This window comes from Arvicanthis niloticus, chromosome 13 (genome assembly GCF_011762505.2).
Source record: "Arvicanthis niloticus isolate mArvNil1 chromosome 13, mArvNil1.pat.X, whole genome shotgun sequence".
In the NCBI taxonomy this organism is placed as follows: Eukaryota; Metazoa; Chordata; class Mammalia; order Rodentia; family Muridae; genus Arvicanthis; species Arvicanthis niloticus.
Window position 1 is genome coordinate 76,316,313 of NC_047670.1, and position 68,785 is coordinate 76,385,097.

Here is a 68,785-nt window from a genome sequence, read left to right on the forward strand (position 1 = left end):
TTTATGACCTCCATGGGCACCAAGCATGCACTCTGCGCACTTACATATTTATAAGCAAAACACTCATATACATAAAATAAATCTTTTTTTTTTTTAAAGAAAGGGCCAGATGTAGAGTTGTATACCTTTAACTCCAACACTTAGGAGGCAAAGGAAGGAGGCTATGACTCAGCCTGGTCTACAGAGCGAGTTCCATGCTAGCTAAGGCTAAATAGTGAAACCTTTTCTCAAAAACAAAATGAAATGAAAGAAAAAAGCAAGGAAGGAAGAGAGAGAGAGAGAGAGAGAAAAGATGGAAGTAAGTCAGTTTGGATTAGTGATTGGAAGTGGGGTGCACATGGCCTTAGAAGCCTATTTAGCTTTAATTCCAGCACTCAGAAGGCAGAGGCAGGTGGATCTCTGGGAATTTAAAGCCAGCCTGGTGTACACAGTGGAGTCCAGGACAGACAAAGCTATGAAACAGAAACTCCATCTCTCAAAAAAAAGTCTTATTTTGTCCATGTGGATATGGTCATGTTCGTCATCAACTGTTCAGATCTCTCCTTCAGAAAAATATGTGTAGCAGCCATGTATTATGTGCACTGCAGTAGACAAAGCCTTTAGGCAAGAAACCCAGTTGGCAAGAAACCCAGTTGGAAAATTAATACAGTGGTCAGGCTAAAAAACACTGGGGGAAAGCAATAGAAAATTAGAGAAGACGGATTGGGTAAGTACCATGGCTATCAAATCTTGACAAATGATCTCATTATCTTTTGTAGCCCAGGCTAACCTTCACTTGTTTTGTAGCCAAAGCTACCCTTCAACTGATCTATCTCAATCTACCAAGCACTGTGATTACATATTTTTGTATGTGGTGCTCCACAATCAGCTAAGAAAATTATTTTCTGTTTTCTTGTTTTGTTTTTGGTTGGTTGGTTGGTTAGTTGGGGGTTTGTTTTGTTTAGTTTTGTTTTGAGACAGGGTCTCAGTGTGTAGCCCTGGCTGACTTGGAACTAGATATGTACACCAGATTAGCTTCAAACTCTCTCTATATAGAGATTTGCCTTTGTCTGCCTTCCAAGTGTAGGAATTAAAGGTATGTGCCAGCTGGGCATGGTAATGAATACTGTTAATCCCAGCACTTAGGTAGAGGTAGGTGGAGTTCTGTGAATTTAAGTCTTGCCTGGTCTACATAGTGAGTTCCAGGACAACCAGAGCTATGTAGAGAGACCCTATGTAACACCAAAATAAATATAAATAAATAAATAAATAAATAAATAAATAAATAAATAAAGGGTATGTGCTACCGTGCATGTTTCTGCAAATCATTTTTTAAATGTACATTTATTTTTATTTTATGTGCATTTGCTGTTTTGCTGCATGTATGTCTGTATGAGGGTGTCAGATCCTCTGGAACTGGAATTACAGTTGTGAGCCGCCATGTGGGTGCTGGGAATTGAACCCAAGTCCTCTGGAAGAGCAGCCAATGCTCTTAACCTTTGAGCCCCTACAACCCCCGTGCAAATTTATTTTAATGATAAATTTCTGATCTAGGGAAACGATCAGAAACTACATGTTTGTTTTTTATGACAATGCTTTACGGTGATTAAAAAATTTTAGGAGCTGGAATTATGGCTCAATGGTTACGAATGCTCCCTGTTCTTGTAGAGAAGCAGGCTATTTGGAGTTGTCCCTAACTACCTTTTATTCTATTATCCTATTTACCTGTATTGTTTTATCATTTGTAATATTTTATCCAAGGTAGTCTTCTTCCCTTTATTTATTCCACAAGCCTCTGTTAGACAGTGCCTGGCACATGGTTGGTGCTCAGTAGTTTCACTTTGTGAAATAAAATAAAAATGAAGCATTCTTTGAAAGAAATGTGGCTAGCACTCGATGCTGGCCCTTGTCAGTCAATCGGAGGGTTAAAAGAGGCAAAAGACCATGGCTATAACATGTTCAAATGTTACCTTCTTAATTGAAACCATTCTACAGAACTCTGGACTTTCTTTGCCTTTATAAAAAGTGATTTAAAAAGAAACTCAGAATCTTCCCTTCGAAAATAATCAACTGTGGCACACCCATTCTAGATTCCAAGCCCACTCGGTTCCATAGAATCAGCAAGTGCGGCCCCGCCCTTCGCGCGGGCCCAGCACCCAGAAGTCTGTGCGCCAAGAGACCCCGCCCCGGGCGCAGATCGGACCTGACGGCCGCGCCGGGCTCAACGTAAAGCAAAGGGTTTCGCGACAGCTCAGACTCCACCCCTTCGGCCACATGTCGCACAGGTCTTCCCGTCGGACGCCGCGCCACCTCCTCGCGCTGCTTTACGAACCTAGCGCGGCGGCGCCCCGCCTCCTGCCTCCGTCCTCAGCTCCCCGCCCCCTCCTGGTTTCACGTCTCCAAGCCCGTCGCGCCCGCTATAATCACGTGATTGCCTCATCCGGGTCCTTTGCGTTCTCTCTCCCTCTCCCAACATGGCGGCCTCAGGTGAGTGAGCGGCCGAGCGTGGCCAAAGACCAGGCTCGGAAACAGCCTCCGGGCTTGGTCCGCACTTTGCTGGAAGTCGGGGGCCGGAGGCACCGGCTCCTTTCGGGCCTGGGGGCTGCGGCAGGCTGGCGGCATGGCCGCTTTAGGTTACCGTCTCGGGATGTTTAGGGGGAGGGGAAGCTTCCCCTCCCCCTCACACCCTTTTCACCCCGTTGCGCGAGGTTGGAGTAGGCAGTAATGGTGGACTCTGCCTTCAATTGGAGGAGGTAGCACAGAAAGATGTGCGAGAGGCGCGAGGTTCCCATAGACCTGAAGCACTGCGCCCGCGCCAAAGCGCGGATGAAGGAAGGAGGCGGTTGGCGCGCGGACCGGAACACATTAGACTGGGTCTCCAAGGCGCGAGGCCGTTGCGGACCCTAGTGGGGGCAGGGGTGGGGGGGCAGTTAGAACGCGAGCGCGAGTCCGTGGAGGGGCAGATGAAAGCCGCGGTGCGCGTGCGCGGCACGGGAGCCGAGGCGAGGTGGAGAAGGCGCGCCTCGGAAGCATGCTCTGGACCAGATGGGAAGCCTGGATGGACCTGGGTTTTGCTCACTTATGACCTTGTACTTTAAGCTTTAGTCGGTTTTGGAGCGTGGCTCGGCCGCTGAACTCCAATTCAACTCATTAGGTTTGACCCTACTATAGTTGGGGGTAGGGAACCCAGTGTGCGCCCACGTGTTAGGGAGGAGCTGTGGGGATGGACACCTAGATTCTCCTGTCCCTTTTTCTTTCCACCTCTGATTCAACTAACAGTCTTTACTGAGTGTAGACTATATGCCAGGCAGAGGTGGGGAACGAGAGCGGGGCGTTGCATTGTATAGAGCTTCCATTTTTGGGGTAGTTTTAGTGTCAGGATTCAGCTTTTGTTATTTTCCCAGATAACTGGGAAACTTCCAGAAGGTGCTATTAAAAGAGGTTCTGTGGTTGTTTTGTTTGTTTGTTTGTTTAGTGGAATGTGTTCAATACATTGCAAGTGAGGCTTGTTGAAGGAGGTTGTTTCTGGGTTTCGGTTTTTTGTTTTGTTTTGTTTTGTTTTGTTTTTGCATTTCCAGTGGATGCCAGTGGCTTTTAAACACCTAGCATTAGTTTTAGTTTAAAAAAATACAGTTTATAACGTGACCTGTTTTTTTAAAAAATGCCTTTTGGATTGCTGTCTCTAAACTATGAGACGAAGTATTATTTAGCTCTGACTGTCCTGGAACTAACCATGTAGACCATGCTTGCCTTGGGATTAAAGGTGTTTAACACCACTCCTGGAAACATTCAATATCTTAACCAGAAGTCCATCTTTTCTAATATTACAAGGAATTAAAGTTATGTCTTTGGGAAACTTTCTTGCTGGATTAATGGCATTGTGGCATTTGACCACAAGAACTTTATTTCTTCCCCCCTGCATTGTTGGACATTGGACCAGAGCTTTGGGACATGCTAGGCAAGCACTCTAAGCTAAATCCCCAACCCTGGGTATAACAGCTTTTGTTAGTATAGCACTTAATTGAACAAGCCTGTGAGATCATGTAAAGAATTGATGGTTTCCCCAGCTGAGGTAAAATCGCTCAGATTTGGTTAAAGTCACAGTGTTTGCAGGAAGCAGATCAGGGTCACAATCCTGGAAACTCCAGGCTCCTAGGCTCATTAAGACAGTACTAAGTTGGAGTTGCTGGCTAAAAGTATCATTTACAAATTGCAAAAATGTATTTTAATCAGTGAATAATACTCCTTGGCCTACAGTTTAGTGTCTTTAAGTGAAAAGTCGTAGATGAATTTCCTCTTGTGAGATTCTTAATGGTGAACCACATAGCTGGACTGGGGAGATGGCATAGGGTTTGGGGCACTTGATTCCAGTGCTCCATGCGATGAAGTCGAGAGCAGACTCCTGCAAGTTGTCCTTTAACCTATGTGCAACCGAAAAATAGTCAAAAATTAAAAGGGAAAAAGACATCCTGGTAAACTGGTTTTATTCTGTTGATTGTGATCCACTGGTTTACAAGGTTTCACTAGTGGTGCCCATTTCCCTTTTTCTTTAATAATCTGTTTTCCTAGGAAGGGCCCCTCTTCAATTCAGTTCAGGAAATGTAGCTTGGTTTGTTACCTCAGCACAAGTTTACCTCTTACTTGGCATTTAAAGAATTTGGAAAAGTGAAAAAATATTTGAGACAATATTAGTTTCCATGTAACCCACTTCTGATCTTAATGTCTCAGAGCTGACTGACAAACGAGGATTCCTTAAGTTTCTAGGAAATTTGAACCTAGGTAGGTAATTCTTTAAGTCGCATCTTTAAAAGAAGGCTTAAATCTATGAGGGTTTAACTGAACAAGCTATCTCACCTGTCATCCCAGCACTCAGGGGGTTGAGGCTGGAGGATTGCCATAGTTCCAGGCTAACCTGGACTACAGTGAGATCCTGCCTTAGAAAAAGGGCCTTTAAGTTTTTATTGTGGCTATTGATAGGACACCCATGCTGTGAGGTGTTGAGGTTGGTTTTTACAGTGTTGATCTTCCTAGTTGAAACAGTTTCAAGAACTGTAGTTACATATATACAAATTACCTTTTTGCAGAGTACAGAGTATTTGTTGCTCTGCAAGGATACTTTCATCAAAAAATCAAATACTAAGTATTGTCAATTGAAGGAAACCGGTGTTTCAGATCGAAACTATGTGTGTTTACTTTAATGATAGCTTTGAGATACAGTTTACGAGGGAGCTGTGTTCCAAGGATCAAGAATGATGTTAGATGGGAAATGAAAGAATTGAACTGGTTAAATCAATGTGTGGTGAAGATATTCTTAAAGAACCAAACAAAATATTTGATCTTTTTTGTTTTTTTGAGACAGGTTCTTTGTAGACCAGGCTGGCCTTGAACATACAGATTCTCCTGCTTCTACCTCCTAAGTGCTGGAAATAAAGGTATATGCAGCCACACCTGGCCTTAAAATTAAAGTCTTTTTATTTTTAATTGTGTAATGTGTCTAAATATGGGTCTGTGCACATGGGTACAGGTACATCAGACTTCCTGTAGCTGTAGTTACATGTTCTGACCTGGGACTAGAAACTGGATTTGAGTCCTAGGCAAGAACAGTCCACACTGACCTATCTTTCTAGTGTGCCCCCCCTTGCTGTGTTTCCCCTCCCCCCTTTAAATCTTTTAAACATGCAAGGCCCTAATGTTGAAGGATCAAAGGGCATGGAAGATTTTGATAACTTGTCAGTGAAATAAATGGGATGGGACGAACTCTGCTATCCCACTTTATTCTCCTTTTAGGATCTGCTTTTTAAACCTGCTGCTATGTGTGACTGAGATACTGTGCAACCACATTAAATGAGATCTTTTAGGGGATTTTAGTCTTGAAGACTCATCTAGCAGTAATTTCTAGATTTGGTGAGGGGAGGAGCAGTAAGGATGTTAAAGGGAGAAGTAATGACTCGATGTTCTTTAGCTTATTTTGAAATATCAAGTAATGTTAATAAAGAATGAGATTTTTGTTTTTCTTAACCTGAGTTAAAAGGTTACGAGTTGAGAAACCCTAATCTACAAAGTTGATTTAAGCCAATTCATTTCAAAGGGTAGATTAATTCTAGATTATGCTGTGGTGGTGGAAGATAAAGGCTAAAATAATGTGGCTAGAGAGATGACAGTGGTGCTTTTGCAGAGGATCTGGATTCAATCCCCTGCTCCCAGGCTCACAATTGTCTGAAATGCCAGTTCCAGGGAATCCCAGGTTTCCTTTTCTATTAGCTTCCACAGGCACCTGGCATGCATGTGGTACACATACAGACAGAACAAAAATATTCTTTGTTTTTAATTGGGTATTATTTATTTATATCTCAAATGTTATCCCCCTTCCCAGTTTCCCCATGTTTTTATTTTTTTTTTATGTAGGAGTGCTTTGTCTGCATGTACATGCCAGAAGAGGGCATCAGATCTCTTTATAGATTGTCATGAACCCTCGTGGTTGCTAGGATTTGAACTTGGGACCTCTGGAAGAGCAGCCAGTATTCTTAACTGCTATCTCACCAGCCCAGCTAAATACAAGTACATCTATCTAAATTGTAGGACAATTTAAGGATTCACATAATACAAACATCAATCAGCAAAATGCCCATGTGTATAGTCTTTTAAAGATTGTCTGCCTTGTATTGCATTAAGCAATCTTATTGTTGGTTAACTCAGTGACTTAGAGTGCACAAAGACCGTGGGTTCAATCCCCAGCACCTACCATGTCAGCCTGGTTTGGTGGTGCATGCCTGTGAACACAGTACTGAGGAGGGAAGTGGAGGCGAAGAGAATCAGAATTCAAGGTCATTCTTGTCTACTTGGGCAGTTCGTGGCCTGCTGGAGATGCATGAATTGGGGGGGGGCACAAAACTTAATACGTCTACGTGTGAATTGGAGCAGATTGAGCCCTTTAGGGCCCAGCCTCTAATAAACTTATTTTCAAACAGTAAGTTAACCTAGCTCAATTCAGTGGCCAGACCTTGGTACTCTAGCCTTAGAATTTGAGATATGACAGTCAACAGCTGATTCAGAGGAACAGAAGGGACTAAGAGGATCATGTGATCTGCCTGATGCATTGTCGATTTTAGAGTCACATTAGCATTAAGTTACTTAAAGAGAAAGGACTGATTAATTAGCCATCTTCTCTTTGTGCTTTTGCAGTGTGTGCGGGTTCCTCTGTGTTGGACATTCAGCCTCTGACACTTGAGGCTGTTGTGTACATAGTGCTTGCTGTCTGTAGCGTTCATAGCAAAACAGGCCACCTTTATTTTCTTCCAACAGTTTAATTTGCGAAAGCAACTTTCTGTTAAGCATTAGTGTATCAAGTTAGAATATTCTCTTGAGTTGAAAATTAGGTGAGAATTGAAAGGATTTGTGATTGTTAAAAATCATGAAGCTACTGGGTGAACCATCCCTTTAATCCCAGCATTTGGGGAAGCAGAGACAGGCAGGTCTTAGAGTATGCAGCTAGCCAGGACTGCATAGTGACAGCTATGGAGCTGATGTGATAGAGCAAAAAGATCTTAACTTTTGGAGGAGTGGAACAGTCACTGATTACCAAAGCTGGCCTCAAGCTTGTAATCCTCCATGGTGCCAAGATAAGAGACCAGTTCCAATCCAGCCATGTAGGATGTTTTTGCTTTGGCTTGGTTTTAGGGGATGTTCTCCAATCACCCCCACCCCCCATGGCCTGATGGTGACTTTACCAGTTCTAGAACTCCTCTTGGTCCCTCGAATTAGCTGTTGACTGTGCTGAGTCTGAAATTTTGAAGGTGCAGAGAGTTCAGGTTATTTAACTTTAACTAATTGAAGCCTTTTAACTAATTGAATGCTTTCAATGCCATTATGATAACCTGCCATAGAAGTTATCCCCTGCCGGGCGGTGGTGGCACACGCCTTTAATCCCAGCACTTGGGAGGCAGAGACAGGCGGATTTCTGAGTTCGAGGCCAGCCTGGTCTACAGAGTGAGTTCCAGGACAGCCAGGACTAAACAGAGAAACCCTGTCTCAAAAAACAAAAACAAAAAAAAAAAGAAGTTATCCCCTATTTGGTGTCGTAGGAAGAGCCCTTTGTGTGCTAGGAAAATACCTGAGGTTTCCTTTCTTCCCTCTAGATAGATTTTATGAATCTTTGTGGTTAACAAGCAGACAATACACACAAAGTGCCTTATATAGAGACTTACTTGTTTAGGAGCTGTGTTTTATGTTTGCATATAAGGAGCAATGAATGTACTAGCATGTTACCATTTAGATTAGTTTTATCTATATAATATAAATGTTTTGCCTGCATGTCTGAATTCAGAATGGGCCAAATCCTCTGGAGTTAGTTATAGGTGCTGAGAACTAAACTTGGGTCTTCTGGAAGGGTCTTAATGGCTGAACCACCGCTCTAGTCTGTTACTTTTACTTTTTAGAAAGCACTTGATTACAGGAATGGTAAAACAGAAACGCTTGGATCTCTGGGCTCAATTCTAGCTTGATTTACATAGCAATTTTTTTCCCTGTTGTAAGTCATTTCTAAATTAAATTATCTTTCTTTCATTTTTCAAGCTTTGTAGACCAGGCTGGCCTCCAACTCATATCCTTCTGCCTCTTCCTCAAGTGCTGGGATTAAAGGCGCATGCCACCACCGCCTAGCTAAAAATTTCAAATATAGCTGGAGAATATTGTTTGTTGTAGAGCCTTTGCCTTACTTGGCTATTAGTAATAAATGATGTCTTCATCATAGCCATATTTCCCAGAGGGTATTAATGGCTAGCTCTCCTTTTCTATACCTGAATGTGTATATACATAAGCATTTATCGTTTTGTTACTATAGTTTTGTGGGACAGTCTCATGTATCCCAGGCTAGTCTCAGACTAACCCGTAGCTGAGGATAGCCTTTAACTTCTGATCTTTCTTTCTCTGCCTACTTAGTCTAGCATTTCAAGTATATCCTGCCATGCCCAGTTTATAGTGGTCGGGATTAAACCCAGGACTTCATGCTATTACCTATGTTAGCAAATGAGTTATTTGCGAGCACACAAACACACCCTGTCCTCCTGCCTCAGATATTATACCTGACTTCTTGACTATTATATTGTGTTTTCTCCACATTTATATCTGCATAACAATTCTCTTGTGATGTGAATTCCATAATCCAGTCTTTGCTGACTTCTTTAAACGTCTTTAATAGTTTAGGATAAGTCTTAAGTACTTACTTGTTGAGTAATCTTTGTCTCTTTCAGCAAAAAAGAAGAATAAGAAGGGGAAGACCATCTCCCTAACAGACTTTCTAGCTGAGGATGGGGGAACTGGTGGAGGAAGCACCTATGTCCCCAAACCAGTCAGCTGGGCTGATGAAACAGACGATCTGGAAGGAGATGGTAATTTCTGTTTGTCATTGTCCTTGGAACTATCATTGTACTTAAAATTAAAAGATCACAGTTTTCTAGATAAAATGGTATTCCATGATGTACCTCATTTGTGATTGGAAAGGATTTTAGTTTATACAGCCTGAAATTTTTTGTATGCTTTGGGGTATTGGGTTTAATCTCCAGTTGACTCTCAAACTAAAGTGAACTTTCTGAATAATCACATGCTGATCCTGGTTGGCTATATGTGGTGGTGCACTCCTGTCTGTTCCTGGCTACTCTGAAAGTGCAAGATTACCCTAAAAGATACACCGTGACTGTTCTGTATTTCCCACATAATTCGTTAATTCCCATTTCTTTGCCTCAGTCTGTTTTCACCTCAACTTAATGCCAGCCACTGAGTATACACAATTTAGCTGATTGCATTGTGATATCACTCATAAGGAAAACCTAAATTTTTGTGCTGTTTTGTTGGCTGATTGGGTATGTGTTTGGGAGTATGATCTCACTATGAAATCTAGAACCCATAGAGATCGTCTGTCCTGCAGTGCTAAAATTAAGGCTTGCACCACTGTGCCTGGTCTTGGTTTTGGTTGAGGTATATGTGTTTCTGCTTTTTTTGTTATTGACTTATGTGTGTGGTCTCCTGTAGCCATGTCAGAGCTGGACTCGGTATATTTTACACAAGGCTTATCTGTCTCTCAGATCTGCTCACATCTACCTCCTTGTACTAGAATCATAGGCATGTATACCACAGCTGACACAGGTTTTTTTATATATATATATATATATATATATATATATATATATATATATATATAAATAAATAATTAGGGCTTCATCAGTCTTAACTACTTTTTTTTCTTCAAACCCCCCCACCCCCCAAAAAAAAAAATTTATTGCAAACTGCTACTTTGTGGCCCAGTTTGTAATAAAAATAGGAAACTTTATATAGCTTATATATTCTCTAAATATTGAAACTAAATACAGATTCAGGGACCAGGACTAAGATAGTATTGTTTGTTTGGGTTTTGGGGGAAGACAAACCTTGAAGAAGGCCTGGTAAGGTGGTACATAGCTGTAATTCCTGGGATTGGGAGGTAGAGAGACTGGAAGGCGTCAATTGAACCCAGGCAAGAGACACTATCTCCAAAAAGCAGAGGTCGGGGGGCCAGAGAACACAAGGCCCAGCCTTGTGGGAGTGTAAGAGCTATCAGGAGTGCTTAGTGTGTTTGGGGTAAAAAGCATCCTAGTCTAATGCTTTACCATCAAATTACTGTCTGCAATTGAGTTGCAATTTCTGTAGATGAACAGTGTCACAGGCTTGTCATGAAAAAGTGCTTTGTAATAAATATGTAAAGGCTTTGGTTCATAGCATTCCTTAAATGAGTCAAAGGAGAGAAAGAGGAATTCTTTTTTTTAAGCAATCGAAACCTTCAAAGAAAGGCCTTGAGATCCATGAGAATAGACCTCTTTATGTGTAATAATACTGTGCTTCTTGGATACCCTGGAACTGGGCTTACAGATGGTCCTGAGCCACAATATGGGTGCTTGGGAATTAAACCTGAAACCTACAAGAGCAACAGGTGCTCTTAACTGTTGAATCATCCTACAGCCCCTTTGTTCACTCTTGATTGTAGCACCTTAGAAATATTTTCTTTTGTCTTTGCTTCAATGACACAGCCTTGGGGTTGGCGTGAATCTCTGGCTCTACTCTTACATGTGTGTGGATTTGTGGGGTTGGTTTGAAGGATTTTGGTTTTTTTCCGAGACATGTTACACTGTGTAGCCCTGGCTATGCTAGAACTCACTCTGTAGACTGGCCTGGCCTTGAATTCAGACTTAAAGGCGTGTGCCCCCAACTCCCAGCATGTGTTTTTTGATACAGAATCTTTGAACCAGCCTCTACCACTATGCCTGCTGGATTTTGGGTTGTTTTGAGATGGTCTTGATATATAACCCAGGTTGTTGGATTTGATCACTTTGATCCTACTGTCTCAGTTTCTGAAGTGCTCTGCCATGCTCAGCTTCCTAATTTTCTTTTGTCTGCTCTTCTGTCCTAGTGTCAACAACTTGGCATAGTAACGATGATGATGTGTACAGGGCGCCTCCAATTGACCGTTCCATCCTTCCCACTGCTCCACGGGCTGCTCGGGAACCCAATATCGACCGGAGCCGTCTTCCCAAGTCGCCACCCTACACTGCCTTCCTAGGGAATCTGCCCTATGATGTGACAGAAGACTCCATTAAGGATTTCTTTAGAGGATTAAATGTAAGTGTATTTATGTCAGGATACACTGTGGGTTATTGAGGATAATAGTTAAATAAACCAATTGTGGGATGGGCCACAGAGGAAGGCAACAGAGTCCAAGATGCAAAGAATATCTTAATTTTGCTTTAAGGGTTAAATTAGTATGATTTGAAAGGTATGCATTATAGAGTAATTTGTCTTCTATTCCTCTACCAGTTTTTCTCCTAGAGACATCCGGGCTCTTATATGTTCTTCAGAGAAATTACATATGTCCTGATGACATATGGGTTTGTGGTTTGTTTGTTTGTTTTTAACCCTGTTACTTTTTGTCTTTATTCTCTCAGATCAGCGCTGTGCGCTTACCACGCGAGCCCAGCAATCCAGACAGGCTGAAAGGCTTCGGCTATGCAGAGTTTGAGGACCTGGATTCTCTGCTCAGTGCTTTGAGTCTCAATGAAGAGGTAAAGAAATTAAGAGTTGTGAGTGGGGCCAGAGACAGGGCTCGGCCTTTAGGAGTACTGCTGCTCTTCCAGAGGATCTGGGTTCAATTCCCAGCACCCACATGGCAGCTCACAGCCATCTGTAATTCCAAGATCTGACACCTTTCCTCAGACAGACATACAGGCAGACAAAACACTAATTCACATAAAATTAAATTTCAAAAAGAAAGTGAGGGTGAAGGATGGGCAATATCTTTGTTTATCAGCCAAACCAAGTCACTCCTGAAATCATTTGAGGTACAGTGATTTCAGTGGAATTTTAGGGAAGAAACCCAACATATACCAGATTTCTAATAAACCTACTTACTACTTTAGGTCACTTCTAGGGTTTTACTTTATAAATGCAGAGAGAAAAGTGAACTAGGTTCTATTAAGTGTATCTTTTCAGGGTTGGAGTGTTTAGCTACAGAATTCCTGACTAAATTTACCATTTGATATAATTGTAAATAAACAGTTCTTAGAAATATTTTCACTGAATTATTGGATGCCATAATCTGTATCAGAAAAGGTTAAAATTCATGGGTAGAGCCAGACATTCTGGTTCGTGCCTGTACTCTTAGCTCAGGGATTGGTCAGAGTATTTAAAAGGTAATTTGGAAAGGGGAAGAACTGAGCTCTACAAAGTAACACTGAGTGAAAAGGCCTGGAGACAACAGTCTGCAGTATACTGCTGCTGTGTTGTTGGCCCATTTGTTTGAATAAATAATTGCTTTGGTATTTTAATTGTCCTTTTTCTTTGGAAGCTGGCTCTTCCTATATATTCTATGCTGGCCTGGAACTTGGAGTAACTCTTGTCTCCTTCCTGAGGGCTATAATTGGAAGCATGTTAGCTGATTGAGAATTGCTTTCATTACACTAAACTGACAGACTTAACTCCAGTATATGAATGAAATGGGCTTTGGAAAAATAGAAGATTTAACTTCGTATTAATCTAAAGCCAACTTTGTTAATTCTTCTAAGTTTCAAACTTCAAGTTCTTGTAACTTTTTAAGCTAACAAGGGTCAGTTAATAGGATCCTGTGCTCTCAGTCTCTAGGTAACAGGAGAATTCGAGTGGACGTTGCTGATCAAGCACAGGATAAAGGTAAGAAAACTGGCAGAACTTCCCAGTTTGGCAATAGTGGTCCTAGGGAGGTAGTGAGTCCTGTAATCAGCTCTCAACCAGTTTTGTTCCTCGGGAACTTATTAAAGGAGATTCAGCTCCGATGGAAGAGACTACTGATGGTGTCTAATGAGAACAATCCAGAGATTCATCTTGTCTCCAGGGTGTTTGAGATTTCAAACCACTGACTATCCTTGGACTTTAAATCTATAATTAGATTTTCTACCTAGGAGCTTGAACTTTAATATTCAGATAAACATTAATTAAAATACATTTGAAGAAAAGAATAGATCAGTTACCACAAAGCCCAGGCTGCTTTGGGATGCCAGTGCATTAGAAAATAGAAGCCATAGGTGGGAAAATTGGGATGTGAAGGACCTTGTGAGACATTAAGTGGTGTCTCCGGTGAGCTAACTTGTTTGGTTTTCTGTCTACAGACAGGGATGACCGTTCTTTTGGTAGAGATAGAAATCGGGATTCTGACAAAACAGATACAGACTGGAGGGCCCGTCCTGCCACAGACAGCTTTGATGACTACCCACCTAGAAGAGGCGATGATAGCTTTGGAGACAGTAAGTTCAGGTTTTTAATTGTTTCTTGTGTCTATAGATAATGGAACCTTAGCAGTTAGAAGTTGGGAGACAACTTATAAAGTCTCTTTGGTTTCTCTGGAGGTTTTTTTTGGGGGGGTGTATTTGTTTTGATTGTGTAAATTGTTGACAAATGTAGAAAGGGAATTTGTTAAGTTCCTGATTTAAAAAAAAATCTTAACAGAAAGTACAGGCATTTCTCTTTGGACACAGTTGTTTATAAAGAATAACTGGGGCAAACGAAGTAGTTGTGTGATCAGTTAAATGTTAGAGTCCTTATAAGACAAGCTGGGGGGCGGGGCTATGTTGGATTCCCACTCACCCTGACCTCTCAATGAGTCTACTTCAGGTCAGTGAGGGACCCTGTCGCTAAACAAGATGGATGGTATTTTAGGTACAACACAGACCTACGTACACACAGACATGAAGCCTACAGAAGCTAAATGCTTATTTAAAATCTCATCAGCAAGAGTCTATGTGGAAAACAGCCAGGAACTGCTGTGTGACTCTAATTGTGATTAGTTTTAAGGGTGACTTTAGAGAACTTAAAATTTATTCGCTTAAAAATACAGTGACTGGGACTGGAGAGGTGGCTCACCATTAAGAGCACTGACTGCTCTTTCAGAGGTTGTGAGTTCAATTCCCGGTAACCACATAGTGGCTAAGAACCAGCCGATGCCCTCTTCTGGCACACAGGTGTACAGACAGTGACTGTACTTTGTACTGAAGACAGTATACAAAAGAACCTTTTCAATGAACATAGGCAACAGTGGAAAAGACTAGACAATGTTGTATGTGCCACTTAAGTCCAAGGGTAAGAAAAAAATCTTTATGGATAAAGTGATTAACCTGTCTTAAAATACATTTGAAATGATCATAAAGATTTGAAAATCATGGAATTTTTTGTTTATAGCACAACATGCATGCAATAGCAAGAATAAAATTTGAGGGGAAAATTTAAAAACAGTACTGTATTGTGTTAATACACCTAAGTTTGTTCTGGAGGTGGTCTCACTGTGTAGTCTTGGCTGGCCTGGGACTCAAGAGATCTGCCTGCATTACTCTACTGTGTGTTGAGATTAAAATGGTGTGCCTGTACAACGCCTTAAGGTATTATTTTTTTTGTCAGGTGTGGTGGCACATACCTTTATTCTCAGAACTCAGGAGGCAGGTGCAAATAGAGTTCAACCGTTACAAACAAGTTCAAGTACAGCAAAAGGGGAGAGAAAAATTGTGGAGAGAGGGGGCACTTGAGTACAGGATCCACAGAGGCCAAAAGAAGGCATTGAATACTTAAACCAAGCTCAGTATGCACTCTTAAGAGCAGAGCCATCTCTTCAGCCACCACCAGATTTTTAAGAACCATTTATTAGTTGCCTAGCCAAGCACATGTATGCCTCAGCATAAGTTGTGGAGGTCAGAGGACAACTTTTGAGAGTCTGTTTTCTTCCCTCCATGTGGGTTCTAGGAATGGAACTCAAGGTGGGCAGGCTTAGAGGCAGGAACCTGATCTGCTGAACTGTCTCTGCCCCTCATGCCAAACTTTGAAGCAATCTTTGGATGATTAGTATCAAGCATAGACAATCCCAGCTGTATTCTGGTCTGTGCTTAAGTGTATTTAACTCTGTGTTGTAGAATTTGTTATAGAGTATATAGACATCGTTGCCTCACCCACCAAGGAAGAACATATCAAACCAGCAAAATTGAATCAGGGAGCTATTCTGTACCTGCTATGGGGGTTATGGGGTTGCTTTTTGACAGAACAATGACTTTGAATCCTATCCTGCTGCCTAACATTCCAAGTGGTAGTGTGATCCATGAGTTAGATCTAGAGCCACGTGTGTGCTGGGTAAGCATCCTGCCGAGTACATGCCATTCCTAGCACCCATCGGGCATTTGTTTTCTTTTTTTCTTTTTCTTTTTTTTTTTTTTTTAGAAATACTGAGACATTTTTCAGTCGGTTCTAGTTTGGGGGTGTAGTCAGACTATATAAAGACCAGACCTCATTAAAACAGATTGATCAGTGAGCTGCCGCACTTGTTACCTATTTTCTTTTTTTTCTAGAGTATCGAGATCGTTATGATTCAGACCGATATCGGGATGGATATCGGGACGGATATCGGGACGGCCCACGCAGAGACATGGACCGATACGGGGGCCGGGATCGCTATGATGACCGAGGCAGCAGAGACTATGACCGAGGTAGTCACAGTGATACAATACTCAGTGAAAAGCACTAGTCAAGAATTTTCTACTTTGCTTCATTTCCCCCTTTCCGAGTGACCACAATGTGAGATCTGTTGATAGGCTATGACTCCAGGATAGGCAGTGGCAGAAGAGCGTTTGGGAGTGGGTACCGGAGGGATGACGACTACAGAGGAGGTGGGGACCGCTATGAAGACCGATATGACAGACGGGACGACCGGTCATGGAGCTCCAGGGATGATTACTCTCGGGAGGATTACAGGCGCGATGACAGAGGTACTCTTCTCTTCTTCATGGAGCGCAAAACTAGAAAGTTGTTTGTCAGCTGTAAAGGAGGCGGCAGAGCACAGCAGACAGCTGGGTGTGGGTGGCAGCATGAAGAGAAAACAATCTTTTCGTACTGAATGTGGCTCCATAGCGATCTTCTGTTGCCCTATCAGTGAGGAAAATGAAAGTCCCAGCCAGTAATTACTACTGATGTTATTAATGGTGAGACTAATTTTCAGAGATTAACTCTGAAGATTATGCTTCTAATTGTTGAAACAAAGCATTGTCACACTCAGCTCTAACAGGTGTTGGATAAACAATAACCACCTAGGCTGAGTGGCTAGGCCATCTGAAAGTTAGTTTTTCTACCTTTGATCAGGATGAAAAATGGTCTTGTTAGGTGACACAGCTTGATTAAATTTTAAGTCTATTTTGAAAGTACTCTGATAATTTGGAAAGAGAAAGAAATTGGACTACTTTGAATTTCATACAAAAGTGTAAGAACTAAATTGAGCCTCCCTTGCCTAGGGAGAGAGCTAAGAATAATGTGCCGGCCATGCAGGCAGTGAGACTGTGGATGGGTATGTTCACCTGTGTCTATGCTATACATACTCTAAAATCTTACACGTCATATTGCCACAAGGGTTTTTTTTAACCTGTTGAGGATGTCCATCTTCAGACCAGATCCTTGAACAAGATTCCTAAGAGTCTAGAGTCTGGCTTTCAGCAGTCACCTTCAGATGATTTGGAAACTATTACTTAGAGTTTCATTTAACTTAGGTCCCCCCCAAAGACCCAAACTGAATCTAAAGCCTCGGAGTACTCCTAAAGAAGATGATTCCTCTGCTAGCACCTCCCAGTCCAGCCGAGCAGCTTCTATCTTTGGAGGGGCAAAGCCTGTTGACACAGCTGCTAGAGAAAGAGAAGTCGAGGAGCGGCTACAGAAGGAGCAGGAGAAGCTGCAGCGTCAGCTGGATGAGCCAAAACTAGACCGCCGGCCCCGGGAGAGGTAAGGGGGCTTCCACTAGGTGGCTTCTCTACTGACAATCAGGGGACTTGGGAAATGGGGTGGTTACTGGCTGTCACAGAGATGTGTTTATTGGGTGAGGTAGACTGCAGAGTGTAAAAGTGGCACTCACTAAAGACTTCTGAACCTTCAAGTTTTCCAAAAGACTTGTGCTATACCTGACACAAATAGAAATTGCTGGCACTTCAGAAGTAAATAAATCGTGCCTATCGTAAAAATAGTTTGGCCCAATTCCTTTTATTATACTTCTGTGGGTGTGCATATAGCAGTCTCACAGGCCACACCAGAAATCACTGAGCCCAGTCAGGCTCCATGCTGTGCTAGCAGGTGCTGGAGGTACCAGCATGACCCCTCAGCCAACCACATTTGTTTGTTTTCCTCTTATTATATAGAGAATGCTTTTTCTTGTTGAATATAGCCAGGAATTATTTCACTTTTTTTTTTTTGTTGTTGTTGTTGTTTGTTTGTTTGTTTTCTTTGAGACAAGGTCTCTAGTTCTGGCTGTCCTAGAACCAGAATGGCCTCTCAGACTCAGAGGTCTACCTGCTTTTCCCTCCTAGGATTGTTGGGATTAAAAGTATGTGCCATCATACCCAGCACCAAAAAAAAAAAATTAGGATTTTATTAAGAAAAACTCAGCAATGTTCTATATGAATGACTTTCACAGTTGTATTCAGAGTAGAAGCTAACATGGAATCCTGAGGTGTTTAGAACCAGCACATGTAACCTGCTGCCTTGAAATGGTTTAAGAGGATAAAGCCATGTGAGACAGTCTTAGGACTGGCTGATCCGCTGGGTCTGTGTAGCAAAGCATGAGGGCCTAAGTGGAAGGGGCTCAGCAGAGACAAGCACAAGCCCTAGTGGTTACTTGCCTGCTCAGTAAACTCCAGTGTCCTCTAAGACAGACTTGTCAGGACTGGAGGGATGGCTCATGGCTTGAGAACACTGGCTGCTCTTACGCAGTCCCTATTTTGATTCCTCAGGTCACCTGTAACTCCAGTTCCAGAAGATGTCATCATAATGTCTGGCCTCTATAGGCACCAGGCACGTGCATGGTACACAGACATGCATTCAGGCAACACATACATAAAATAAAAACAAGGTGAATAGCTTCTAAGGAACAGTGTCCCAAGATTGTCCTCTGGCCTACATTCACCAAGATCACCAAGATATCTATGTATTAATAGATGTTAATTGCTATGAACAGTTTGTATCAGATTCATTGTGCATCAAGTGTCTTTCTTCTTTTTCGATCTCTTGTGTGCAGACACCCAAGTTGGCGAAGTGAAGAAACTCAGGAAAGAGAACGGTCGAGGACAGGAAGTGAGTCATCGCAGACTGGGCCCTCGGCCACATCTGGCAGAAGTAAGTCAGACCAGGGTGGGTATCGGAGTCCCTTTTTTCCATGTAGCCTTGGATGTCCTGACTAGACTAGACTAGACTGGCCTTGAACCTGGTGGTCAGAAGCTCCTGAGTTAGCAAGGCTAATGGGTTCTCACATCCCTTGCCTCCCATCTGTTAATTGTCTGTTACTAAAGAGAATATTCGACTGTTAAATGTCTTGTTTTTGTGTTTTTAACATTTATTTTGTGGCTGGGCAGTGGTGGCACATGCCTTTAACCCCAGCACTTGGGAGGCAGAGGCAGGCGGATTTCTGAGTTCGAGGCCAGCCTGGTCTACAGAATGAGTCCAGGATAGCCAGGGCTACACAGAGAAACCCTGTCTCAAAAAAACTTTTAAAAAAACATTTATTTTGTGGAGGAGTCAGGTCTTGTGTCATGATACAAGGCCAGAGGAAAACTTGGAGCAGTCTGTGTTCTCCAGAGTGTTAACAGTCATTGATCTCGGCAGGTTTTGGTGGTGAACGACCATGCCCGCTGCGCTGTTTTGCTGCTGACCATGTTTTCTGTCTCACTGGGTTTTTTTAGAGCCACCTTGCTTTGCTGTGGTTTTTGACCTCTTGGGGTGATGGTATTTGATGCTGTTTAGGCAACATTAAAGTGGTGTTTGTTCTTGGGGGTAAATCGTCATTTCTTCATTAGCGGGTGTAGTGTCGCAGAGCCTGACCACTGATTACAGCACCCGCTCCTTCTCTCACTATGATTGGCTGTTGGTAAAGCTCTCCTACCTCCAAGTTTACTTCTACTTGAGTATTTTAAAACAGCCCAAAGCCAGAGTGATTTTTTTTTTTTTTTTCAGTTGCGCCAAGTGTTGTAAGAGTTTTCTGGGAATGTTTTACCTTTGTAGTAGCGCTGTAACATGAGGTAGTGCTCCTTCTGGCTGGGTTAAGTGTGGTGTTGGTTTGTGTAGCCACTTTGCTGGAGCCTGTACTTGAAATGTAGTAAGTAACTAGTACAGCAGGCTCCACGGCTCCAGAGAAGTTTTTGTACAAATAGAAAGAAATATGTCTGGTTTTTGTTCCTGTGTAACGGCTTCTGTCTGCTGAGCTGGAGTTGAGCAGTGGTTCCTGGGTTTTGGTCCTGAGTGCCATTCACAAAAGCATGTTGTTCCCAGTTAAGGCTGTCCTGACAGACAGACACGTTTGTAACTCAAAAAAAAAAGTGCTTATTCCTTCCAAGACAAGATTGCGGGGTTTTTTTAGGTAGCTTTTTTTCCCTTTTCTGTATCCATAAAGCATTTTTCTCCAGGTGGCCTGGAAACCATTGGTTTATGTGTAACTGTAGCTGTCAGGAACTAGTTGGTGTCTGCTGATGGAAAAGAGTATGGTCATGCCCCCATTCCCCTGCTGGTGTGGTCCAGGCGGGCTCTGTACAGTGAGTCCCTGTCTCCCCCACCCCCCACCCCCCAGATACACGAAGGAGAGAGAGTGAGAAGTCTCTAGAAAATGAAACCCTCAATAAAGAAGAAGACTGTCACTCTCCAACCTCTAAGCCTCCTAAACCTGACCAGCCTCTAAAGGTAATGCCAGCCCCTCCACCAAAGGAGAATGCGTGGGTGAAGCGAAGCTCTAACCCTCCTGCTCGATCTCAGAGCTCAGACACAGAGCAGCCGTCCCCGACAAGGTGAGTAGGCCTGCAACAGCAGCTGCTTAGCTGAGGTGCCCTGAGGGAGTGTGGCCTGTGTAATACTGCAGATGAGGTTGCCTCCTGTATAATTCATATGCTGTTGTTTCAAAACAGTATCTGTTTTCTTGATTTTTGTTAGCCAGTTGACATCACTTAAGATTAACTGTGATGGGAATATTTACCACAGTAATAAGTAGACATGCTTTGCCCGGGGACATACTGTCAGTATAACCTTGCTCACTTAAGACCCTCTTAATTTTTTCCAAGACTCCAGCTAACCATGCTGGACTTCCAAAGCATATTGCACTTAAGTGTAGAAGTGACTGTTTTTGTTGTCTTTCCTGTATTCTAATACCTAGTGTGGAATGAAGGCTCTTATTTCTGAAAAGGCAACCCTAGTACATTTGGAAAATGGTATAAGCTTGTGTTGTCTCCTGTAAAAACTGATGGCTGATTGCTTGATTCATTCCAGTGGTGGAGGCAAAGTAGCTCCAGCTCAGGCCTCTGAGGAAGGACCATCAAGGAAAGGTGAGCCCATGCCAAGAGAGAAGAGAGATTTTAATCCAGTTAAATCTTTGAGTGCAAACACATCCAGGGGTTACACACAAGGTCAGTTCCCAGCACCCATGTGGTACTTAAAACCATGCTCCAGTACTTTGCAGGGCGTTTGGTGCCCTCTTCTGACCTCCATAAGCCCCAGACAGACACACGCAGGCAGTACACGTGAAACAACTGTAGAGAAAGACTCCAAGATTAATGAGCACCTTGCCAAAGAATTTTGGTTTTTTGTTTTTCTAGACAGGGTTTCTCTGTGTAGCCCAGGCTGACCTCCAACTCAAGAGATCTGCCTGCCTCTGCCTCCCCAGTGCTGGGATCAAAGATGTGTGCCCTCACTACCTAGCAAGAAGACATTTTCAAATAAAAGCTGCAGTGCTTTTTCAGCTCTGTGGGTTGGGTGATGACACTTGACGAAGGTTCGTGATGTATCTCAGTCGCAGTCATCACTGCTGCCATGTTAGCCTCTCGTCCCTTCCTACCTGTCCCCTTCTTCCCAGCTAGCCTCTACTTCATGGCTTTTGTGAGGGAGTGGCCTGCTGGGATTTATTGAGGATTATAAAAGTGATGACACCTTACCAGTGACTGTACTATTGAAAATGTCTTCCCCACCCCCATCAACCTTCGGTTTTTTAATGTTCTTTGATGAGCTACCTTTTTATGCCAGTAGAGGGCAGGAATGACTTCAAAACTGCCTCTTCCTGGTAAAGCCTGCCTTTGTGGAGAAATTAGACGGGAATAAAACGCATTTGTACAGGTCCGAAATGTGGCTAGTAGTAAGCCAAGGTCACTACAGAACACTCTAGTTCCTGTCTAGTCCTCCCCTGCTTTTCCAGGTGACATTCATTGCAGTAGGACTTTTAATGGGAAGAAAGACTTAGGCTGGTTTAGAGTGAGGTAATTTCCCTTAATACATGTTTTCTTCAGCTTAAAGGAAAACAAGGACAGGAGATGAGTTACTTTATATAAGCCTTGAATTTGGTTTGTGTTTCTGCCTAAACAGATGAAAATAAAGCCGATGGGGTGAGTGCCACAAAAGGCCAAACTGGGAGCTCCAGCCGTGGTCCGGGGGATGGAGGGAACAGAGACCACTGGAAGGAGTTGGATAGGTATGAACATTCTTTCCTCACTGTTTATGAATCTTGTGGTGTTGGAATCTTTGTAAAGTGGTTCTTGGCTTTCTCCAGCCTTGTCAGGTCCGCCCCTGTGAACAAACTAGAGTCCCAGTGAGATTTGCAGAGTCTAAAAATGTGCTGTTCCAGCAACACCGTTGAATAGGTCACATGTGTCTCTGCAGGAAGGATGGCAAAAAAGATCAAGACTCCAGATCTGCGCCTGAGCCAAAGAAACCTGAGGAGAACCCAGCCTCCGTAAGTATCATGGGCTTGCCTCTACTTAGTTTTGAGTCTGACTCCTTTTTTCTTCAGTAGAAGAATTGGAAATGAGGCATCAATGCTTATTCAAATTAGTGAGAAAAGTTAAGGCGGGTTTTTGTTGTTGAGACCACCTTTCTCAGCTGTCATCAAGATGATGGATGGCTGAGTTCGCTCATGCCCCTGACCCTCCCTGACTGCTGCAGTGAACGTGCTCTCCCAGAGGAATGGATGTGGGCTGGACTGTTGATTGTGCCGAGGCACTTCTGTTGTATTTGTAGAGTTTGGGTAGGAGAATTGGGCTCCCATCCATGACCTCGTCCTGTCTGTTACAGAAGTTCAGTTCTGCAAGCAAATACGCTGCTCTGTCTGTGGACGGTGAGGATGAGGATGAGGGAGACGACTGCACTGAGTAGACCTCCACACCCTGGGCTTTCTCCTAGTCTCCACCCCCGGAACATTCAAGAGCAAATCAAACCTCTATCCAGACAAGACAAAATAAACTCACCATCTCCTGAAGACCTTTCTAAACTTTTTTTTTAATGAAATGAAATTCTTTTGCATGCTGCTGCAGCCTTTTAAAGTATTGAAGTAACTGGAGAATCACCACTGTAGCCTAAGATGGCTACCACTTTGGGAAAGTTGTGAGTGTCTGATGATACCAAGCAGTTACCTGTGTGACTAGTGCCTGGGGCTCCATTCAGCAGAAATGTAGTGACAGAGAGGCAGTCATATCAGTTAGGCAGTAGAGAAAGGTGCAAGGGAGAAGTGAGATTTCTATCTTCTAATTCTTATCCTAAGGTGGCACCTGTGAATTCCCAAACATTACCTGAATAAATTTCCCATCCTTACTTAGAAAGGTAGCTCTCCTCTCTCAAGCTGTTTTAGTCTCCGGGAGGCTGCCAGCCCCTCTACTTTAGTTCTGACTTCAGTGGGGCCAGCCTAGGGGGAATTGTTTTGTTTTGTTTTGTTTGGGGTTTTTTGTTTGTTTTTTTTTTTTTTTTTTTACCCCCCAAGGGGGTAGTTGGGAGTGAGTCTACAGACCACTAACAAGTAGTACCGCTTGGGGACCAAAATGAATGGGAAACTCAATCGTGGTTTGAAAAGCTTGGGGGAGGTGATCGATTATATTTTATACCAGGTAGTAAGGGAATTGGTGTGACCTCCAATAAACACATGAATAGAATGGTCTGGATGAGGAAGCACTTACAGTAGTGGGAAGTTCTAGTCTTGTGGATCCTGGTTTCGCCCTTTCTAAACTGTCCTTTCTAGAGGTTCGAATATATCCATTCTTTGAAAACCTTGTCACTCTGGTCATCTCATGTTCTTATGACTCTTAGCCTCCCTCCCAGAGCTGTCTGAGTCACACACCTCCCCACAGACCACAAGAAACTGTGCCTGAGGTGAGGACTCTTTCTCAAGCAAACCAGCTCTGTGCTATCTTTGATTCCTGCCCCTATTTGCCTGCTAATGCTTTCATCCCCAACTGATGGACTTGGGTGGTGAGTGGGGGGTCTGTAAATGGGGTGAGTTGGAGGTCTTCAGCCTTGGGGGTGTTTTAAGGTTTCTATAAATTCCCTTCACTGGAACCTCATGCCAGTGCTTGAGTTTATAATGTATGTGACCTAGACTGTGGTTTCTGCTTAGGAGGTTTGGCTTCTTTATTTCCCTCAAGAATAAAGGATAATGCAAAGAACTATTGAACAAGGTCCTGGTTCCTCTTGCAACACTGTAGCTTGACTTGTCTGTTTTGATGTGCACCTTCGTAGGGGTCAGCTCCAAAGATGGCAAGCCTCCCTGTTGTGGGTAGTCAGGTACCTACAGACAGAAGATACCTTGGTCTTAGCGCAAACCCTAGGCCTGCTGTGCAGGAGCATTGATGTCCGTGCTGCAGCAGTGGGCACAGCAAATCGCTTCTCCAGTGGATTTGATTGGCTAGTAGCTAGGAAGTGGGCTTTTGCAGAGGTACCCACAGTTGAATGGGTTTTTTAAAACCATTGTTGTAGACAATGAGAAGGTAGTTTGCCCTCTTCATGTCTATTTCCCTTCCAGATAGTTGCATCCAAAAGACAGCTGTTTTGTCCCACTCTTACTTTGCTCCTCTGTTTTAAAAAAAAAAAAGAAAAGAAAAAAAAAGAACAGGGGTTGACTTATGTCCCGCTCCTGAATACATGTAAAATTTGTACAAAAATATCTTCTATGAAAATGATTTGTAATCTGTAGACATTACTTGGGAGATGTCTTGAGATGTAAAATCCCATCCTTTGGGTTGAGGGTTTTTTGTTTTTCTCCAAATAAATCCAGTCTTTAAAGTTGATGGTTAATGTTGCAATTTTTCGGGTATTTCTTGTGCTTTCATTGTTCTCTCCCCATTTCCATTCCTTCTAACAGTGCATGGGCTGTTGCATACCAGAGGTATGGGTAGGCGCATCACAGTGGAAATGGACCTCTGTACTGTGCATGGAGCCCAGGGTTTGCTGTCCAAGTGAACTTGCTCCACCCCCCAGCATTTCTGCCTGGTGTCAACACTGCAGGCTTTGCCTCCTTGCAGTCCATGAAGCCACATGGTATGGGTAGGGAGCTACTGTGGGGCACTGACACAGAAGCCACTCCTGGGGATACTCTACACTTCCAGGAGTTTTCCAAAGCTGGTCATCACTGAAAACAGGGAAATGGGTTAGGTTAGAGACAGCCTCTAGAGCCACAAGGAACTGGAACACATCTGGGGGACTTGTATCCAGGATGGGGATGATGCAACACTGGCTACTGGCCACTAAAGGCAGCTGCTTGTTTAGGGTTTGGTTTGGTTGGTTGGGGGTTTTTTGTTTAGATTTTTATTGAGAAAATGTTTTTCTGTGTATCCCTGGCTTTCCTGTAATTGACTCCATTGCCTGGCCACTACTTTTCTATTTCTTAACAAAGCCAAAACTAGCAGAGTCAGCTGTGAGTAGCTGTGCTGTGGGGGGGGCTTTCTCAGTGTGAAAGGCTTCCCAGGCTTTACCCTAGAAGCTAGTCACAGTAGACTAATGGCCATCCCGCTGTGAGCAGCCAACATCTGGGAACAGAAGAGAAAGATGGTCCTGTCCTAGGAGGATCCTCTAAAAAAGCAAGACATGACCACACCTACATAACCATTGTATGGAGCTGCGTATCTGTAAAGACAAGACTAGTCCTATCTGCCATTCCAGCTGGCAGAATGCAAAAAAGACAATCACATTGATTCTGGGCTGAGTACACATCAGGCCACAGACTGGTTTCTCCTAACAGAACCAGGCTCTGTGCTCCAGAATCCAAGGCAGGGAAGTGTTAAGTGTCACCTCAAGTGCCTCACTAGCTCCTAGCCTGTACTCTGAGGAAGTGACTGCACTCCACATCTGCTTCTTGGAAGCAACAGTTGACAAATAAGCTTCGTTTCTCAGCAACCATTAACCCCCCCCACCCCCAGGGCTACAAGTGAAGGGGACTTGCCTTCCCGCCCCCACAAAACAAAGTTTGGAAGGGAATTCTGTTCCCACCCAGCAGCAGCCTCCTGGTTGGACAATGTTTGCTCTGTCCTCACCCAGGAGGTCCGCCTCTGGAGCTGGCGCTGCCCCCTACCCCACACTGCTCCTCCTGGTTCCTAGAGCCCTGTGTTCTTCCAGCCAGGGCAGCTCCACGCTCCCAAGATCCACCTCAAAAACTTAGGTGCAGCAGTCATGGGTATGAGATCCCAGGCTGTGGAAGAGGTTCTTCCTTCAGTACCTAGATGGACTTCTTTCTGCATAGTCAAGGTAAGGACATCCTCGTGGAGGCAAGTCCGTGGGAATCCACCTTTATCCACAGCACTTGGTTTTCTCTCCCACTTCCCTGCTGCTGAGGTAGCAATTAGACTGCCTGGCTCCCCAAGGCACCCACTCTTACCCCATCACCACCAAGCATCCTGCTTTAGGTTTCCCTCCCCTCAATTGGTACCTGAAGAGTAGTGATCAGACCTGAGCTGAGGATCCAGCTATACAACTACTGACTTCTCTCTCCTAGGTCCCCTCCAATTCCTAGGAACCTTTCAAGTTCTTGCTAATGACTGCTTAGGCAGTGTAGGATACCAGCCTGATGTGAAGTTATAGTCCCACCCACCTTTGGGATCCAATCAGTCTAGCTCATTGGTGACTTTAGAGACTAAAAACTACATCCAGAGGTTATACCCTAGCATGCAGTCAAAGCCCATGATATGCTGGAAGGGCTGGGTGTTAAAAGAGCTAGCTGCGGCCATTAAACATTTTCATAGTCCATGCTAATTACACAATCTAATCTTGCCAAAATACACAGCATGACCTTCAGCCTTGCCCTTTCCCATGAATCTCCAATCCCTGCCTCTCTCTCAGGCCCTTCCTCCAACTCTTACTTCACTGCCAGTGCAACTATACGCTCCCCAGCGCCTCTCCGGCTCTTCCTCTAGCACCCTGGGACGCTGGCGGCTATTCTATGTAAAAGTGCCCACTGGACAGCAAGATCCACCAGCTATGCTTCCGGGCTGCCAGATTGGAATCAGGTGCTCCATTCTTTAGTAATCAAAGCCAGGCCGCCCAAGCCCAGCCTTTGCCAGAACAGGATGAAGGATGAGCATAGAACTCTGCTGAGGGATGGGGCGGGCAGGCCTGCCGGCCCAGAAGGCTTGAGCAAACAATGTGCTTTGAGCTCCTACCCTGGCACTCAACTTTAGGCACTCCCCACTTTCACTTCTCAGCATTGAGATACATGGCTGCATCAATTTCCATCATGGAAACTCCAGCGGGGCGGGTAGCAGCAGAACAGTTTAGGATCTGCTAAGGAATGCTGGGAACAGAGAATGACAACAGGTCTAAGACTCTAGGACCACATCCCTATTCTCTTTTTCTCCAAGTGGTACAACTCAAACTAACACCATGGTTCCTAGCTTAATTCCAGACGTTCTTACCCAATATCAGATTTTAAAAGAATGGAATGAGGTTACACCATCAAAAGTACTTCCACTGAGAAGACCTACAAACACCGGCACAATGACTCTCAGAGCAGTTGAGGGTTAGGAATCTTGAATTTGCTGTGGGTCCTCTGAGTCCTTTGGGGGAAGTTACAGAAAGCTCCAGAGACCAGGACCGTGATCTTAAGACCTGGGACACCAGTAACCAGGCCAGGCCTGCCTAGTTCGAACTAGGGTCAGTAAAGAGGCCTCTGTGTCCACCTTCCTTTAGGAGTCTATGCGGCTCACGCGTTTCTCCCTGCCCTGTCCTTCTGGCCTCTCCTCGGGCATCTGTGGCCTTCTGCAGCCTCTCCAGGTCTGAGGCTTCCCGGGGCTGTCTTCTTCCCACGTGCGATCCCTCCCGGGCTCTGGCTGCCGCTCCGTCTGCGAGTCTCAGCCGGAGCCTGCCTCGGCGCGCCGAACCGCGCGCGGGGAAGGACAGTGGGAGGAGAGGAGGGAGAAAGGAGGCGGCGCGGGCGGGGAGCGGGTGGAAGGTGGCGATTGGAGCCCGGAAAGAAGGAGGGAGCCGGAGGGCGGGAGGAGGCAGCGGGCGCAGGGCGCAGCGGGAGGGAGCCAGCTGAGTGCCCGTCCCGCCGCCACCGCCTCCGCGTGTCGCGGCGCGGCTGGCCGGGATGGGCTGGCCCGGGGGCGCCCCCTGCTGCTGCCCCGGTCCGCCGCGCCCCCGGCCCTCCGGGCGCCCCCCACAGGTGAGTGGCCGCGCCACGCCGGGCGGGAGCAAGGGCGAGCATCGGCCCTCTGCGTCACAGCGCGCGGTCCGAGCCAGGGGCGGGCGCCAGGGGGCGTGGAGCCACCCGGGGTCCGGGAGCATCGGGCGCGGCAGGAGCCGGAGGCTGGGACCGAGGCCCGCGCCCTCCCCTCCCGGTCACGGTGAGCTAGGGGTCAGTAGAAGATACTAGAGGTAACCAGGGGGCGGGGCGCGGTTGTGGTCCTAGCTCAGGACGCCACGCCTTCCTGTGTCCCACTGTGCACTACTGTTGGCTCAGGCCACTCTCTGCGTACCTCTCTAGCTCGAGCCACAAGCGCACTTTGAACACAAGATGCCCGCGGCAGCTGGCAGCAATATTGTGGCCCTGGCCTGGCAGAGTGAATGCTAGCTTTTCCTTCTCGTTTTCTCTTATCTGGGACACTGAGGCAGAATGCAGACACAGATGAAGCTGACCCCTCCTATTAGCCCTGCCTAGATACCCCCTAGGTCCCTCTGGACACACCCTTGAGTCCTACCTCCCTTCCCCTCCCTCCTTTCCTGGGCCTCACTCCTCTGTGGCCCGGCTCCCAGCTTCTCATCCAACCACAGCTATTTCCAGGAGGGAGGGGTGTGTGTGTGTGGGTGGAGGGGTTTCTCCAAACAAACCCAAGGCTTCAGAGTGAGAGGGGGCCCTGCTGGGGAGAAGGAAAAGAGCTCTGGAATATTCCAGGCGGGAGGTGGGAGGTGAGGCTCCATGGGATCTGGCAATGCTGCCATTCCTCAGGCATAGCTTGCCCTCAGCTCCTTTCAGAAATACTCCACACTCCCTGTGGTGGGGACAGGCAGAGCCAAGTGGACGCTTATTCTCTAGATCTGGGTGGGAGTGAGAGCAGAAGATGCTTGGGGACCTGTTCCAGAGGAAGAGACTTTCAGTCTCACCAGAGGCTACAAAAGTAGGCCCGTGTGCCATAGGAACAGAGGGGGGAAATTGTATGGGGGGGGGGGAGACACTGTAATGATCCATCTCCCACAGCAGCGCTGGGTGCTGCATCAGGGCAGGCCCAGTTGCCCACCTGGCCATCGGCCTGGAATGTCCTGGGACACAGCCAGAACTCAGGTGGGGACTGCAGAGCCAGGGGCCCTCTCCAGTTACAGGACAGGGCCCCACCCCATGCCACTCATGCTGCCTTCTAGCTAGGGTACACTGGTGACAGGCTTCCTAGAGAATTGGAGTGTGCAGTAAGAGGCCTTAGACTTTTCAGTCTGACAGGTCTTCTCAAGTGACCCTGGAAGAATTAGACCTGCCCTTCATCTGTCGTATGGGCATGAGGCAGAGGGGGAGACTCCTGCAGGTCCTTTCGAGAGAAAGCCAGAGCTGGAGGAGTTGTGTGGAGACATTCAGTAAATACCATGCAGATGAGGGTGACATGGGTGTGCATTCTTTCAAGTGACAGCCACGGCATTCCAAAGGCTGCTGTCAAGGGCTTGGGCTGAGAACCCTCAGGCCGTTGACCCTTGTTTTAGGAAGGTTGTTCCATCCTTTCCAAGGCCCCACCACCTCCTTCCCTTGACTCCTGGGACAGGAAGTTGGCCCTATTCCCAGGAGGGAAGCAGGAGGCCCTAGAGGGGGTGGAGTATGTGTTGGGAGGGGGCCTCCTGTCCAGTCGTCAGGTCCAGTGACAGCCACAGAGGAAGGAGAGACAGGCCAGAAGAGCCATGAAGGTAGTACTCAGGTTTTGGTGGGTGGGTGGGGGGTGGGGTCCCCCATAGGTGCAGGCTCTGGGAACTAAGCCAGGAACTGTGGGTTGTATCTGGAGGGGAGTAGCTGGGGTCTTCACGAGGAACCTCCAGTGCTTTGGGTTACAGCAAGATGGACCATTCCTGTAAGCAGTTAGCCCTTCTGGCTGGAACCTGGAGTTGAGGAGGAACTACAAGATCCTTTTCCCATCTGACAGGGAAGTTAGCCCTCATCCCTAACCTTCTTTCACTCTGAGGATGTGGACTGCTGCACTGTCAGGGGCACTGGTTCCCAGCAACACTGGCTTCCCACAGGAAGTCCCAAGGGAGCATAAGAGTTCAGGCAAGAGACTGGCTGGGGACACAGTGTTCTCCATTGGCCCTTGAGCCCTGCCCTGAGACCTGAATTCCCACCCTGGGCCACTGGCTGATTCCAGGTCTGGATCTCAGGACCACAGACCCCTGCACATGGTGGCCCACTGGGTGGGAGGCAGCTCCAGAGATGCTGAGAGCCAAAGATCTTAGGCTGACACTCCCAGCAGGGTAGATCCTGGGAATCTGATCTCCTGGCCTCCCCCACATCCTCCCCCACCCCACTTCCTGGAGCAGCGACCTGCCCCCTTCCCGCCTGCACTTCCCTCCACTTCCAGGGCCAGGCTTCTCCACACACCAGCCAGACAGCCTCCCCTCCACCCAAGGGAAGCGGCTGCCTCGGCCAGGCTGCTTCCAGGAAGCCCCAGGCCAGGCCCCAACATTGTTCAGGCCCCGCAGCCAAGAGCCCAACCAGCCAGACACCATGAAGTCCAGTGGCCCTGCGGAAAGGTTGCTCAGATTCCTGGGGAGGAGGGACAGCAGCCGGGCCACCAGCAGGGTAGGAGTGCCCACCAGCTGGGCAAAGGTGGGGCAGGGCGGAGGTGCGGCGGCGGACAAGACGGGAGGGCCAGGATTCAGGCTCAACCCTCTACTAGTTTCAGCCTCTTCTACTCCTTCCCCTGGCTCAGCATTCCCCCCCCCCCCAATCCTCAGGCCCCCTGAGGTGTCTAGGGTAGGCAGCAGTGCGTACCTACCCTCTGTTTTGACTCCTCTGTGTGTTTCCTGGCTTAAGCCTGAATAGACCCTGAGGGGCTCAGCTAAGAGCTCTAGCCCCGACCTCCGGGGGGAGCCTGAGGGATAAAGTATGGGAAGAAGGCAATGAAAGGCAGGGAAGTTGCCTTCTACTGACGTAATCTGCTTATGAAGCCATCCACATGTGTGTCCAAGTGTCCTGGTGGGCCTCACCTCCAGTCCAGAGGAGGTGGACTCCAGTCCAGGGCTAAAGGACCAACGCTGCCAGTATGCAACGCTGCTCGTATGCTGTTGTCCAACAACCCCCCCCCTTCTTTTCCTCACCACACTATGGTGGGCAGATCCAGGGAGAGGAGGGAACAGCAGGAGTTTGAACACAGAGATGAAGAATGTGCAGGAGCTTGTCCACAGAGGCTGAATAGGAGGGATGAGCTGGGGTGGGAGGGATCGGAACAGCAGTGAAAACGTTCAGTGAGTAGGGACTGAAGGGGACCTGGACCACTGGTGGCAGTGCAGCCAGCCGCTAACTTCACTACCTCTGGGTGGAGAGGGGGTATCCAGAGAACCTGGCTACCCCTAACATGCAGAGGCAGCGAGGCAGCTGCCTGTCTGTCCCCACTGCCATTCCTCCTTCCGATTTGCCACCCGCGTCTTAGACAATTGCTGCCTGCCGCCTCAATGCACAAAGAGTAAACATGTTGTTCTGACCATGGGGGAGGGGGGGTCATATCAGCTGCCTGGAGCTTGGGGACACTGAGAGCCAGGGGCTCAGGACTGGCTGCAGTCAGTCTGGGTGTTATGTGACAGTGCTTGTGTGTCTGGGCCGTCAGCTCACAGTATACAAGCTTCATCTGGGGAGGACAAGATGGGAGGAGAGTTAGACCCCCCACTCTGCCAAGATTCTCGGAAAGCCCTCTCATTGGAAGTGGGGGTGACAGGACATCACATAGCTCCACCACGTGAGGAGGCCTGAGTGAACCCTTAGGGAGGAGTTGACCCAGCCAAGGTGACGCAAGGGGTCACATTCCAAGCCCTGTAGAGGACAGGCCTCATGACTACCCTGAAACAGCTGTGGCCAAGTGTGCCTTAGAGTTCAGAGACTTTTGGCTGGAAGAGAGGGAAGCGTCAGTCTAAGGAAAGGTCCCTGCCCAGCCTTGGAGATGAGCCCACTAGGAACTCATACCCCAATTTGTCTGTCATCCCACCTGCAGCCTAGGAAAGCAGAACCACACAGCTTCCGGGAGAAGGTTTTCCGGAAGAAAGCTCCGGTGTGTGCAGTGTGTAAGGTGACCATCGATGGGGCCGGTGTCTCCTGCCGAGGTGAGAGGTGCTATTGCTGTTCTTAAGGTGTCAACCCTCCAGTCAGCACTTTTGTGCTGTGTGGCTCAGGGTCTAGAGACAGGAGAATTCAGAAAAAAATGCCCTCAATCCCCTTGACACCCACCTTGCCACAGCCCAGGAGATTTGTGACTCTACCACCCTCCCATCCTTACCTGTGACTAGGGGCTTCCCTTCCTTTTCTCCTCCTCCTCCTGTTCTTCTTCCTCCTCCTCTTCCTCCTTCATTTTTCTCCTCCCCCACTCCTCTTCTTCCTCTTCTTCTTCCTCCTCATCCTCTCTTCTTCTTCTTCCTCCTGCTCCTCTTTCTCCTCCTCACCACTGTTCATCCTGGACCTCAACCTCTGGCTCTTCCCTGACTCCAGAGCAGAACCTGCTGATAACCTGCTCTATTCTTCAATTCCAGCAACCTAGTGTACCAGGGGCCCAGGGTTGGCTCCCAAGACCTGGGGGGCTAGAGGACAGCTACTTTAACTGTTCCCATAAGCCTCTGCTAACCTCTATCCTCCTCTTTCCCTCTCTAGTCTGCAAAGTGGCCACACACAGAAAATGTGAATCAAAGGTGGGTATCTGGTTCTATCTAATGGGGGAATGGTGTCCTTCACTGCCCAAACAAGCTTCTTCAGCCACAGTGGCATGGGTCTCCCACCCTGTCACTCCTGGAGACCCCTTCCTGGGTGGCAAGGGTGTTGTGCTGGGCTCTTTAAGAACCAGCCTACTCCACCCCTGTAGGGTTGGCCCAGGAGGGTGGACAGTGAGACAGCGTTTGTCTTGGTGCTATGCCCAGGCTGCAGCTGGCGAGAGGATGGGGGGGGGGGGGGGGAGGAAGGGCGGGGTGAATAGAGAGAGAGCAGGATTACAGAGACCAGGCACCCGGATGGGCTGTGCCTTCCCTCTGAGGAAGGGTCCTCAGGATGCCTGAGTTGGATTTATCCTGGGTGGTGAAGGCTGAAACTTTTCGGGTATACCCTGTAGGTGGTACCCACTGTCCACTGAGAATCTGAGGCGGTCCCCATCTCTGAGGAAAGATCCTGGTCCTCCATCAGTGCAGGGGGTAGTCCCAGGGCCTCTAGCTAGGTTGGGGGAACTATGTGCCCATGGGTGGGGTCTCAACGGTGAAAGAGGCTAGTGTCCACCCCTGGCCGTTGCCTGGCTGGCTGGCTCTATATATAACCCTAGTCCTGCAGCTGGATGAATGGGGGTCTGTGTGGGCAGGGGGCCGAGAGCCAAGAGCAACAAGCAGGGGGCCCAAGGGGTGGGAGACCGAGAGGCAGAAGCAAGGCTCCCTTAAATAGAGGAATCTCAGCTAGAGCCTGTGTTCATCAGGTGACAACCCCTGCACCTTCCTGCTGAGGCCGGGCACCCCATTTCACCAGCTCAGCCTTTAACTCCCACCTCTTTCCAGGTGACTTCATCCTGTCAGGCCTTGCCCCCTGCGGAGCTGGTGAGTGTGCTCTAGGATGGGGCAGGGAAGGCAAGGAACCTGACTAGTATCCCGGGGTCTGGTGGTCTCAGAGTGGGTTTCCAGGAGGTTATGCAGAACTAAGTGCTATGGTTTATTGGTCAGTTTATCCTCAACAGATGACTGTCGGAGCCCTTCCTGGTTACTGTCTTCTAGGGCTTGTTGGGAGCTAGAGTCCTGTCCCCAGGGAGTGGACACTGACATGTGCTCCCACCCCGCCCCCCAGGTTCAGGCTGGTCCTTGCCCCTGCCCTAACCACTCCCATTTCCTCCTCCCTCTAGCGGAGAAACACAGCCCCAGTCCGGCGCATAGAACACCTGGTAAGGGATGCTAGGACCCTGGGCAGCGGAGGGGCCTGTGGGTAGCTCTTGGAGTAGGGACCTACGTTTCCAGAAGACCACGGTTTGTAGAACTTTTGACCGGGAAACCTAGAAGCGATGCATCCAAAGAGATGTCGACATACAGTTTCTCATCCACCAGGGGTCCACCAAGTCTCTGAACCATTCGAAGCAACGCAGTACTCTACCCAGGTGAGGACGCACGGCGATCCCACGTGGGCACTTTCCACTGGACCCCCACTCAGCTTACGGCAGTAGCCCCCAATAGAACACCCCAAGACAGTGCTCCCCCTCCGGACCATCCACCTTAAGGACCTAATAGGTCGCCCAGCGCTGCCCGGGATCCTTATCACCATACTAGCCCCTTGGGGTGTCATGTTTCTCTGCTCCTTAAATCAGCTTTGTGGCCTCTCCCAGGAGCTTCAGCCTGGATCCGCTCATGGAGCGTCGCTGGGACTTGGACCTCACCTATGTAACAGAGCGGATCTTGGCCGCAGCTTTTCCTGCACAACCAGACGAGCAGCGACACCGAGGCCACTTGCGAGAGCTGGCCCATGTGCTGCAGTCCAAGCACAGAGACAAGTACCTGGTGAGGAGCGGGTGGGCCAGATGCAACCAATGAGAGGGCTGGGAGATCCAAACGGGGCGAGGCTACTGTTGCCGCTTCAATACCTGAGATGGGGTTGACAAGGGGCGGGGTTAGCGTGCAGGGGCGGGGCGGGGAGGGGCCGAAGCTTAGCCCAGCTCGCAGCTTGCAGAGGATTCAGCGCCCTCGGCTCCCAATCTATTTTAGAGCAAGGTGCCCATGGAGGATCCAGCACTCGTGTCTGAAGTCTTCTTCATCTAACAATGCTCTTTATTTCAGCTCTTCAACCTTTCAGAGAAACGGCATGACCTGACCCGCCTGAACCCCAAGGTAGGAAGGAAATGGTCTGTCTGCTCTTTAAGCTGAGCCAACCTTGTGAGAAGACCCTGCCTCCTTGGTATTAGTAGCAGCAATTGACATCCACTTTTCTCAAACCACTTAAGATACCAAAAAACGTGATACGGGGGATATCAGCCTATAGTATGGCTGACAAAAGTGTCCAAGCTATTGTGGATTACCAGCAACCCCCACCTTGCCCCAGGTCCCCGTATTGTATCCATTCTTCCTCTCCTACGTTCCTGTCACACGCACACACACACAGAGTTGTACCCTTGTACTTCCCCAGGTGCAGGACTTTGGCTGGCCTGAACTACATGCTCCACCTCTGGACAAGTTGTGTTCCATCTGCAAAGCCATGGAGACGTGGCTCAGTGCTGACCTTCAGCACGTGGTCGTGTTATACTGCAAGGTGAACTGAGACTTCGGGGTCCCAGAGCCAGGGCAACCTCAGCCTTAAAGTCGCGGGTTCCCCAGCTCTGTCTCTTTATCTCTTAGGGAAACAAAGGCAAGCTTGGGGTCATCGTCTCTGCCTATATGCACTACAGCAAGATCTCTGCAGGGTGAGTTGCTCCGCCTCAGTGGCCCTTCCTCATCTGGCCCTGTCTGAGCTTTGCTTTCTTTAGTTAGACTATAAACTTGATGCAGTACCGCCTCTCTCCACTAGTGGGCCCAGCACTCCACAACAGAGGAGCTGGGCTCGTTTCTTTTTTTTTTTTTTTTTTTTCTTTCTTTTCGAGACAGGGTTTCTCTGAGTAGCCCTGGCTGTCCTGGAGCTCACTCTGTAGACCAGGCTGGCTTCGAACTCAGAAATCCGCCTGCTTCTGCCTCCCAAGTGCTGGGATTAAAGGCGTGCGCCACCACCGCCCGGCCTGGGCTCGTTTCTTAGGGCCGTCAGCAAAGTGCCTTAGACTGGTTTAAAATGATATAACTCAGTTGTCTTACAGTTCTAAGATGTTAGAAGTCCAAATTTAAGTGTCAGTGGGGCCACGCTGTCGCTGGGACTCTAGGCAGACTCCTTCCTTGCCTCTTTCCAGCTTCTGGTGGTGCCTGACAGTTCTTGGCAGTTCTTGGCTGGCAGCGGCATCCCTCCCACCTCTGCCTCCGTCATCACATGGTGTTCTCTTTGTGCGTCTGTTTCTGTCTCTCCTCTTCTAAGGACCAATCACCCTAACTAAGGACCCACCTTGCTCCTGTATGATCTTAACCTCTCTAACCACATCTGCAAAGACCCTATTTCTAAATAAGGTCACATTTGAGGTACATTTCTCTGGGGGAGGGACACAGTTCAACCCATCAGGTTGCCTAACTGCCCCCTTTTACAGGTGAGGAAATCCAGGTTCAGGGGACAGTTGCCCGAGGCCCAACAACTGGGAAACTATGCCATAGTGTCTCTAGCCCTCCTCACCACCTCTGGGAGTTCCTCTGTACAGAGAGGATCTCATCCTTCCTCCTTCCCTGGGGTTTAGGCATGGAAGGCCAGAATGGGACTGATCCCTAACCCCCTGACCTGCCCTGCTCTCCCCAGGGCAGACCAGGTGCTGGCAACTCTCACCATGAGGAAATTCTGTGAGGACAAGGTGGCCACGGAACTGCAGCCTTCCCAGCGCCGGTGAGCACCCTGGTTGGGAAGGGCCGACTCTCCCGCTCAGGCAGTATACCTGTATCCCACAATGCATAGGAGCAGAGCCTGGCCCTGTGCCAAGTTCTGGGAAGTCAGAACAAACAAGGTCAGGCTCTCCTGGCATTTACATGCTATTAGAGTAGAAGGCAAGAAGCCAATGTGAAAACAGACTAGATCATTCTGGCTGACGATAAGGTCTGCGAAGAGAATAAAGCAGAGGGTTGTAAGAAAGACTCCACAGGATCCTGCTGGGATGGTGTGAGGCGCCCTCTAGAGGAAGACTGATGTTTTCTTGGCACTCCCCCGCCAGCTACGTCGGCTATTTCAGCGGGCTGCTGTCTGGCTCCATCAGAATGAACAGCAGCCCTCTATTCCTGCACTATGTGTTTGTTCCCGTGCTGCCAGCCTTTGAGCCCAACACAGGTGAGTCCCCCGGGATGTATTCCGTGGGGATAGCCACCTCCTACCCCACACCCCTCATGGCCTCTTCCATCCCTGCAGGCTTCCAGCCCTTCCTCAAGATCTACCAGTCTATGCAGCTGGTCTACACGTCTGGAGTCTAGTGAGTGCCCTGCTCCCAGGCCCTGACATCTGCCTGCTTGCCCAGCCTCCTCAGGCCCAGCCTTCTGAGAGGCTGACTATTTCTAGCTGCCTCTGTGCCCTCCCTGGATGCCTCTGACTATTCTGATTTCTTTCTACCCCAAGTCGCATCACAGGTCCAGGGCCGCAGCAGCTTTGTATCAGCCTGGAGCCAGCCCTTCTCCTCAAAGGCGATGTCATGGTGAGAGGGGTTGTAACACCGAGGGGAATCCTGAGGTTGGGGATCACAGTGGGGTGGGAGGCTTCTAGCCATATAGTCAACTGACAAGGCGTGTGTCTTAGGTAGGGTTTTACTGCTGGGAACAGACATCATGGCCAAGGCAACTCTTATAAGAACAACATTTAATTGGGGCTGGCTTACAGGTTCAGAGGTTCAGTCCATTATCATCGAGGTGGGAGCATCTGAAGGCTGCTAGTGGAAGACTCCCTTCCAGGCAGCTAGGAATAGGGTCTTAAAGCCCACCCCACAGTGACACACCCACTCCAGCAAGGCCACACCCACTCCAGCAAGGCCACACCCACTCCAGCAAGGCCACACCTCCAAATAGTACCACTCCTTGGGCCAAGCATATACAAACTATCACAGCATGTAAACCATATTGGAAGGCCAAAAGGGAACCCCACCCCTGCTATCCCAGGAGAGTTCATGTTGAGGTCAGGGCACAACAGAAGCAGTGTCCAGTGACCAGGTGGCCCTTGGGACAAAGGTGTAGGTAAGGTAAAGCGGCTGTGCCGGCCTGACCCCAGCCGCCTGCCCTCCTTCAGGTAACCTGCTACCACAAGGGTGGCCAGGGGACAGACCGGACCCTCGTGTTCCGAGTTCAGTTCCACACGTGCACTATCCATGGGCCACGACTCACCTTCCCCAAGGACCAGCTAGATGAGGCCTGGGCTGGTGAGTCAGAGGCAGGTGGGTAGGGAAGGGAAAACCAGGGGGGACATGGCTCATCACCTCCACCACCTCCACAGATGAGCGGTTCCCTTTCCAAGCCTCAGTGGAGTTTGTCTTCTCCTCCAGCCCTGAGAAGGTCAAAGGTAAAAGTGGGAGCTGGAGGGGCGGGGTGTTGAAGGTGTTGGGGAAGGGGTGTCCCTACTCCTCAGTGCCTCGGTGGCCTTCCACAGGCAACACCCCACGGAACGATCCCTCTGTCTCAGTGGATTACAACACGACAGAGCCCGCTGTGCGCTGGGACTCCTACGAAAACTTCAACCAGCACCATGAGGACAGCGTGGATGGTGTGTGCGGTGGAGGGGCAGGCAGGGAGCTGTGTGGCTTGTGGGGAGAGGCACGCTGAGTGTCAGCACTGTCCCTACTCACAAATTCTTCTCTGCTCAGGCGCCTTGGCCCACACAAGGGGCCCCCTGGATGGCAGTCCTTATGCCCAGGTGCAGCGGGTCCCCCGCCAGACGCCACCGGCACCTTCTCCAGAGCTCCCCGCACCCCCAATGCTCTCTGTCAGCAGCGACTCCGGGCACTCATCCACGCTCACCACAGAGCACACAGCAGAATCCCCTGGCCGGCCGCCCCCAACTGCTGCTGAAAGACAGGAGCTGGATCGTCTGCTGGGAGGCTGTGGAGTGGCCAGTGCGGGCCGGGGTGCTGGGCGAGAGACCGCCATCCTAGACGATGAAGAGCAGCCTTCTGTGGGTGGAGGCCTGCACCTTGGGATGTATTCGGGCCACAGGCCTGGCCTCAGTCGCCGCTGCTCCTGCCGTCAGGGCTTCCGGGAGCCTTGTGGGGTCCCCAATGGGGGCTACTACCGTCCTGAGGGAACCCTAGAGAGACGACGGCCACCCTACGGGGGCTATGAGGGACACCCCCAGGGCTACACAGAAGCCTCTGTGGAGAAGAGGCGCCTCTGCAGGTCACTATCAGAAGGGCCGTATCCTTATGCACCTGAGCTGGGGAAGCCAGCCAATGGGGACTTTGGCTACCGCCCAGCAGGCTACCGGGAGGTGGTGATCCTGGAGGACCCTGGGGTGCCTGCTTTATGCTCATGCCCTGCCTGTGAAGAGAAGCTGGCACTGCCCACCGCAGCCCTGTATGGACTGCGACTAGAGAGGGAGGCTGGAGAGGGGTGGTCCAGCGAGGTAGGCAAGCCTCTCCTGCACCCAGTGAGGCCTGGACACCCATTGCCTCTGCTGGTGCCTGCCTGTGGGCATCATCATGCCCCAATGCCAGACTACGGCTGCCTGAAGCCACCCAAGGTGGGTGAGGAAGGGCATGAGGGATGCTCCTATGCCCTGTGCCCTGACGGCAGGTATGGACACCCAGGGTACCCTGCCCTGGTAACCTATGGCTATGGAGGAGCAGTTCCCAGCTACTGCCCAGCATATGGCCGGGCACCTCACAGTTGTGGATCCCCAAGTGAAGGCAGAGGGTACCCCAGCCCTGGTGCCCACTCACCACGGGCTGGTTCTGTGTCCCCGGGAAGTCCACCCTACCTGCAGTCCAGGAAGCTGGGTCATGAGATTCCTGCAGAGGATGGGAGAGACAAGTACCCACTTCCCGAGCACCTGGCCTCAACAGGACCCTTGGCTTCTACAGGTGAGGACCCTCGAGCGGGAATGTCCAGGGTAGAGGAGGATTCTGAATACTACTGGGGAGGCCGTGGGTGCGAAGGAGCTGAGCCAGACAGAAAAGCAGGCTCTTGTTCACAGAGCTCTTCCCTCCTGTCTCAGAGTCACCTGAACCATCCTGGAGGGATGGCTCCAGTGGACACAGCACACTGCCTCGGTCCCCCCGAGATGCCCAGTGCAGTGCCTCTTCAGAGCTGTCTGGTCCCTCCACGCCCTTGCACACCAGCAGCCCAGTTCAGGGCAAGGAAAGGTACAGAAAGGGCTGGGACTACTTGGGCATGTTGTATGGATATCAGCAGCCTAAAGCAGGGGCCGTCCTGATCACCTACCTTTCTCTGCAGCACCCGACGGCAAGACACCACCAGGTCTCCCTGCTTGGCACCCACTCAGAGACTAAGTCCTGGCGAGGCCTTGCCCTCTGTTGTACAAGGGCCCTCTGTTGTACAAGGGGTCACTGAGAAGACTCCTGAGCTGTTGACAAACAGGCCTGAGCCACTGGGCCCTAGCCCCTTCTCCCAGACCTCTGCACCCAGCTCACCCAATGGCTGGCCTCAGGAAAGGAGCCCAGGGGGCCACACCAACAGTGCCAGTCCTCGGAGCCCCGTGCCAACCACCCTGCCCGGACTCCGCCATGCCCCGTGGCAAGGCCCTCGGGGCCCCTCGGATAGCCCAGATGGCTCCCCTCTTACTCCTGTGCCTACCCAGATGCCCTGGCTTGTGGGAAGCCCAGAACCACCCCAGAGCTCACCCACCCCTGCCTTTCCCCTGGCCACCTCCTATGATGCCAATGGTCCTACCCAGCCTCCACTTCCTGAAAAACGACACCTGCCCGGGTCTGGGCAACAGCCCTCACCCCCAGCCAGAGGCACCAGTCAGCATGTCACCTTTGCATCTCCTCTCCCAGATGTCACCCAACCCCCAGGTATAAGGGTCTAGGAGGATCGGGTGTCCTTTAAAGAAACTTACCTTCCAGAGAGAGAGCACAGGCAGCCCTGGAGGCTGAATCAGTCCCTCCCTCTTCTAGAGCACCCTTTACAAGAAAACCAAAGCAATGTCAAGTTTGTCCAGGATACATCAAAGTTCTGGTACAAGCCACACCTTTCCCGGGACCAAGGTAAGAAGCCAGAAAGTGTGCATGTGTTCATCCCAGGCCTGTCTTGGCTGTAAGCCCGTCATCCTGGTAGGGCCTCTGGTTCCTCTGTCTCTGCTCTTGGCTGGGTTATTCACCAACCGAGATTCTAAGTTTTGGCCTCAGACTAAATATCGTTCCTATGACCCAAGGCCCCAGACTCCTGCCACCCCCACAGCTGTCAGAGTGAGAGACTTGGGAACCTGCTAGTGGGACTGTGTGGAGCTGACAGCCATCTCTAAACTTCTGCCCTGCAGCCATTGTCCTGCTGAAAGACAAGGATCCTGGGGCCTTCCTGATCAGAGACAGCCATTCATTCCAAGGAGCCTATGGGCTAGCCCTCAAGGTGGCTACACCTCCACCCAGTGCACAGCCCTGGAAAGGTACAGAACCCTCAAGCGGAAGGTGCAGATATGGAGAGGGGAGAATTTGCAGGACCAGGATAGTGGGACCCAGGAGGTGCACAGGACATCTCCATGTAGTGAAGGGTTGAGGCAAGCCTGCTGCTTGGGAAAGAGTCCTGTGGGGGAGAAACTGAGATCCTGGAATCCCATAAAGCTTTACTTTCACCCCTCCCTCCTCTCAGGGGACCCCTCAGAACAGCTGGTCCGCCATTTCCTCATTGAGACTGGGCCCAAAGGCGTGAAGATCAAGGGTTGTCCCACTGAGCCCTATTTTGGTAAGAAGCAAGATTCTGAGAGGATTGGGGGGAGGTGGGGTAAAGGAGAGCCCTTGAGATAGTGGAAGAAAAAGCCTTGACTATGACCCCTAAGATGTCCCCACCCCCAACCCCTCATAGGAAGCCTGTCTGCCCTGGTCTCCCAGCATTCCATCTCTCCCATCTCCCTGCCCTGCTGTCTGCGAATTCCTAGTAAAGGTGAGTGATCTGTCTCCTAGCTCTCCACCCCTACACCCTCCACCTTACCTCAGGGCAGCTAGGAAAACCTCTGCCTCTTGACGTTCCTTGGTGGCCTTCATTTCCTCAGATCCTCTGGAAGAAACCCCAGAGGCCCCAGTGCCCACCAACATGAGCACGGCAGCAGACCTCCTTCGTCAGGGAGCAGGTAAAGCCTTGCTTCCCCCTTCCTCTCCCTGGTAATTAGGAGGATACTGTAGACTCCAGATACAGGGAGGGGGCTCGAAAGGGCTGTGGGTGGCAGACCCAGCAGGTACATTTAACCTGCAAAGGCAGAGAAGCCCTGTATTTTCAGTAGGTGAGGAAGGGGTCACAGGTCAAGTTCTTAGGGTTTGCAATACAGGAATCACAGCCACAGCAGAGGCAAGAACTTAAAAAACATGTCTCCCTAGTTCTTCCCCCCACTGTTGCTGGCTGTGGCTTCCTTGGAGTCTGGGAGTTGCCTTTCTAATTTGTCAGTGTGTGATTCCAGTGCATTCTGGCAGCACTGGTCAGGGAAGTGCACAAGATGGTGGGATAAGAAACTAATGGGTGACAGATCCGGGTCCTGGCAAAGCCATGGGGCTCATCAACCTATCTCCCATCTCTTTAGCCTGCAGTGTGCTCTACCTGACCTCGGTGGAGACAGAGTCACTGACTGGCCCTCAAGCTGTGGCCAAGGCCAGCTCTGCAGCTCTGAGCTGCAGCCCCGTCCCAGTGCCAGCCATTGTCCATTTCAAGGTCTCAGCTCAAGGCATCACACTGACAGACAACCAGAGGAAGTAAGCCTGGCTCAGGCCCCATCTCTTTAGAGTCTCAAGGAAAGACCATGGGGGCCTCTTGGGCTTTTTCTTTTCATGTGTATATGTATGGTATGTGTACATGTATGTTTGCATTTATGTGTGTAGGCTCCAGTTTGATAATAATTAACAATCTTCTGGGTCTCTTGTTCACCTTATTGAGGCAGGGATTCTCAATCAAACCCAGAACTCATAGATACAGCTAGTCTTGCTAGCCAGCTTGCTCCTGGGATTGTCTCTGCTTTCTGAGACTGGAATTCTAGGTGGGCTGCCACTCGTACCAAAGATTTACATGGGTTCTGGGATTCAAGCTTGTTTTCTTGCTTGTGTGGATGGTTAGCACTTTAAGCTCTGAGCTACCTCCCCAGCCCAGAAACTTGGATTTCTGAGTGTGACTTTCTTTACCCACCCTCCCCTCACAGGCTCTTCTTTCGCCGCCATTACCCAGTGAACAGCATCACCTTCTCTAGCACTGACCCCCAGGACCGCAGGTGAGCCTTCCTCAGAGCCCTTTCCCTGGTCCTGCCAGCCTCAGCTGCCCGTTCAGGAGCTGTACCCTGGGCTGCACTCTTTCCTGTTCTCTCTCCACAGATGGACCAACTCAGATGGAACCACCTCCAAGTAAGTCTCGATGCTGAGCCCAGCCCTGGCCTGGCACAAGCCACCCCACGTGGCTTACAAGGTCCTCCTATCCCTTTGTCCCTGCAGGATCTTTGGTTTTGTGGCCAAGAAGCCAGGAAGTCCCTGGGAAAATGTGTGTCACCTCTTTGCGGAACTTGACCCGGACCAACCGGCAAGTGCCATCGTCACCTTCATCACCAAAGTTCTGCTGGGCCACAGAAAATGAAGTGAAGCCACAAGCTCCGAGTCCACATTGACATCGTCGCTGCCCCTCCCAGCATCCACAGCCTTGCTACCCTGGACTGCCCCTCCCAGCATCCACAGCCTCGCTACCCTGGCCTGGCCCCTATGAAAGAGGGCGTGGCAGCAGCAGTCTGGGCCACTGCTCTTCCCTGCCCTTGCCTGTTGAGCTAAGTGAGTGGGCCCTTGGGATGACCTGGCACGTGAGCAGACGGCAGAGACAGGTGTGAGGGGGGCATCAGTAGTGGAGCCCTGGAGGGGAATGACCCTGCCAGCTCCACCCAGCTACAGGGCCCATCATGGAGGGAGAGGGGACAGGCTTGGGAGCTCCTGCCTCCCCCCTAAACAGAGACCAGAGTGGGGTCACATAAACAGAGGGAAAAAGAGAGTCTATTTTTGTGTAATAATAAAGAATTTCTATAAACTTTTGAGGAGTTGATACCTTCACAGGAAGAAAAAAAAAGTCTCTCAGAGACATCCCCTTGCTGGCCTGACTGGCCCACAGCTGCCCGCACCTGCTCACCCTGGCCCTCTGCACTAGGAAGGATTCCCCGCCTGTCTGTCCTGATAAATACGGAAACTCCGTCTTTATTGGCTGTATAAACATCTCTGATCTGTACATACATTTCATATATCATAGTGCAGGGCCCAAAAGGAGGGGCAGGGGAGCCCCAGCAGCACGGCAATGAGTCCCCTCCCCAGCCCTCCCCACTGTGCAAACTGAGACCAAGAGCTCCGGCTTTTTCTTCTTCCCCGCTCATGGGGTGGAGGAGCTCAGGAAACGGGAAGAGGGGGGCTGGCTGGGGGTCTATGTGGACACTAGAATCAAACACTGGAGCAGAAACAGTCAACTGGCACAAGCAGCAAGCTGGGGCACAGGGTGGGGGTGGGCAGGTGAAGAGAAACACGGGGACAAGCTGCTGCTCTGGGCAAAAAGCCACAATACAACACATGCCCTAGTGCCTTGGCTCCATTTTGGGGAGCCAGGGCTAGAGGTGCCTTGAAGAGTGCAGACAGGAGATGGCAGCAGAAGCTGCAGTCCCACACCACCACAAAGCCCCTCTCTCACACACACACACAGTTGTTCATGAGCGGGCAGACAGCCAGGCTCAGGCTTTCTGTGGTGGGTTGCATGTGGGACCGTCTCTCAGGAAGCAGTGGAGACCCTGGGTGTTTTAGGACAGCAGCCAGTGAAAGGAGAGATGGCCAAGACAGGCCCCCTAGCCCAGCCAGGGGGAGACAGCAGCAACTGGCTCACATGAGGAGAGGGAATGAAGAGAATTCAGGGAAGCTGTGGGAGGCAGGGACAGGCTGCCTCTACTCTACCCTCGGACGAGCACCATGCCCATATGACAGCAAGTGGGCTTATACCTCCAACTCACTCAGGGCCAGTAAGTAACGGAGACGCAGGTGCCACTAACCCCATCGCAGGTGCCACTAACCCCATCAAGGGGAGCCTCCCACATATGTCAACACTGCCCTCTGGGCCCACTGCTACCACTGCTCTCAGGCCAGGGACAGAGAGGTGCAGCCTGAGCTGACAGACAGGGCCTACTGTGAGCGCACCCCGGGGAGGCCTGGAGGGCAGATGGATAGGCGACCCCACTAGCCACTCAAGGGGTGCAGGTCGACTTTCACTTTCTCCCCACAGCTGAGCATGCCAACAGTGGGGAAGAAGCCTCCGGGCGGCACGACAGCATCCTTCTTCCCTATGATCTTGCCGTTCCGGGTGAAGAAGACCTGGGAGTGGGGATAGGGAGAGCAGGGTGAGAGCGGGCCTGGCTCCTGCCCTGGGGTGGGGAGGAGAGGGTGAGCTCTGGCCTCTTTGGGGATACTGAGTGACTCAGGCATGAAACCCAATACCCACAACTTCCAGCATGGGCTTTAGGAGTCACTTGCAGTGATATATGGGAAGCAACCACAAGAGGGTGTGCTGAGGCTGGAGAATAGGCCACAACTATAGCTTGGGCTCTGAAGTTCCACAAGTACAGTGGGCTCCCATGAGCTCCAGACCCTGCCTTCCCACCCCACCCCCACTGCTGGTCCCAACCCAATGGCAGTCTGCCCCAGGACCCCAGGAGGAGCCCACACTTCCCTACTTACCACCACCTTCTTGCCTTCATGCTCCTGTTCTATCTCTTCGCCATCTTCCTCCTCCTCTTCTTCCTCCTCTTCCTCTTCCCCTTCCTGGTGCAGGTACATGACATTTCGGACATTCCGAACAGCCCGGGCAGTCGGGGACAAGATCACTGTGTCACAACTGTCATCACTGTCCCCTAGGAGACAGGAAACGTGAGCTCCTGTGGAACTGGCTACTGCCCTGAGCAGTCTGGCTGCTGCCCAACCTCACTCACCCTCACTGTCCAGAATGTAGTCCCGGGGGAACATGATTCCACAGCCCATAATGTCCCCTTTGTAACAGCGTGGCCCAAAGGGGTCCCCCACACCACTGCCATGGAAGATCTTCCCGTCATCTGTTGAAGGGAGGGGAAAGGACACAGTTGAAAGGTTAACTCTACATCCTCAGAACAAGACAAAGGTGACAGGGAGATACAGGAAAGGACATTAGGCTTTTAAAAAGAATACAATGTCCATTTGATTGAATAACTGGTCAGAAGAAAGGACAGGGTCCCTAGGATGGATGATCAGGCAGAGAAGGGGGCTGAGGGGAGGGCCCAGGCACCAAGGCTCAGTATTCAAGAAAGCTCTATGGGAAATCAGACCAAAAGAAAAAAGAAACCAAGGAATCTATAGATCTTCAGGAATGGCACAGGGAGCCAGGTCAGAGGCCTGGAATGTCCATTCTGGGCACATTCTCCTCAGAGGCACAGTCTCCTGCCCCAGTCCTGTGCCTCTGACTTTCAGGGCTAAGAGAAAAAAATAAGATGAAGGAAAAACCTGAGCAGTCTGAAAAAAGGAAAGAGGCCACGTGTGAGCACATGGGCATCCCTGTGACCCTGTGTGTGAGCAGCACGGGTGTCCCTGAGTCCCTGTGTGTGAGCACATGAGAGTCCCTGCATCCCTGTGTGTGAGCACACAGGCGTCCCTGAATCCCTGTGTGTGAGCACACGGGAGTCCCTGCGTCCCTGTGTGTGAGCAGCATGGGCGTCCCTGTGGCCCTGTGTGTGAGCAGCATGGCAGTTCTGCATCCCTGTCCCCCCAGTCCACCCCAGCAGCTTCTACTCACCTGCATGGTAGGCTACAGACCCTCTGCTCCAGCCAGGGTGTCTGTTCTTGGGATAATCCTGCAGCAGGAAGATAAAGGGAATGTGTGACATCACACAGGAGAGAGGACAGACGTCAGCAGGAACTGACAACTCAGAGAGCTGGCAGCCCACAGCCAGGAACTGGGGGTGGGGGGTGGGGGTGGGGAACTACAGGAGCAAGGAGGACAGGACCGGGCTGGGTGACACTCAGGACATTGCTACAAAGTCTGTCCACTGAACAGATACTTGGAACTGTGCTCTGCCTCAGCTCAGACCTTTCCTCTGTAGGCTCCTTGAGCAGGTTTTCCCAGTAGCCCCACACTGAGCAATTTCACAGGGAGAAACACAGCATGCCTACCCACCTTCCGGGCCAGCCCCAAGGCGATATAGCACTTCTCTCCAGGGTCCACAATCTCCACCTCAAAGTAATGGCTACGGGTGCTGAGCGGGTGCCGAGCCTGAGCCAGGCCCACGTCCACGATGCTCTTGCCCTTCCCCAAATACTCCAGCAGCTGTGGGGCAAGAGCCAGGCGTCAGGTGACACTGCCCTGGACACTGGGTCCAGTGTTCTGGGTCTGACAATATCCCCTGGATAAAAGGGAAAGGACTCTAAAGGCAAAGTGGACTCCAAGTTCTAGGCAGGCAGAGGACAAGCATGGCACAAACAAGGCGGTTGGTGTGAGATGCTTCTGCCTTCCTACAGAGCTACTGTTGGGGGACACTGGAGAATCCCATGAGGATCTAGAGGTGCACTGCCAGGAAGCTCACGGGCGGTGGGGGGGGGTCTCTAGGCTGGAACATCCATTCCTTAAACAACTCCCAAGCCAGTCTTCCCTTCTGGAATCCAGCAGCCTTTTCAGGATGCCTACTGAGAACAGAGATGTGTGGAACTCAGGAGCCAACCCCAGATATCTGAGGGGAGGGAACAGGCTCAGAAGCTAATTCTGCACAGATGGGACTGACATAGTTTCTCAAGATCTGTTCTACTTGGCTCTGAACAGAGCTATTCATTGCTGGGTCATTCATTGCTCCAGGGAGCCAAGAACCCAGAGATAGCAACTCTACCTTTCATTTCACATGGGCAAAGGTCAAAGTAGAGACAGATGGCAGGCCCTCTGTTCCCAACCCTCACTCAGGCTGGCATGGGGTGACAGGCTGGGCTCTTTTGGTCCCACAAAGTCTTGCCTGCACACAGCAAGGTAGCAAACTTCAATCCATGTCTTACCTATGGGGTGCCATGGTAACAGTGGGGCTGTGACTCCGTCTAGCTGGTCTCTCACCCACCTACCATCACCTAGGATTCCTTAATTCCTTTTAATTAACCCAACTGCCCTCAACTTCACCCTCCCAGCCCCACGGCCCTACAAAAAGCACCCTTGCTGGGCCTTCTCTACTAATCCCTAGCAAGCCTTAAGAAGGTGGCCTCACCCCACTGACATTCCTGCCTCAACCGGCCTGCACCAGTATGAGGGCCTGGGGCATCTCCTGCAGAAGCCAACCCTACTCATCTCCCTTGAGAGTGGAAGAGAAGATCTTGTTCTGCTCAGCTCCAGAACCCCCAAGTTTACCCTCCCATATTCTACAGGCAAGGGAGGGCAGATGGGGAAAGCCAGACCCACCCCTGTACTCTGTCTGTAGCGTTTAGGGCGTTCCTGGGCCTCCATCGCCAGGAGAAGTGCCCTGGTGCACCTCGCAGCCTCGGGCCACTCTCCCCTATACTGCAGAGCTGGATGAGGAACCCACAGCTGCACTTGACACAGTCTATCCAACTGGCCTCTCTATGTGGGAGACAGGGAGTTCTCTAGTTCCATGGCCAAAAGACAGCCCATCCAGATCCTCAATCTTGGGAAAAACCCGCCCCAGCGTTCCTTCAGCCTCAGCCCACAGAAGGCATCTGCGGTTCTGACAGGGTGGGGATACTTCCTAAGGGCAGGAGGCCATGAGGATGACCTGCCCTGACATGGAACTTCAACCCACGCCCAACAGCTCCTGATGAGCATGGAGGCCCTGTGCTGACACCCTGGCCCTGAGCACCCGGCCCTCTTCAGAACTGGAACCATCCCAACCCAGGGCAGCCACCCCAAACCATAGGCTGCTCTCCTGTTCTCAGCAAATCCTCCTGAGCCTTCAGCAGAGGCCGGGGCAGGGAGTCACTCCCTGGCAGATCCTTTCTGGGCACCACACTTGAGAACCTGCAGGTCTGGCTTCTAGAAGGACCTGCAGGCTTGGTCCTTCAGTCTAAGCCTCGGTTGGTTGCCTCTTAGTCTGAAAGACCCAGTTCAAACCCTAACTAATATTGCTTAGTTGCACTAAGCTTGAACATCGTATGTTCACCTCTGTAAGCCTTAATTGCTTCTTCAGTGAAATAGGGTTATCAAAATTAAGTAGAAAGATAAAACGAAGTGAGTGAGTGATCAGGGTGTCGACAGAGCCTGACACCCAGTTGATGAGAACATACATTCTGTCAGGAAATGGGGATCAGTTCTATTGCAACTACCAACCACAATGGACATGACCTTTCAGCTTGTACCTCCCACTAGGACAACCCTTAAGCCAACCAGGATGGATATTTATAGTGCTAAGTTATTAAACCCAGGACTCTGTGCACAAGGGTTCAATATTCTACCACTGAACTAGCTGCAGCCCCAATGATCCCTCTCTCCTGTGCATCCTAGCTGAGGACAAGAGATCCTCCAGTATACAACCACCACCACCACCACCAGCACCACCACCACCACCAGCAGCAGCAGCAGTAGCAGCAGCAGCAGCATCACTGTTGTTACTGCTGACCACTAGTACTTCACTGAAGCTGCAGATCAGAATTTAGTTTGTACTCCATGCCCTCCTGCACTCTTCTGCCTTGCTGATTCCCACTCTCCTACCACTGGCCAGAAGAGACCCTAATTCTTTTCAAAAGGAGCAAGCCCAGAAGGCCCAGAAGTAGCTGAACAGGAATCAAGTACAAGCTCCCAGCTCAGGCCCCAACAGTCTCCTCTTGAGTTGTCTATGGAGGATCCCCTCTTTTTGTGTACCAAAGCTGCCACTGTAAGAAGTGTCAAAAGCCACGAACAGTGAACAAAGACAAGATTAGTCTAACCCAAATGTACAGACAGACCCACAACCCTCTGCACACATGATCTCACTTTGTAGGCTCTGGGGTCAACAGCAATTCTTCACCACCCACAATCCTCTGGGGCAAGGGAACCTGGGGCTTCTTTAAAAGGAGGGCAAACTGAGGTCACAGAAGGTAAGGGAAGAATTTACTCAAAAAGAGCTACATCTGGGCTAGAGAGATGGCACAGCAATTAAAAGCACTTGCTGCTCTTCCAAACAACACAGGTTCAGTTCCCAGCACCCACATGTTGGTTCACAACCAGCTGTAACTCCAGCTCCAGAGGATTCATTGCCTTCTTCTGACCTGTAAGGACAGCAGGCACACACAGGGTACAAATACATACACAGGCAAAACACCAAGGAAGGAAGGCAGGCAGGTGAGCAGGCAGGTGAGCAGGCAGGTGAGCAGGCAGGTGAGCAGGCAGGTGAGCAGGCAGGTGAGCAGGCAGGTGAGCAGGCAGGTGAGCAGGCAGGTGAGCAGGCAGGTGAGCAGGCAGGCACGAGGCAGGCAGGCACTGTGACTTAGTTTGGCAGTATCTGCCTAGCATTCGGGAAGCCCTGGGTTTGATCCCCGGCGATTATACAAAGCAGATGTGGTCACAGTCCCAGCAGTCAGGAGGCAGAGGCAGGTGGATTAGGTCAAGGCTAGCCTGAGTTACAGGAGACACTGCCTCCAGAAAAAAAAAAAGAAGAAAACAAGAAAGGAGTAAAAAAGCAGTGGCCAGGCTATGGGTGGGTGGATGTGCGCCTTTAATCCCAGTGCTCAGGAGACAGAAACAGGCAGATGTCCACAGAGTGAGTTCCAGGACAGCCAGGGCTACACAGAGAAACCCTGTCTCAAAAAACCAAAACCAAAACAAAGAGCACTGCCCAGCGCTGACCAACGGAGCACCACATTCATTCCTCAGGCTGCAGAGGTGGCTCTGTGGGTAAAAACACTTGCTGCCAAGCCTGACTACCAAAATTCCATCCCTGGAATCCATACTGATAGAGAGAAAGAACCAGCTCCCACATCTGTCCTCTGACTTCCACGTGCACGTGTGTGTGCGTGCGCGCACACACGCACACACACACACACACACGCACACACACACACACAACTAATGAAATAAATGTAATAAATGAATGAAGATACACTCGAGAACTGGAGAGAGAAAGAGACTAACACTTGCCTAACCAAGCATGGTAGCTCACATTTGTAATCTCAGTACTCAGGAGGCTGAAGTAGAACTGCCACAAGTTCAAGGCCAGCCTGGGCTAAATAATGAATTCCAGGGCAGACTGACTAAAGTATGATACTGCCCAGAAACAAACAAAGAGCTGTCCAAGTGCACTGAAGATGAGCCTGTACTCATGGTGCAGTGGACCTACCCACCGGCCGTCTCAAGCTGAGGTGAGGGTTTGAAGACAGCCAAACTCTGCAGCTATGCTTAAGGGGAAAAAAATCCTACACAAGTGGATTGAGGACGCTGAGGGAAGGGAAGGAAGGAAGTCTATTTATAATGTCTACAGGATTCCACCTCAATTAGAAAAGATGCCTGGGAGGAGCTGGGAGCAGAGTGGGGACAGGTCCAGGCAGGGAAAGGATGCCAGGAAAACAGTGAGGAGAGGTCAGAGACGAGAGCTGGAACCTGGCCCTGGCTCAGGCCCAAGTTCAACTCTGTGGATGTTGTCAAAAACAATGGTAGCAAGGAACCATGAGCAGAGGAGGAGCACCTGAGGCCCTGGCTCCCAACCACCACAGCCCTCACAGGCCAGGGCCAGCAGGGAAGCAGCCATCAACATAGCACATCAAGGGCTGACTTTCTACCACCTTGTATGAGCTCATTCTACCCTGAACTCCACAAGGAAAGGCCTTGCTCACAGACCCACTTCCACCCCCACTGCTTCTGCTTTCCTATCACAGGCTACATTGAAACCGCCTGAGTTGAGGTGAGAAGGTCAAATGGTAGAGAAAGTTGCCAGGCTGGGAACATGGAGACAGCAGTGAAGAGTTCTCAGTGAGGACTGAGCATCTCACAAGAGATCAGAGTTAGACTCCTGACTTGCATCCATCTACTCCCAACACAACAAGAGGTGCAGAGACGGACTGGAGGACTCCCCTCTGTCAAGCTTCCCAAGAAAGCTCAGACCCCAGAGAGACACTACAGCAGGTCTGAAGAGAAGGGAAAGCAAGCTAGGAGGCTTCAGGATCCTCCCTGACTCATTCTCACCCATCTGCCTTGTCATCTTCAACAAAAAAATCAGATCCCCAAAACTGGGCCATCCTGAAGGCAGAGGCATGTAGATTCAAAGTTCAAGACCTGCCTGGGTGACTAACTGAGTTCAGAACCAGCAAGGCAGCTTAGAAAGACCCTGTCATACACACACACAAAATCTAGAGATACAGCTCAGCGGCAGACGCTTTTAACATGTGAAAGGGTATGTTCACTACCCAGCAACACACACACACAAGCATAAGCAGTGGGCTTCCACACCAGTCCTCAGACACTGAAGGAAGAAGAAAGCTGCTTCTAATTATTCTGGGAATCAACAACCAACCTGAGTTCCCAAGTGAAGGGAAAGAAGGAGTTGTTCTCAGAGCATAGCTCTGGACTCCAAGAACCCTGTCAAGGCCCTAACTCCCACTTCCCAAAGCCACACAAAAGCCACTGTACGGGTGCAGTGTCACAGGACTGCCAAGAGGCCACGGTAGGCAGAATGCAAATTCAAGGCCAGCCTAAGCAACATTCCTGAGATATATCAAGATAAAGAGAAGAAAAAGTCAGGCCTGGTGACATGCCTTTAATCCCAACACTCAGGAGGCAGGTTTGAGTTCCAGGCCTAGACTTTGAGACACAATGAGATCCTGTCTCAAAGAACGGACACACACACACACACACACACACACACACACACACACACACACTGTCCTTCCTCCTCACTCTAAGCAATACTTACTCGTGCTCTCCCCAGCCCGTTTATCTACTTACCGTCCCACAGACTCTGACGTCATGCAGCCGGCCCCATTCATCCTCGTAACTGTCCACCATCATGACGCTGTCATCCTCACGGCCCAGCTCGGCATTGAGGTGCAGCCTCACCTCCTCACCCAAGGAATGCATACCGACCGCAGGGAAGAGCCCATCTGGGGACATGGGCATGATGGTGGAGCCCACCTGCAGCCGAGACAGGGGGGTGAGCTACCATGTGGTTCACTTTTCCAGAACTCATCCATTCTCAGAAGGGCATTTCCAAGATGATGCAACCAGTAATTATCACGTACGCACTCACAGACTGAGGCTCAGTAGAGGTTTAAGATTTGCTAAGTATTCATTCCCCTGCAAGTTCCATGGAGCCAGAAGGCAAGCCTCAACCTCCAGCCTTGCTGCCAAGTGCTCTGCAAACATGGGCGTGACATTGCTAAGGCTGCAGAGGGAGCTGACCTCTTGCCTGGCTTGAGACGGCAATCAACCCCAGCAGAGTGGGAGGAGAGAAGTTGAGGCAGAGAGTTTCGAGTCTCTCTCTCACTTCTACAATCATCTCTGAAAAGGGCTCAAGAAGTAAAAGAAAGAAAAAAACCAAAGAACATATCCCCAAAATATTCAAATCAAACCCCCAGACCCTCCACTTAATACAACCACACCAAAATCTTTCCCTTTTCACATTTTAAAAAGTGATTTATTTTTATTTTATGTGCATTGTTGTTTTGCCTGCATGCATGTCTGAGGATATCAGATCCTCTTGGAACTGGGGTTACAGACAGTGTGAGCTGCTAGGCAATGTGGGTGCTAGGAACCAACCTGGGTCCTCTGGAAGAGGAGCCAGTGCTCTTAACTGCTGGGTCTCTCTTTTTGTATCTTTAATATCTCTTTTATCTTTTAAGAATTTCATGCATGCATATAATGTGCTTTGATCAAACCCACGCCATTCCCTCTGCTCCAGTTCCTTCCCGCCAGCATCACCATGTATCCCTCCTAACTTCACGTGCTCCTTGTTTAAACCCAGAGCCGACTTAGTGCTGCCTATACACGCACAGGTGTAGCATGAGTAGGCTCTCAGGTGCCACATCCCAAAAGAAAGCTCTTGTTAAAAACAGTGCCCCATGTAACCCAAACTGTCCTTGAATTCATTATGTAGCAAAAATGACTGAACTTTTGATTCTCCTGAGTGCCGCAGCACCTGCGTATGTACAGCTGGGGACTGAACACAGAGCCTCAAGCATGGCGGTCGGGCTTGCTGGCTATCGTCTGAGCTACATTCACAAAAGCCCTTTCCCACTCCCTCCAGTCATTGGTCTTTGCCCCTGCTGGCTGAAGTCACTGGCTGCTCTAAGCCCGTGATCTGGATCATGTCTCAACTGCCCAGGGAAGGGAAGTGTCTAGACAGGAAACAGGAACAAAACCATCTGACTCTTCCTGGTCACCTCACAAATCCTCAGACAGATTCCAGCCACTTGAATCCTCCTGGGGTTGCCCACTCACCCGTTTCCCATTTTTGGTGAAGAAGATCTGGGCAGTCTGCACATCAAAAGACACAGGCTCAATGCCACAGCCGATTCGGTCCCCAGAGTTGCACTTTGACCCAAACTGGCGCCCCTTGGCTCGGCCATTGTACAGCCTATGGAGAGAGTGGCACAAGACATCACAGAACTATGTATGGTACCTGCTCCTACTCCTCCCCAGCCCTTCTCAGCAGCCCCACTCTGGAGACAGCATCCACCTGTGTCCTGCTATTCACGTCACCCTCTCTGCCATCTACACACCAGCAAGGGTAGCTTATGATAAAACCCAAGACGGGAAGCAGAGGAGAAAACCACCCGGGGTAGCTCAGAGATAGCTTATTCTTTACATCCAGACTTCAACCTCACAGCAAAGGACCACTCACTTGCCATCATCAGCATGGTAGGCTACAGAGTCAGGCAACCAGCCAGGCTGGTGATCCAAGCTGTAGTACTGAGGGACCAGCCCCACAGCAATGGTGCCTCGGACGCCACTGTCCACGATCGATACCTGAGGGGTGAGAACAGGACACAGTTCACAGGAAGAGAAAGCAGAATGAACTTGTGGAGAAGGACAGGAAAAGGGGGTGACCAAGGTGGGCTTCGGCTCAAAGAGACCTGGGGATGAGAGGGTCGGACCTGACAGAGAGAACAGGGAAGGCAGGGCCCCTTACTGTGGTTACTCAGACAATCATCATTGAGCTTTAGCTGGGCATAAGGGCTCATGCCTTTAATGCCAACACTCAGGAGGCAGAGACAGGCTCCAGGCCAGCCTGGTATACATAGACAGACATAGACAGTTCCAGGCCAACCAGGGCTACACAGTGAGATTCTATATCAAAGAAAGAAGGAAAGGAGGGACAGAGAGAGAGGGAGGGAGGGAGGGAGGGAGGGAGGGAGGGAGGGAGGGAGGAAAGAAAAAAGAAAGAAAGAAAGAAAGAAAGAAAGAAAGAAAGGCAGGCAGGCAGGCAGGCAGGCAGTGGTTTATGCCATTAATCCCAGTGCTCGGGAGGCAGAGGCAGATGGATCTCTGTAAAATTGAGGCCAGCCTGGTCTACAGAGTAAGTTCCAAGACAGCCAGAGCTAAAAACTCTATCTTGAAAATAAAAAAAAAAAACAAAAAAAAAACCTGGGGGCGGGGAGCAGTTAGGCGCACACACTGATCTAAATTTGGTTCTCACAACCCACATCAGGTAGTTCACAACCACCTGGAACCCCAGCTCCTTGGAGATCGAACACTTCTAACTTCTAGTCCCCATGGGCACTATAATCACACACACATGCCCATACACAGAAGGGAGCAGAAGGGCAAGAGTGAGGAGACCCCCGGGCACCCGTCTCTCAGATCGAGAGTCATGCTGGCTGCCCCACATCTCCTCCTAAGGCCAGGTGTTAGGAGAGGAGCTTCATGAACTCACTCCTCATCACCAACCCCATCACCACACCCCAGACCCCCAACTCTGCCCACTTACTGCTTGATTACCTCAAAATAATTGCTGTCCTTGGTCAGGGGTCGAGATGCCACGTAGCAGCCAACTTCACCAGAATTTCCATGGTAACTAAAGGAATATAGAAAGGTTCTATTAACAGGCAAGCCCGGGTATTGGGAGGAAGTCCTAATATTCCAGACCCCAACCTTGTGAGGGCACAGAGAGCTCACCAAGCACACAGCAGGAAATCTACACATAGCCAGGCATGGCAGCACTCAGAAGGCAGAGACAGGAGGATCTCTGAGTTTGGGGCCAGCCTGGTCTACAGAGTGAGTTCCAGGATAGCCAGGGTTACATAGAGAAACTATGTCTTGAAAAGAGAGGGAAAAAAATCTGTGCACGTACACACACAAACACAAACACACACACACACACACACACACGCACACACGCACACACGGTACTGAAGGTACCTTATGTACCCTTCCCATTGCTTCTAGCCAGGGACCAACCCACACTAGATCAGTACAGCCTAGGTTCTTCATTTTCAGGAGGAAAAAAATGTACAACCTTCCCTAATTGCTTTTTTAGGGAAGCAGTGTTGTCTAACCTTAATTCCTCCTGCTGCAACACTGGCCCTTGCCTTCAGCCCTGTCCTCAGTGGAGCTAATCTCTACCCTCTATCAAAATTCTCCAGACTAAATGTCCCTCAGGCTAAATAATGCTAGTTCCTTCTCCCTTTAGATGATAAGTACCTAATGTAGGCAGGAAGGAGTCAGGGAAGGTTCAAGACAAAAAAAGATAAAAATACAAACCAAAGGGCTAGAAAGACATGGAGTGGGTGATTGCCCTGCTCCTTCAGGCAGTATTCGTGACTATGCATTACCTATGGTACTACAGAACTGGCACTCTCTAGGCAGGGCCTGCTGCCTTACAGGAGGCCCCTCCCTGCTGAGCCCAGTCTTTGAAATGCAGGGGAATGCAGGTCACACAGAATCACTGTCATGGCAGCCTCTGGCAGCCTCTTAGGTTTGCCATGAAAACTTCGAGTCAAAATAGGATCTTCCTTGCCAGACCAGAAGAGAGTGAGCAGAGATAGCTGAGGTAGTACTTGCCTGTCATCTCAGCTCTGGGGAAGCTGAGGAGAAGGGACTGTATGTCGTAGGACAGACTGGCTGTCTCAAACACAAAGCAAAGACCAGTGAGAAAGCACTCGCCTAAGGACCAGAGTTGGATCCCCGGGTCCCATGTGACCTCAGGGGTATCAGCCTCCTCAGGCTGTCCTTTAACAGATGTCTCCCCATGCACACACTAAGTAAACAAATCAAAACATCAACAACAGTCTCAATGACCTGGTGACAAGGGGCGGAGGAAAGGAATGCAGGGAGGGACTGGGGTGCCCCTCGAAGTGGAGTATAACCAGTCCTCACCCTCTAAAACATCCCTTTCCCTGTCGAAGACCCAGAAAAAAGGACTGACAGGGACAGGGTGGAACCATTTTCCTATGCTCACCTCAAAGTGTCACCATCTACAAGGATATGCTTGAACCTCTCCTGATATCGGAAGGCCCGGACCTCTCGGATCTCCCGAATCCTCCTTCGCCAGTTCAGAAACCGGTAGTGCAAGTTGAGGTCATCCATCTTGTTCATGAGAACAAACCTACGACAAAGAAATGGCTGAGAAGGAAGTGGGGCTCAGCATGGAGTATCTCAGCCTGCTCAACCTTGAACGTACAAAGTGCCCCAGACTTGAGCCCGGATGTCAAAATGCATCAAAAATCTCCAGCCTCAGCCACTCAGGCAATAGATATTTATTGGGCTTTTTACCGAGTGCACTGTTATCAGAGCTAGGAACAGGGCTATGAGCAAGGTGGATGGGATTCTTGCTCCCATGGCAGAAAATAAACACAAATGGTCATTTTAACCAGTGGAAGAAAAAAAAAAGACCCACAGAGATGTAACAAAATAGTGGACAGGGACTAAAAGACAGGCAAAGTGACAGTATAGCAAAAACCATTCCAGACAGAGGGAACAGTCAAGGACACCCAGATCCTTGAGAAGAAGAAAGGTGTCAAGGCAGAGAAAGGCAGCAGGCCAGGGCCGCTGTGTGTACAGAAAGTGAAGAAGAATCAGGTAAAGGACTGGAGGCATGGCTCAGCGGTTAGAGCATTGACTGCTCTTCCAGAGGTCCTAAGTTCAATTCCCAGCAACCACATGGTGGCTGTAACCATCTGTAATGGGATCCGATGCCCTCTACTGGTGTGTCTGAAGAGAGCGGCAGTGTACTCACATACATGAAATAAATAAATCTTAAAAAAGAAAAAAAAAGAAGTAGAATAAGGTAGCCAGGTGTGGAAGTGCACGCCTTTAATGCCAACACTCCATAGGCAGTGGCAGGTGGTTATCATAGGAGTATGAGGTGGCCAAAAGCGAATCCCAGGAGACAACGGCAAGGTTTAGACAGAGAAACCCTGCCTCCAAAAACAAAACAAAATAACTTAGTAGTTTTTTGTTTTTTGTTTTTTTTTTTTGGTTTTTCGAGACAGGGTTTCTCTGTATAGCCTTGGCTGTCCTGGAACTCACTCTGTAGACCAGGCTGGCCTCAAACTCAGAAATCTGCCTGCCTCTGCCTCCCAAATGCTGGGATTAAAGGCGTGTGTCACCACCGCCTGGCAACTTAGTAGATCCTAACTCCAAGTGCAAGTTATAACAGAGTTCAGAGAATGACTGCCCCTAAAACAGCAGCAGTACAGAAGAAAAACAGTGGGACTCTCTTGGTATTTAGACAACCTGTAAGGCCAGTTTGTGAATGAATGAATGAATGAATGAATGAATGAATGAATAGATAAATTTTTTCAGAGATCCAGAAGTGGGAAAACGATGAAGAAATCCTTTCTTCCCGCCTCCCAAACACCTGGCGCAGTGCCCTACACACAGTAGGTGCTTAGCAAGCCTGGGCTAAGCTGAGTTCAGTTCCAATGTGCACACTGGGACTCTTCTGCAGGAGCTACAGACCAGCACATGCTCAACAAGAGTAGACACCTGCGGCGCAGGACTGGGGGCTCCTAGGGCCCTGGGCCAGGACTCGAACCCAGGTAGATGCCGGAGCCCCAGACTTGAAGGCATCGGGTCTTCGAGAACCTGACAGCCTCAGCAACCAAGCAGCAGCCGCCGCACTGGGTCCAAGCGTCGCCTCAGCACCTCCGGGTCTCTTAGGTGACACCCGGGGCCACCCAGCCTTAACCTATCAACGCGGCTACGCCCCGTCGCCACAGGCCCTGGCAGCACTGGGGAATGGTGCGCGGCGGGAGAAACGCCAGTGACCGGAGCCCCCGGCCCCGCCCCGAGCCCGCAGCCGTCGCCCAGGACCCCCGCCTCCAGTTCTGCAGAGACCGAGGCCACCGGGACCCCGCCCCCGATCCCCGCCTACCGGGGCCGCCGCGTCCTCCTCATCCATAGGCCTCTCAGCTCCGCGTTGTAGCTCTTCGGCCGCCACCACCACACACATCCGGGTCCCCGCCCTTCCTCTGCTCCGTGAGGCCCGCCCCTCGCCGCCCGAATCTGACCAATCCGCAGCGCTCTTTGAAGACGAGCGCCCTCAGCAGCCAATCGCAAGGCTCAAGCGGTGCGGGGCGCGGCCCGGTGAGCCGGGTACCTAACACTCCGCGGCGTCTGAGAAACCTTGGTGTCGGGAAGGTGGGGGAGGCGACGTGGCGGCTCGGACGCCACCTCAGGCTCCAGGGGCTCAGGGAGGCGGTCAAGGGGCGGTTCCCTTGGGCGGAGCAGGTTCCTGTGCCCGCGCGAGCGTGCCATTTCCAGAGCCAGAAGTGATGCTAAAAGCCTCACTGGAATGTCCTTTTGAGCCACTTAACGGTGTTCGGGGGAAGGGGGGAATCTTAATATTATCTTTTTTTAGGCGTCAGGAGCCAGAGGCTGATCTCCACAGCGGCAGCACTCGGCTGGTACCATATGCTTTCTTATCTCCAGAGCACCACTTTGCACCAGGTTCGTTCGTTCCAGGACGGGCGGTCCAGAACAGCCGAGAACTTCAGATGCAAAAGCCACAGTGGGATGAAACCCGGTGCTGTTATGCTTGGTTGGAAAGTTAGCTCGGGTCAGAATGTACTGGAAAGGATACTAACGTTTATCAAGCACCTCCTGTAAAGGGTGTGATTGCCCTTGGAAGGAATTGGGATTCTTGGATGACTTCCATGTTTTGCTCCCAAGACTGAATATTATTCTGTTTAGAAAGACTCATTCTGTGTCAGAAACATAAAGGAACATATTTGTGTCTTTCCACATCTGAATTTATTGAATATCAGTACATTAACAAGCTATGTCGGCTTCATTGGCAGCAATTTGCCAATTAGACCTGATTTATTTACATTGATAATGGGCCCTTACCAACCAAGCACATGTACTTTTACTTTAATATTAATTACTAACTGCTGGGTCACAGATTGCACATCATGTGTAGACTTATGTAGGTTAACAACATGGCTACAAAAGGGTTAAAGAAGCCACAGCATAATTCAAGACTTCAGAGACCTTACTAGAGTCAAGAGCTGATACATTGCAAAGTCACTGCAGCCAGTGGAGAGCTGCTGAGACTGCAGCCTGGGATGCAATCATAGCTGCTGCTTCCCAGGTCATAGGACTGAGCAAGGCCTCGTGGCTGAGTCCAGCTTCAGAGGCAAAATGCAAGACAGGTTATGGATGAATATGTGGGCAACCGGTAATCTGAGTAGGTTCCATCAGCTGTGGACAGGAACTGGGCTGAAGTGCCAGAGACAGTCGGGATTTCTCTGTTGTCCTTTGAGGCACACACAGGGTGGTTGGTGGGGACCACTGTCCTCATGGTGATAGACACCTTCCTCATTATTAGAGCCTTCCAACTGAGGGTGTTGCACCCTTTCTTGGTCTGATTATGTTTATTTAGTACATTCTTGAACCTGATGATACTTAAGTGATTTTAATATGTCCACTGAGCCTATGTTCTCAATCAGTTGTATTTGGATACATTTACAGGGTATTACCTTTCACTTTTTAAATTAATTATTCATTTTAGTGCTTTGCTATATACATATAAACATGTATATATATATACACACATACACACATATACACATACATAAACATATACACATATACATATGTATACATAAATATGTATATATAAATATGTATACATATATGCATTTGGATACATTTATAGGGTGTTACTTTTCACTTTAAATTAACTAAATTAAATTCTCATTTTAAATTAACATATATGCATATATATACACACATATATATACACTATATATATATATGTGTATATATATATATATATATATATATATATACCATCTGTGTGACTTACAGTGAGCTGCCATGTGGATTCTGGGAATTGAACCTGGGTCCTTGCCAGGCGGTGGTGGCACACGCCTTTAATCCCAGCACTTGGGAGGCAGAGGCAGGCGGATTTGTGATTTCGAGGCCAGCCTGGTCTGCCGAGTGGAGTTCCAGGACAGCCAAAGGCTATACAGAGAAACCCTGTCTCGAAAAAACAAAAAAACAAAACAAAACAAAACAAAAAAAAGAACCTGGGTCCTCTGGAAGAACAGTCAGTGCTCTTACCTGCTGAGCCATCTCTCCCGGCCACCTTTTCACTTTTAGTTACGTCTATTCATGCACAGCGCTAGTGATATGTATGTGCAGAGCCCCACTCCAAGTAGAGCCAAATACTGCTTGTAGGAGTCACACGAGGCAAGACAGCCTGAAAGCCACGGTTATACACAATATAGAATAACTTAGAGCAGACACAGCGTGTGGCTGAGAGAGCAGCTTCGGGAGCTGGTTCTTTCCTTCCACCAGGTGGGTCCCAGGGCTTAAACTCTGAATCATCTCACCAGACCCAGCACCTCATGTATTAAAGTCAACTGTGTGTCAGTGTCTCATCTCCTTTAGACCTCAGACGAGTCCCATGTTATTTTAACTAGATAGTTCTCTACAGTGCTGGGCAGGAGGAAGACCAGGGCTGTAGCTCAGGTGGTAGAGTACTTACCAGGTATGGGCAAGGTCTTAGGTTCATTCCCCATACTGACAAAAAAAAAATTAATTATAGCGGTTAGGGCTGTTGTAAATTACTAGAATACTCTTACTTAGCAAGCTCAAACTCAAGGCTCTGGGTTCAATTCCCAACACAGGGAAAAAAAAAAAAAAAAAAAAAAAACTGAGCCAAGTCCTCACTGAGTAGCTCTGGCTGCCTGGAACTCACTATGCAGACCAGGATGACTTCAAACACAGAGATCTGTCTGCCTTTCCCTCCCAAGAGCTGAGATGAAGGGTGTACACCGTCCTCCTGTTTAAAATTTTCACCACCTTTACGGAGATTCCTACTGAGATTAGCTAGTCCATCTCCTGGTTCAGCTGTATGCAATACACCAGCCTGGTGATTCAGCTGTAGACGGCAATCGAACGAAATTTCCAGATGCTGGTCCATCTTCAAAAGAGCACATCACCCACTGGATCCCAGTTTTTGTTTTTGTTTTTGTTTTTGTTTTTGTTTTTGTTTTTGGGGGGGTAAGTGCCCATTGTTTCTTCCTTCTCCATCTCCTCAGTCGGGTCAATCCCAAAGCGCAGGTTGAAGCAGGTGGGGTTGGGAATTTAGGACCCTTTCCCCAGGGGACATTAAAATCAAGTCCTCAACCCTCAGGAATGGTTGTTATGGGCTGTATGGGTTAATGACTCTACCCCTGCTCCATAGAACACTTTTAATTTATGGGAAAAGAGCGTTGAGCGCTGGAGGGTGGGGAGGCGTACTGAGAAAGGCTGTCCTCTGGACATGGCAAGGCTGTTACACTCGTGAACTCACTGTAGCTATGGCCACCTGCACAAGATGAAGCCTCATAAGATGAAGCCAGTCAGACCAGTCAGTCCCAGGAGACAGCACCCATTAGACTCAAGGGATTACCAAAGAAAAGAAGGAAAAAAGGAGAGGCCATAAAGATGGGAGAGGGGACTTCTTGAGAGGTGTCTAGGAGGAGTGACAGGGCGAGGTTAGGACCAGGTGTGATCAGTGTCTATATACAATTGTCCAAAAGTAACTGAAGGGGTTGGAGAGAGGGCTCCGTGGTCAAGAACACCTGTTGCTCTTGCACAGCACCTGGGTTCTATCCCAGCACCACATGGTCATTGATAATGACTGATACTCCAGTTCCAACGGGATCTGAGATGACTTCTTCTGACCTCTGCAGGCACATAACGGATGTACCTACAGGCAAAACACTCACACATAAAATAAAACAAATCAAAAATGTTTTTAAAAAGGATGAAAAAATATGTAGGTTTTTCAAAGGGACTTTGAAGATGGCTTCTGGGTTATTCCTCACAAACCCTGATTCCTAAGGACAATGAACATGTTGGGGAGAAGGAGAAAAAGGGACCAGATCCTTGACCCCTTTAAATATGGGCTCATGTGCTTGCTTAGGGCCTCTGAATGCCCCAAGACAGGTGATGCGGGTATGCTAACCAATAGTCCTCCCTGCCCACAGCATGTGTGGGTGCTAACCCTAACTCTAACCCCTAACACACACACACACACACAATAACATTTAGCTGCATAAACAGTCGTTTTGAGATAAAACATAAGAATTGAGGCGCACAAGCATTGGGCCCATCTAATAAAATTTTTTTGTTTGTTTTTTTTGTTTTTCAGGATAGGGTTTCTCTGTGTAGCCTTGGCTGTCCTGGAATTCCCTCTGTAGACCAGACTGGACTTGAACTCACAGAGATCAACCTCCCTCTGCCTCCTGAGCGCTGGGATTAAAGGAGTGCCTCCTGCTAAGAAAAAAATTTTTAAAGAAAAGCGAAAATAAATAAAATTGGCATAATCATGATAGTGACCATGTTATCAGTCCCAAAAGTCCCCTTGTGGTCTTTTATAATCCCCCTCGTCCATCAACAGCCCCCTTCTCAGGATATCAGTCATCTTCTTAGAAACTTATTATACTTATATATTCATTCATTCAGTGTGTGCTTATATGTGTGTGCATATGCACATACACAAGTGAATCATGGTACATGTATGGAAGTCAGAGGACAGCGTGTGGGGAGTCAGATCACTCCTTTAAACACTGGGCCCCAGGGATAGAACACAGGTCATTAGGATAGGCAGCAATTACTTTTACCCACTAAACTATTTCAATGGACCTGCATTTTATTTTCTAGAATTGTATATAAGAGAAACGAAACACTAAATGTCATTTTTGGTGAGCTGTGTCTGCCCTCTTTCACTCAACACAACTGTTTTGAGAATTATCCATGTTGTACAAGGCTTTATACTAATTCAAACAGTTTCAGTTACTATAATGAAATAACAGATAAATCAATCTAAGCAAAGAAAAAAGGGGCCACAAGATGGCTCAGTGGGTTAAGGTACTTGCAGCCAAGCCTGTTGATCTGAGTTTGAGTCCTGGAACCCACATGGTGGAAGGAGAGAACAAACTCCCACAAGTTGTCCTCTTACTGCCTCATGCATGTAGCACACGTGTGTACATGCAAACACACTAAATACATGTAATTGCTCAAATATTTTTAAAGTGTTTGTGTATTTATTTGTTTTGTGTGTATGGATGTTTTGTCTGCATGCTTGTACCGCATGCATGCCTGATGCCTTTGGAAACCCTGGGGCTGGAGTTACAGATGGCTGTGACCCACTATGAGGTTTAATTTGGTATTCCATCATGGCAGGGAGGGCTTAGCACCAGGAGTAGCTCTAGTCACAGGTGTGTGAGACAGTGTTTCTCACATCTCAGAGATGAGGAAGCAGAGAGTTCAGGCTAGCACCAGAACCAGATGACATCTTTAGGAACTGTGCTTGCCCAGTAACCCGCTCCTAATAGGTAGGTCCGAAAAGTTCTTTAACCTCCCAAAACCTCCCACCAACTGGGGATCAAATGTTCAAACCCAGGAGCCTGTGGGAGACACTTGACATTCAAACTATAACATGGAAGGCATGCAAAGCACTTTAAAAAAAATTAACCCAGGGCTGGCGAGATTCTCAGTGGTTAAGAGCACTGGCTGCTCTTCCAGAGGACCCAGACTTAATTCCCAGCACCCACATAGCAGATCACAATCAACTGTAACTCTAGTCTAGTCTAGTCTAGTCTCAGGGGATCTGATGCCCTCTGTGGCTAGGAGGGGCTCCAGGCATGTGCATGATCATAAACATACACATGGGCACTCACACATACACACAAGATAAGTAAATAGATATAATTTAACATTTTTAACCCATATCCAGATGAGAAACAACATGTGTGTTCTAACTAGAACACAGTGCTGCCACAGAACAAACCATCCCTTTTGCATTTCTGTCTGACAGCTTCTGGTCAGGACTGTTTTCCTCATTCCTACAGTATGTTATAAAACTATAATACTGTTAGATTAATTTGCCACATCGTACATTCTATCCCAGAATACTCTAGCTTTCCAGATGAGTTTTTTTCTGTTCAGTCCTGGGGCTCAAACCCAGGACCTCACACATGCTAGGCAAGTGCTTTTTCACTGAGCTACACATCAAGCTGAGTTCTTAAACTGTTTATTGTGTGTCCATGAATATAGTTACTGTCATGCAAAAGCTAAGAGAAATTGTTTCAATATCTATGTCCTGAAGAAGCGGTAAATGTTTGAAGAGATATCTTTAGCCAAATAGCACAATGTGTGCATGTAATAAATCTCATGCCCACCGTGCTCTTAGTATGTACAGCATGTTAATCAGTTAAATAAACTTGTTTAAGTATGCAATGGGAGGGGAGGGGGAGGGGGAGGGGGAGGGGGAGGGGGAGGGGGAGGGGGAGGGGGAGGGGGAGAGGGAGAACACATGGCCCAAGGCCAGATGTGGTGACCAGTCTAGTGTACATATCGAGTCTGAGGCCAGCCAGAGCTAGATGATACATAATGAGACCCCAGAGAGCTGGGAGAGTTCAGCGTGGTCTACAAGAAAGTTACAGGCCAACCATGGCTATATAGTAAGACCCTGTATCATTCATAAATAAATAAATAAATAAATAAATAAAATTTAGCCGGGCAGTGGTAGTACAGGCCTGTAATTCCAGCACTCAGGAGGAAGAGGCAGGCGTGTCTCTGAGTGTGAGACCAGCCTGTCTACAGAGTGAGTTCCAGGACAGCCAGGGCTACACAGAGAAACCCTGTCTTCAAAGGAAGTATAGAAGAAGAGGAAGAGGAAAAGGATGAGGAGGAAGAGGAAGAGGAGGAAGAGGAAGAAGAGGAGGAGGAGGAGACTTTTAAAACAGCAAGGCAAGAGGTGGCAGAATCCAGAAAGGGTTCTCCTGAGAGTCAAGCTTGGAAAGCTTGGAGACTTGGAAAGAAATTACCTCTGAAAAAATTATTATGCCCCCCCTTCACTTCCCCTTACCTCAGTTCAAGCACTAAGATGAGAAACTGTCAAAGGTTCTGGGGAAATTGACCCGACATCTGGATTGGTGCGGAGGTATGTATGAAGTACACCCCCCCCCAAAGGCTTTTGAGGAAGAGACCATCACTCAACCAGGACATCACTTCAGCCCAACAGGTTTGTGAAAGACCAGTTGGCAGAAAAATAGGCTGGACAGATATCCATCTGCTACGGTTATTACCACAAGCCTACTGCAGACCTGCATTCTCTCACAGGACTTCCTCTCTGAGCTGTCCTGGATCAGGTATGCAGCCTTCTTGTGAGCCTTAAAGCTGAAAATAACTCAGGCAGCCCTCTCCCTTTCCCCAAAAAAGTTACCAAAAAAGCCCCTGCCTGAGGCCTGAGGATGCTATGGGATGTGTGAGGTTCAAACCTCAGTAAGGAGTGTGGCCTGTGACACAAGTTCATACCAAGTTTAAGGGCAAACCTACATCATAGCCCAAGGCTAATCCACCAAAGCCTTGGCACCAGCCTCTCAGCAACAGGCTCATGAAGACTCTCACACCACGTGCTCCATGTCTCTTCTCTGGGTACCAAGGCATCCCAAAGGAAAGAAAAGCAGAACCCATGGACCTCTGCCTGCAAGGAGGCTTGTGCCAGGCAGGAATGGTATGAATCTCTGGGCACTCATCGTGGAAAGATAGAGAAAGAGAAAGCATCTTTTGGGATAAGTACAGCCTGCAGAGGGACAGAGAGAGCCCTGGGGGGTGAGGGCCCGAGAACCACAGGGAGGCATGTCCAGAAGCAGCTAACATGATGATGGGATTCAAACCCGGGACAAGCAGGTGATGTGTCTGTTTCACTTACCAAGGCAGACCTGGCCTCCTGGCACTTTCTCCCAGCATCCCTTGGTCCTTACCTGTTACAGGACATACCCAGGCCTCTACCCTGAACTTTCCAGCCCAGGGGCTGGGTTTCCTCTCCTCCAGAAATTCTTTCTTTCTCTGTTTCTGTCTGTCTCTGTCTCTCTGTCTGTCTCTCTGTGTGTGTCTCTGTGTGTTCTGTCTCTCTCTCTCTCTCTGCATCTCTTGTTTCTCTCCCTGCTCACGGCTTTCTCTCTTTTTCTTCCCCCTCCCCTCTGTCTCCCTCCGCTGGATGACTTCACTAACCCTCTCCCTCTCCTGTGTGGTCGGTGAACTCTCCTGGGAGCTGCCCCCAATAAACCTGCTTTTATACTTTAATTTGGCTTGAATTGGCTTACTTCATTGGTCGAGAATACTTAATCACATGAGTCCATAAAAAAGACGCCAGCTAGATACATGTGCAGTGAAAAAAGTCAACAAATAACAGGGATAAGGGTTTGGACAGGAACCATGCTCCCCGCTCTGGGGTCAGAACAGAGAGTAAGCTCCAGGGCCTTGGTGGAAGATAACAGTCACTTTTTCCTGCCTAGTCAATCAGCATCAGCATCGTATCTCGTGGCAACGGGGAAAACATCGCTTTCTAAAGGCTGCTAAATCCTAAAATCTCAGAGAAGCCACGGGCAGTTCTTTTTATTTTGTATCTGTTTAAAAGCTCAGGAAGCCCTTCCTGACATTCTTGCTTGGGGTCCCAGAATTTAAACTTAGTCACTGTCCGGAGCCCTTGTTTTAGGAAAGAATGAGATTGTTGTTGCGTAACTCAGAATTGAGCAGGCCGGGTGGTCCAATGTAGCAGTCCCACTTGTTTCTTGAGAGTTGCAGGAGTGCTAGGGACCCGCCCACCCCTGCCTAGGGTGGGACTTTGCCTAGGGCTGAGCAGGCACACGCCTTTGGATTAGCAAAACAGAAGTAGTTGACTTGTGGAGTCTGGTACTGAAATTCTCAGGCCAGTTCCTCCCCAAATCCCGTGGGCGCAGATCAGTCTGAGAAATCCAGAAGACCCAAAGAATAGCTAAAGAAAGGAGACAGGCTTTAGGGAAGACAAACAATGGAGAGTCAAGCTAATCTGAAGTGCAGAGATGAGGGTGAGGCCTAGTCTATAGCCAGACCACTGTCCCCAAAGGCATCTAGGATATGATTCCCCTACTTTTTTACCGCCACCCCCAGTTCAGCTCAGGGGTCTCCGAGGGTTCCTTTCCACATTTACTCAAGGTGTATTCTTCATGATGCAGTCTTCATTCTACCCCTAGCAGCCCCAGGCTTTTCTATTATTGTCCCTAAAGCTAGATCTTCTTGGGTTTTTATTATTTTGTATTTCGCGGACACAGGCCAGGAGACTTTATTTTACCTTCCCCGTTTTACCATCTCTGTTTCCTCTCTCTGGGTCTGTTTCTTGCCCTCCGTAGGAACTTCTGTCCAGGCGCCTGGCATCTTTCCTGGCGTTTATCAACATCTCTTTCACGATGCACCGCTACCCCCACCCCCACCCCATAGCATCCCTTCTGGGGTCACCTTTACTCACCCCCATCTTCTCACTCACAGGAGCACCTACAGGCCCCTCATCTTCCTGGACATACACTGGTGCTAACTGGATTTCAGGGTTCACCTTCGCTATTCTCTCCTTTCCTCCTCCCTACTCCACAGTCCCTTTAGCCAGATGTACAGCTCCCAAATTCCGGGCGAGATTCCCAGGAACAAAGCAAGAAAAAAAAAACCATCAGAACAATTTGGGAAGTAAACAGCGGCGGAGAAGAAGGAGGGAGGGAAAAGCCTGGTGGACCCAGGTGGGTGGCCCTCCAGTCCACCCAGTTAAGGGACTGCCCTCTGCCTTCTTCCCCTCCCCCTTCACCTGGCTTTTAAGGGGCCGGGCCCAGACTTCTGAGTCTTAAAGAGGAGCAGCGGCCCACAGCAGCTGCACTAGATTCTCTGGAAGGAGTGCACAGGGCAAAAACTC

At 49.1% G+C, this 68,785-nt stretch overlaps 4 protein-coding genes and 1 long non-coding RNA gene across 12 annotated transcripts in view; 3 read left to right on the forward strand and 2 right to left on the reverse strand.

Annotated features, from left to right (window-relative positions):
* Positions 1 to 2,313: 2,313 nt before the first annotated feature.
* Positions 2,314 to 24,566, forward strand: Eif4b (eukaryotic translation initiation factor 4B). 4 transcript variants are annotated; one of them, XM_076912138.1, is made up of 15 exons: positions 2,314 to 2,466; positions 9,228 to 9,365; positions 11,417 to 11,625; positions 11,949 to 12,065; positions 13,134 to 13,188; positions 13,644 to 13,778; positions 15,861 to 15,998; positions 16,104 to 16,277; positions 17,049 to 17,277; positions 18,563 to 18,675; positions 20,105 to 20,318; positions 20,794 to 20,930; positions 21,880 to 21,985; positions 22,174 to 22,246; positions 22,585 to 24,566. In XM_076912138.1, the coding sequence occupies exons 1-15, from the start codon at positions 2,454 to 2,456 to the stop codon at positions 22,663 to 22,665; spliced, it is 1,932 nt and encodes a 643-aa protein (XP_076768253.1). In that variant the 5' UTR covers positions 2,314 to 2,453; the 3' UTR covers positions 22,666 to 24,566. The 4 variants fall into 4 exon arrangements, with proteins under 4 accessions (XP_076768253.1, XP_076768255.1, XP_076768254.1 ...); XM_076912140.1 differs by having other exon boundaries at positions 20,794 to 20,849; XM_076912139.1 differs by having other exon boundaries at positions 18,563 to 18,660.
* LOC143434178 (uncharacterized) lies at positions 23,806 to 27,658 on the reverse strand. Its single transcript, XR_013103512.1, has 2 exons — positions 27,183 to 27,658; positions 23,806 to 24,907 (listed from the first exon to the last, which is right to left on the reverse strand). It is a non-coding gene; the product is annotated as an uncharacterized LOC143434178 (long non-coding RNA).
* A 134-nt stretch (positions 27,659 to 27,792) lies between these two features.
* On the forward strand, positions 27,793 to 43,708 carry Tns2 (tensin 2). 5 transcript variants are annotated; one of them, XM_034516107.2, is made up of 29 exons: positions 27,793 to 27,931; positions 31,944 to 32,052; positions 32,594 to 32,631; positions 33,475 to 33,513; positions 33,813 to 33,851; positions 34,012 to 34,061; positions 34,287 to 34,458; positions 34,735 to 34,785; positions 35,081 to 35,203; positions 35,290 to 35,354; positions 36,320 to 36,403; positions 36,726 to 36,838; positions 36,917 to 36,977; positions 37,121 to 37,196; positions 37,781 to 37,910; positions 37,985 to 38,050; positions 38,138 to 38,251; positions 38,352 to 39,563; positions 39,698 to 39,845; positions 39,937 to 40,517; positions 40,620 to 40,709; positions 40,982 to 41,107; positions 41,311 to 41,403; positions 41,524 to 41,601; positions 41,711 to 41,788; positions 42,233 to 42,401; positions 42,842 to 42,910; positions 43,011 to 43,040; positions 43,128 to 43,708. In XM_034516107.2, the coding sequence occupies exons 1-29, from the start codon at positions 27,857 to 27,859 to the stop codon at positions 43,264 to 43,266; spliced, it is 4,218 nt and encodes a 1,405-aa protein (XP_034371998.1). In that variant the 5' UTR covers positions 27,793 to 27,856; the 3' UTR covers positions 43,267 to 43,708. The 5 variants fall into 5 exon arrangements, with proteins under 5 accessions (XP_034371998.1, XP_076768251.1, XP_034371999.1 ...); XM_076912136.1 differs by lacking the exon at positions 27,793 to 27,931 and adding an exon at positions 27,975 to 28,112; XM_034516108.2 differs by lacking the exon at positions 27,793 to 27,931 and adding an exon at positions 29,577 to 29,652.
* A 134-nt stretch (positions 43,709 to 43,842) lies between these two features.
* Positions 43,843 to 59,040, reverse strand: Spryd3 (SPRY domain containing 3). The gene is made up of 11 exons (XM_034516109.2): positions 58,940 to 59,040; positions 57,023 to 57,169; positions 55,564 to 55,639; positions 54,467 to 54,591; positions 54,064 to 54,199; positions 52,573 to 52,758; positions 46,849 to 46,998; positions 46,468 to 46,525; positions 45,635 to 45,754; positions 45,384 to 45,556; positions 43,843 to 45,020 (listed from the first exon to the last, which is right to left on the reverse strand). Exons 1-11 carry the CDS (start codon positions 58,960 to 58,962, stop codon positions 44,886 to 44,888), a joined length of 1,329 nt encoding a protein of 442 aa, XP_034372000.1. The 5' UTR covers positions 58,963 to 59,040; the 3' UTR covers positions 43,843 to 44,885.
* A 9,555-nt stretch (positions 59,041 to 68,595) lies between these two features.
* Igfbp6 (insulin like growth factor binding protein 6) overlaps positions 68,596 to 68,785 on the forward strand; it is a 5,633-nt gene continuing 5,443 nt past the window's right edge. Inside the window, exon 1 of the mRNA XM_034517583.2 lies at positions 68,596 to 68,785. This exon is cut by the window's right edge and continues 342 nt beyond it. The gene's annotated coding sequence lies outside the window, so the exon portion shown is untranslated.

Bases quoted from the DNA above. Each gene is read 5' to 3' on its own strand.
- Eif4b (XM_076912138.1), top strand. The intron at 11,626-11,948 runs GTAAGTGTATTT...TTATTCTCTCAG, and splicing joins ATTTCTTTAGAGGATTAAAT to ATCAGCGCTGTGCGCTTACC. The intron at 18,676-20,104 runs GTGGGTATCGGA...CCCACCCCCCAG, and splicing joins CAGAAGTAAGTCAGACCAGG to ATACACGAAGGAGAGAGAGT.
- Tns2 (XM_034516107.2), top strand. From the start codon at position 27,857: ATGGGCTGGCCCGGGGGCGCCCCCTGCTGCTGCCCCGGTCCGCCGCGC. The intron at 27,932-31,943 runs GTGAGTGGCCGC...TCCCACCTGCAG, and splicing joins CCTCCGGGCGCCCCCCACAG to CCTAGGAAAGCAGAACCACA. The intron at 41,789-42,232 runs GTAAAGCCTTGC...CCATCTCTTTAG, and splicing joins CCTCCTTCGTCAGGGAGCAG to CCTGCAGTGTGCTCTACCTG.
- Spryd3 (XM_034516109.2), bottom strand. From the start codon at position 58,962: ATGAGGAGGACGCGGCGGCCCCG. The intron at 54,592-55,563 runs GTAATCAAGCAG...CTCACCCCTCAG, and splicing joins AGGACAGCAATTATTTTGAG to GTATCGATCGTGGACAGTGG. The intron at 54,200-54,466 runs GTGAGTGGTCCT...CTCTCTCCATAG, and splicing joins TACCATGCTGATGATGGCAA to GCTGTACAATGGCCGAGCCA.